This window comes from Coregonus clupeaformis, chromosome 14, assembly GCF_020615455.1.
Source record: "Coregonus clupeaformis isolate EN_2021a chromosome 14, ASM2061545v1, whole genome shotgun sequence".
Lineage (NCBI taxonomy): Eukaryota > Metazoa > Chordata > Actinopteri > Salmoniformes > Salmonidae > Coregonus > Coregonus clupeaformis.
The window spans coordinates 13,274,001-13,346,089 of NC_059205.1; the positions used below are offsets into that span (position 1 = coordinate 13,274,001).

The following is a 72,089-nucleotide window of genomic DNA, read 5'->3' on the forward strand; positions in this document are numbered from 1 at the left end:
ACATTTCGCAGTGTGCAGACCTCCACAATCAACCTGATACCCCAAATAAACAATTTTGGATAAGCCTAAATCAATTACGGGCACGGTTGACCACCCCCCCTCGGGGCACTCATCCTTCTGGCGTGTCTTCATGTTCTTCTTCAGATAGTGTTTCCAATGGCACATGTTCAAAGTGAATGGCCCTTGATAATGTCCTCTACAGTCCATTATGTCTTGTCCATTTTCCTACCAGTATACCAGCAACATGAGAGAAGTTTTGTACGGGATCTCGCTCCATGTTCACTCCACGTGGACTCATGTCGCACTCCTGAGAGAAAAGGCATGAGAGAAAAGGCAGTTGATAGCTTCGATTGGATGCTGTGTACAGGTTGCTGGCTCGGACTCAGGTCTCACGGTAGAAGTGGTGCAGGGCAGGGCCGTAGTGAGTGCCATTTAAGCCATTTCTTCAGCCGGTTAAGGGGGGTGAAGCTCACACTGTTCTCGTCGTATTATTCCTTCCATGCATATACTGTAGATACCATCGGTAGTCACTATCGCCATAACTTTGAGAGAGTATAGACCAAAACAACACTATTTATCGTATGACAAATTATTACATTCCCAATTTTCTTAATACAAAATTCCTAAGACAAATGTCAAAGAGCATACGAACACACTGTTGAAACCATTCCCCAACTTGGCTTATACTCCCTTATCATACTGGCGACCTCCCCGCAGAGTTACACCTTAGGGAGAAATCCTGACCATACAGCAGACCCAATCTGGTGACATTTGTATCAAAACAAGACAAAAACAAGCAAACAAAACAACAGCAATACACTTCTTCATATAAACTAGAGGTGGGAAAAACGTTTATTCTTTTTATAGGCAGACAGGTGAAGAAACAAATGTGCATATTTACCAAAGGGCCCCAGGGGACTGGTAATTAAAAACAACAACACTGCCTGTTAAATCAGAAATGAACAAATTAGAATAACAAATCAAATTAGAATTACAACTCTTGATAACTCCATAAGGAAATAATTGTATCCCATAAGGTAATGGTAAAATAGAGTAGAGACAGGTGTCCCTCATTCAGGGGCAGCGCTCTCTCTCTCTCCTTCTCGTGGTCCGAATCACACATAGGACTATTGCTAAATTATAAACTTCTTCCTAATTATTTGTGTTTACATAGCCCATTTAAATCTCACCCTATGTCTCCAGTCTTTCTAGTGAGGGTGATCAGTTCTCACCAGGAAGTCAGAACAGAGGTCATAGGTCAGTCAGCCCTATTAGGTACCGTATTTTCCGCACTATAAGGCGCACTTAAAAGCCTTTAATTTTCTCAAAAAACGACAGTGCGCCTTATAATCCGGAGCGCCTTATATATGGATCAATTGGTTAATTGGTTGATCCATACTGGTTGTACACGGCGCTCAAGGCGCTCTGTCAAAATGTTTCAGTATGAAAAAACTATAAAAACAATTTAATAATAATGAAATGTTTCAGTACGACTGGTAAACTACAAAGCCGCACCGCTTGCAGCATTACGGCTACCGTAGTCAGTAAACACCGGTACTGTGCTTACTCACAGTCCCACACCACTTGTGTGTGTATAAAGACCCCAAAATTGTTGTCAGAACGCTTAATAAAGTTTGACTTTATCTGACTGTTTTGTTGACATTCTCTTTAGCACAGCTCCATCTAGTGGATGCATAACGCAACCCCAGTCAAACGTTTGACTGCAGTATCTTCTATTCTATGCGCCTTATAATCCGGTGCGCCCTATATGTGAAAACAGTTCTAAAATAGGCCATTCATTGAAGGTGCGCCTTATAATCCGGTGCGCCTTATAGTGCGGGAAAATACGGTATTTTCTTTCCCTGTTCTTCCGAAACCATTTAAACCATTTAAAATATTTCCATCATTCTGCATACCCGATTTACAACCAAATTAAAAAAGACCCCACTTAATAAATCAAACACGGTATTAGCACCACTAACAAATATTCATAACCGGTGGGTTGTGTGTGCGTGTGCTGGTAAAACGTAGGGTAAAAACAAACAAACCAATGGCCAGGCCTTACTTATTTGGGAGCTCCCTTTACGGACGAATCCAGATACATTTATATTCTATAAAACTGCAGAATTTCACTAACTACTCTCCCAAGGCAACAGCCTCGGGAAACATGTCAAAGGGAGAGAAAATAAACATTTAGTTCGTTTTCACTTTGCTAAATCATAATCAGTCCAAACAATTCAAATTCTAAACTTACTTTCCAATGAACTTCCCATTTCCTTTGTTACCTTCATTTACCTTAATTTACCTTCATTTCCTTTAACTCAGAAGCCCTCTCAATCACCATCACCCAGTACATTTCTCTTCCACTCTAACATTTGTTTCCCTCTACAATCTCTACTATACTCTACCTCTGTCTTTCCGTTTAGTGTAGTGATGCGGGCCGAGAGCTTCAAGTTTCTCGGTGTCCACATCACTAAGGAATTTTCATGGTCCACACACACCAACACAGTCCTGAAGAAGGCACAACAACGCGTCTTCCCCCTCAGGGGCTAAAAAGATTATGCATGGGTCCTCAGATCCTCAAAAAGTTATCCAACTGCGCCATTGAGAGCGTCTTGACTGGCTGCATCACCACTTGGTTTGGCAACTGCTTGGCATCCGACCGCAAGGCCCTACAGAGGGTACTGCGTATGGCCCAGTATATCACTGGGGCAGAGCTTTCCAGGCAGGGTCAGAGAAAGGCAAGTCCAGCCACCCAAGTAATAGAATGTTCGCTCTGAAACCGCACGGCAAGTGGTACCGATATGTACCAAGTCTGGGACCAACAGGACCCTGAACAACTTCTACCCCCAAGCCATAAGACTGCTAATTAGTTTGTCCGGGTAGCTATTGGTTAACTATTTAACTATGTGCATTGACCCTTTTTGCACTAACTATTTTTTCTCATCACATACACTGCTGCTACTGTTTATTTTCTATCCTGTTGCCTAGTCACTTTATCCCTACCTACTGTATCTACCTCAATTACCTTGTACCCCTGCACATTGACTCGGTACTGGTACTCCGTGTATATAGCCAAGTTATCGTTACTCATTGTGTATTTATTCCTCGTGTTATATTTTTCTATTATTAATATATTTTTCTCTCTGCATTGTTGGGAAGGGCCCGTAAGAAAGCATTTCACTGTTAGTTTACACCTGTTGTTTATGAAGAATGTGACAAATAAACTTGATTTGATTAGAAAAATATGACATGAGTATTAAAAACATTAACGCTGGTAAAACAATTTAGTTTACAACTTCATACAAAGGTCAGGGTATTTCCATAATTACATGTCAGCATGATTTAAAAAAAATTATACTCAAATCATGGGAAAACTGAATAAAAGGCTTCCCATTTTCTTTTAGGAGACTTGAATGAAACACCAGATAAGTGGACAGGAGAGAGCAGCTGCAGGCTCCCTCTCATTGGTCCTGGACAAAGATGTCAGCGATTCCGTGCACCTGTGTCAGCTGTTTACAGTCCAGAGATGCTACCAGCTTCCTGGGTCCAGCCTGGGTGGGTGTGAAGTGTTCTGTCCGAGTCACCGTAGAGTGGCTCCCAACATCACTTGAGAGAGGAGAGAGATATGAGGGTTATTACTTAAAGCAGGGATGAGCAACTCTGGTGGGGGCCACAAAAAATCTGAACTCATCATGAGGGGCTGCAGTGGCTCAAGGGTCTGGGTAACAACATCCATACCCACACATGCCGTCAGAGCTCTAAGTGACATTTTGCGAGCAAAATATTTTAGCGGCTCGCCCTCTTGACAGCGGAGAGAAAAACTTTAATTTCCTGCAATTCTACACATTTTGTCATAGGGTAGAGAGAAATGTTTGCAGTTTTTAATATGATATCTGAGTGAGAGTGACTAACAAAATCAATGGGGGCCCCCCAGTCGTAGTAACCTTATAGTCACAATGATTACTACAAGTTTAGATAGCTGGCTAGACTAACTTACCCCCCAAAAAATAATAGCTGACGAGCTAATTGAGTGACTGTCAGTGACTGACATAACAAGAGAAAACCTGCTGATGGACAACCAAATTTCGAAATTGTGTATTCTACTATTCTAACGTAAGTTGATTTCCCAAATTATTATTTTTAAACTTGGGGGAGGGAAATTGATCTTTGTTCATGTGGCTCGCGGGCCGCCATTTTCCCATCCCTGACTTAGAGTAACTGGGAGACGGACGGAGAGAAACAGAGGTGTTAATATACATACGGAGAGAGATCGAGAGGATATCATTACAGTAATTTACAAAGATAAAGTGAAAGATAGAGAGAGAGAAAAGAGGAGAAAGCAGGGTAATAGCAAGCTAATAGAGGTGGTTACAGTGTCTTACCCCACAACCACCTTGTGGACCTTCTGTAGGCCCAGCCCCAGCCCCAGCCCCTCCACCCTGAACACCACGCCCCTCAGTGTACGTGGCAGAGGGTTGGTGAACGTGATGTTGGCTGCCATCTTCTTACCTACCACTGCCTCCCCTACAGCCTGAGGAAACAAACACAATAATACTTTTCAGTGCTACTGTTTATCTGTGCATTGACATCTGTATGCAGTCTGTGCGATGGTCCTGAGTCAAGACATCAGTACTTCATTTCTGTGGCATTGCATTTGGTTTGGGATACTATCCTGAACAAAAATATAAACACAACATGTAAAGTGGGTGAGCCAGTGTACCAAGTGGGTGGGCCTATGCCCTCCTGCACCCCTGCCCAGTCATGTGAAATCCTGCCCAGTCATGTGAAACCCATAGATTAGAAATTGTTGCATGTTGCGTTTATATTTTTATTCAGTACAAGTAGAGACTGAGGAAAAAAAAAAAATCTGAGGAAAATTAACATAACCAACATATTGTATACCATTGCAAAAAATGGGCCTACACTGTTTGAAATTAAATTTTAAACAGCTTTATTGACCATCAAATTTACAAAAGATGGAAAAGGTATATCCTGAATCCCAGTAACAGATTGTGTTAGTGATAACCTGTGTCTTACCTCGATGCTGAGGTCGGGTGTGCGCAGCCTGAAGCTGGTCTGAGTGGCCAGGACCTGTTGGGTCTCACTGACCCGTCCAGACAGAGTCAGCATCAGAGCAGCCTGGTCCACCAGCTGGTCCTGGTAGCTATGGTAGGGCAGGACCCACTCCATGGTCTTCACTGAGGAAAAGGAACAGAGAGAGATTACTACACATTCTACAGGGACCAGTTGAGAGGATGGAGGATGCACGTTGGTGACAGCAAATAGAGACTGTTTTTGATATTACTGTGACTGAGCTGAAATGGTGGCAGTGGGGCTAGCTGCTGGCCTCTGTTGGCTTGAGATTAAAGTTGCCCTTAACTCCAGATCTAGGATCAGATTACCCTACCCCTACCCCAATCCTAACCTTAACCACTAGGAGTATGACAAATATCTAACCCTGTAGCAGGGGTTAAGGACATATTCCACCTCCACCCACTCCCCTTGCTTACTAACCTTCATTGGGCTTGAGCTCCACAGGAATCGTGTCCTTCTTGAAGGTGGCCTTCAGCACCCCGGTGTAGTACATGACTGCCACCTGGCTGTGTAGCGTGGTCCTGCGGGTCTGGGAGCTCAAATTGGTCACCACGATGGTCAGCTGGGCGTCAGCCCCCATACGAGGCCCCTTCCCCTCCATCTTCACCTCCACGCTCACGTCCTCCGCCATGGGCGTAGAGTACACGTCAGGCCTGCTGCCATAACGACTGGCCGTCTCCACGGCGATACGCTCCTCCTCTGATCCTGGTTGGGGGAGAGTGGTGAGAGAGGGAAGGGGGTAAGGAGAGAGTAGAGGATTGGTCTCCGCTCTACAATCTAAAAACGTTATTCTGCTGGAAACTTTGGTGTGTAAATATCTATCCCCAATGTCTGCATAATTAATATATTAATAGTATGTTTAATAGTATGTTTCCTCAGAGCCTCAGAGGTGATCTCTGATATTACTGTCTTCGTACAGGTGAGTGATGTAACCATCCCAACCTTAGTGTTTTTATGTGTGTGCATGGTTGCAAAGCTACCCTCTGATAGTCTGTTGAAGTGTATTATGACATGACTGTACCTTCGGTGTGTTTGTACAGGTGTGTGATGTCAGCGCGTTCATCAGAGCCCACAGCTTTGGTGCTGATGAAGTGGCCCACGGCCTTCTTTTCACTGCAGATCTGAGTGAAGGTACCATCCAGTTTCCTCTGCCAGTAGATCTTATCACTGTTCACCTGACCAGACACACACGGAGACAGACAGGCAGGATCAGCATCGTTAATTTATGGAGAAATAGGGAAAGTGTACAATCTTTGATAAAAAATAGGAAGTAATCCAAGGTCAGTTTTGCCATTCCCTTTCTATTTCGAGATTTTGGATGGCTAAGCTGAGTAACTGATCCTAGATCTTCGACCATCTCCTTCCATAGTGCTCACCTCAGCAAAGATGAATGGTGTGTCGTGTTTGAGGTAGACCTGGCCGGTGCGGATGGCAGTGACAGAGGCAGGGCCACAGCGGAAGGTCCCCTGGCTGGTCTCTTGGGGGGTGGAGTCTAACGCCTGCCAGCCGCCCATACCAGGCGGAAGGTCTTGCCTGGCCATCCAACAGTCATTCCATACATGGAAATTCCTACAGAGAGGAGTGGTTGAGATTACATAGTTAGGAACAGGAGTTTGACCATAAACATTTATTTCTATAATTAGAGCCTGGTGTTTTTCCAGATCCAGTCACTTGGTCAGGAAAAATTCCTGGGCTTTTTTATAGAGTATGATTTGTGTGGCAAGGCAATGGGTATTTAAAGTCGCAAACTCTAAACCTGTGACAGGTTAGATGCACCAGGCCCTACTTAAAGTGGATGATAACTCACCAAACAGAGTCAGCGTTGAGTTCCTCCAACGGCTCCATATTCTCATCAAAATACACGTCTGTGGTGAGTGAGACGTCTGTGTCGTGGGCTGACTGGAAGTTGGTTACACTACGGCACGGTATACCCAAACACCTGAGCACTGAGAGATGGAGAGAAAATGAAAAGGAGGGGGAGGGAGAGAGAGAGAGAGAGAGAGAGGTGCAAAAATGAGGCCAGGCATGAACAAAATTGACACAGATATGAAAAGCAAGCAAAAGAGAGAGATCATACAGGCTTGCAAGGCCCAACAAATGTGCCTGTGTGTCTGTGACGAAAGTGTTAGGAATGAGAGGAATGCTGTCGGGGTATTTTGGGTAGATATATCAGGTGTGGGACCCTATCAGAGGCACTGCTATGTGCTGCTCTGTGGTCAGCTACCAAGTGAGGGCCACCCTGGCATGCACTCAGTTTAATGGTGTTCTGTTACAGAGAGAAACTAATTAGAAAAGCATGACAGACTAGACACATAACAGGATGTGATGGATAATGATATTGTTAATGTGTCTAGGTATGCAAAATACTCACATGCACAGAGACTTGTACACGCACGCACGCACACACACACACACACACACACAAGCTGTGTAAGGCCATAAGCAAACAAGAAAACGGTCATCCAGAAGCGGTGCTCCTAGTGGCCAGAGACTTTAATGCAGGAAAACTTAAATAAGTTTTACCTCATTTCTACCAGCATGTCACATGTGCAACCAGAGGAAAAAAAACTCTAGACCACCTTTAGTCCACACACAGAGACACGTACAAAGCTCTCCCTCGCCCTCCATTTGGCAAATCTGACCATAAGTATATCCTCCTGATTCCTGCTTACAAGCTAAATATAAAGCAGGAAGTACCAGTGACTCGCTCAATACGAAAGTGGTCAGATGATGTGGATGCTAAGCTACAGGACTGTTTTGCTAGCACAGACTGGAATATATTCCAGGATTCATCCGATGGCATTGAGGAGCATACCACACCAGTCACCGGCTTCATCAGTAAGTGCATCGATGATGTCGTCCCCACAATGACCGTACGTACAGTGGCTTGCGAAAGTATTCACCCCCTTGGCATTTTTCCTATTTTGTTGCCTTACAACCTGGTATAAAAATGGGGGTTTGTATCATTTGATTTACACAATATGCCTACCACTTTGAAGATGCAAAATATTTTTTATTGTGAAACAAACAAGAAATAAGACAAAAAAACTGAAAACTTGAGCGTGCATAACTATTCACCCCCCAAAATGCAATACTTTGTAGAGCCACCTTTTGCAGCAATTACAGCTGCAAGTCTCTTGGGGTATGTTTCTATAAGCTTGGCACATCTAGCCACTGGGAGCTTTGCCCATTCTTCAAGGCAAAACTGCTCCAGCTCCTTCAAGTTGGATGGGTTCCGCTGGTGTACAGCAATCTTTAAGTCATACCACAGATTCTCAATTGGATTGTGGTCTGGGCTTTGACTAGGCCATTCCAAGACATTGAAATGTTTCAATTTTAGTCTCATCTAACCAGAGTACCTTCTATCATATGTTTGGGGAGTCTCCCACATGCCTTTTGGCTAACACCAAACGTGTTTGCTTATTTTTTTCTTTAAGCAATGGCTTTTTTCTGGCCACTCTTTCGTAAAGCCCAGCTCTGTGGAGTGTACGGCTTAAAGTGGTCATATGGACAGATACTCCATTCTCCGCTGTGGAGCTTTGCAGCTCCTTCAGGGTTATCTTTGGTCTCTTTGTTGCCTCTCTGATTAATGCCCTCCTTGCCTGGACCGTGAGTTTTGATGAGCAGCCCTCTCTTGGCAGGTTTGTTGTGGTGCCATATTCTTTCAAATTTTTTATTATGGATTTAATGGTGCTCTGTGGGATGTTAAAAGTGTTGGATATTTTTTTATAACCCAACCCTGATCTGTACTTCTCCACAACTTTGTCCCTGACCTGTTTGGAGAGCTCCTTGGTCTTCATGGTGCTGCTTGCTTGGTGGTGCCCCTTGCTTAGTGGTGTTGCAGACTCTGGGGCCTATCAGAACAGGTGTATATATACTGAGATCATGTGACAGATCATGTGACACTTAGATTGCACACAGGTGGACTTTATTTAACTAATTATGTGACTTCTGAAGGTAATTGGTTGCATAAGATCTTCTTTAGGGGCTTCATAACAAAGGGGGTGAATACATATGCACGCATCACTTTTCCGTTATATATTTTTTAGAATTTTTTGAAACAAGTTATTTTTTTTATTTCACTTCACCAATTTGGACTATTTTGTGTATGTCCATTACATGAAATCCAAATAAAAATCTATTTAAATTATAGGTTGTAATGCAACAAAATAGGAAAAACACCAAGGGGGATGAATACTTTTGCAAGGCACTGTACATATCCCAACCAGAAGCCATGGATTACAGGCAACATCCGCACTGAGCTAAAGAGCTGCCGCATTCAAGGAGCAGGACACTAATCCGGACTCTTATAAGAAATCCCGCTATGCCCTCAGACGAACCATCAAACAGGCAAAGCGTCAATAAAGGACTAAGATTGAATCCTACTACACCGGCTCTGATGCTCGTCTGGTGTGGAAGGGCTTGCAAAATATTACGGATTACAAAGGGAAACCCAGCCGCGAGCTACCCAGTGACGCAAACCTACCAAATGACCTAAATGCCTTCTATGCTCGTTTCGAGGTAAGCAACACTGAAGCATGCATGAGAGCACCAGCTGTTCCAGACGACTGTGTGATCATGCTCTCCGTAGGGGCTCGACGGATTACCAGGACGTGTACTCAGAGCATGGGCGGACCAACTAGCAAGTGTCTTCACTGACATTTTCAACCTCTCCCTGATCGAGTCTGTAATACCTACATGTTTCAAGCAGACCACTGTAGTCCCTGTGCCCAAGAACTCCAAGGTAACCCGCCTAAATGACTACCTCCCCGTAGAACTCACGTCTGTAGCAATGAAGCGCTTTGAAAGGCTGGTCATGGCTCACATCAACACCATTATCCCGGAAACCCTAGACCCACTCCAATTCTCATACCGCCCTAACAGATCCACTGATGACGCAATCTCAATTGCTCTCCACACTGCCCTTTCCCACCTGGACAAAAGGAACACCTATGTGAGAATGCTGTTCATTGGCTACAGCTCAGCGTTCAACACCATAGTGCCCACAAAGCTCATCACAAAGGTAAGGAACCTGGGACTAAACACTTCCCTCTGCAACTGGATCCTGGACTTCCTGACGGGCCGCTCCCAGGTGGTAAGTGTAGGTAACAACACATCTGCCACGCTGATCCTCAACACGGGGGTCCCTCAGGGGTGCGTGCTTAGTCCCCTCACGTACACCCTGTTCACCCACGACTGCGTGGCCAAGCGTGACTCCAACACCATCATTAAGTTTGCCGACAGCACAACGGTGGTAGGCCTGATCACCGACAACGATGAGACAGCCTATAGGGAGGAAGTCAGAGACCTGGCAGTGTGGTGCCAGGACAACAACCTCTCCCTCAACGTGAGCAAGACAAAGGAGCTGATCGTGGACTACAGGAAAAGGAGGGCCGAGCAGTGGAGCGGTTCGAGAGCTTCAAGTTCCTTGGTGTCCATATCACCAACAAACTATCATGGTCCAAACACACCAAGACAGTCGTGAAGAGGGCACGACAACGCCTATTCCCCCTCAGGAGATTGAAAAGATTTGGCATGGCTCCCCAGATCCTCAAAAAGTTATAAAGCTGCACCATCGAGAGCATCCTTACTGCTTGCATCACCGCCTGGTATGGCAACTGCTCGGCACTACAGAGGGTACGGCCCAGTACATCGCTGGAGCCAAGCTTCCTGCCATCCAGGAACTCTATACCAGGCAGTGTCAGAGGAAGGCCCTAAACATTTTCAAAGACTCCATCCCCTCAAGTTATAGCCTGTTCTCTCTGCTACCGCATGGCAAGCGGTACCGGAGCACCAAGTCTAGGTCCAAAAGGCTCCTTAACAGCTTCTACCCACAAGCCGTAAGACAGCTGAACAATTAATCAAATGGCTACCCGGACTATTTGCATTTTTTTTATGCTGCCGCTACTCGCTGTATATTATCTATGCATATTCACTTTACCCCTACCTACATGTTCATATTGCCTTAATTACCTTGACTAACCTATATCCCCACACATTGACTCGGTACCGGTACCCCCTGTATATAGCCTCATTATTGTTATTCTATTGTGTTACTTTTTTCACTTGATTTAGTAAATATTTTCTTAAAACTGCATTATTGGTTAAGGGCTTGTAAGTAAGCATTTCACGGTAAGGTCTACACCTGTTGTATTCAGCGCATGTGAAAATAAAATTTGATTTGATTTTACACACACACACACACACACACACACACACACACACACACACACACACACACACACACACACACACACACCTGTGGTGGTGACCCCAGAGAAGACCCAGCACTGTCCATATTTGACAGGCAGGCCTCCCTCCTTGTGGTATTTCTTCAGGATGTCCACACTGCCATTCCACGCTGTAGGGGAAACTCCTCCTACATAGTTCCCTGACCAATTCCCTGCCAGGACCCCATTGTCATCTGGGGAATTGATCTGGAACGCAACAAAGGGAGAGAGAGTCAGTTTTGTTTTCAATAATATAAAATACAGAATCATGTGGTTGTTTTTATTTAACCAGGTAGGTTATTGAGAACACATTATTTTTTACCATAATGTTACAGTAATGGTCGTGAAGTTTTCCGTTTTGCCAGGTATAAATAAACGGAAAAGTATGTGGAGTATGAGAAATAAGTTGTACGTTCACTACTGGATGTCATATAAGTTGACAGGAAACTCACCATTGCAGATATGACTCTGACCACATTGACAGGGTCTCCTCTACCAGACGGAGGGATCTCACTCTTCTCCAGCAAATATAAACAGGCCTGCAGCATCCCCTCAAGGAACTGAACAGCACAGAGTGGGGGAAACATACAGGGTGGGAGAGATGGAAGACATGATAGGGGTCAAAACAATGAATAAATGACTTTTATTCTGTGGTTAATAAATGACTTAAATGACTGTGGTTTTCAGAATGACTTGAATTTGCAGAAAGATTTCATCGCAACCACACTTGATTTTACATTTTCTCCCTGTCTCATACCTGTCCATAGTTCCATGTGCGACCTCCAATCTGTTTCTCTGTGCCGTAGTAGAGTATTCCTGTGTCATTCAGCACATACTCCTTCTTCTCCTCCTCGTCATCCATGTACACTGTGTCATCTTAGAGGGAGTGGGAAGGGGGACAAAGATTAGGTATACATTTATCAGTTATCCATTGCAAAAATTATTTCTGTTTTTCTTAACATTTTTGAAATGTCATCTGATGTAAAGTCCACAACACAGTCATATCTGCCTGATATCAGAGAGCCACAAATGACTCTTTTGATAAACACCAGGGACAATCAGACAGAGAGGCCAGGATAGGGTTAACTGTTATTTGCTGAATATCTGGACCATACAGAGCAGGGAGAGTCAGTGTAGCCAGGAGAGGGTTAATCACTACTAGCTAAATGTCTGGACTTCACAAAGCAGGGAGAGGGTTTACTAGTACTAGAGGCCAGAATAGGTTTAACTGTTGCTAGCACAATGGCTGGAACTCATTGAGTGGCCTGGCTCATTTAGAGGAAAAGGGCTGAATTGTGTGACAACCTTCTAAATGGATAATATACCCCAGGGTGGAGTAAGGACCCTCTGGGAATATCTGGCTCTCTCTTTTCCATCAGTTTATTGTCTTTACTGACCACATGGACGTGATTATCTGTGTGAGACACTGTGAAACAGGAGAAAGCTGTGGGGAGGAGGGACTAGAAGGAAGGGAGGCAGAGGAAAAACCTAGGGGGGACGGAGGGAGGGAGAACTAGCAGAAGGGGCAGAGAGGTTCAACGATATGGTTGGGAGCAGTGGTCAAGATGGGACGTGGGAAGGAAGAGGAAAGAAGAGGTAGAAAAAGACTACACAAACTAGTGGAGGGAGAGGACGCTACAAAGAGGGAGAGGTAGAATCGCAAGCAGGGAGGGAGGAATGGCAGAGGTTGTGTAGAAGTTTTAAGGGAGGAGGTACAGTATAGATTCGACCTCTTGACAGAATCTAGCAGCTGAGATTTGGCTGGCTTTACATGGCACATAGGGAGAGAGGGAAAGGGGGAGAGAGAGAGAGAAAGAGCAAAAGCGAGAGAGAGGGAGAGCAGATTGCCTCCAGCTGCTGTATTACTGTCATATACTCCTACAGCGCTGGGCAGTTTGTACAGTAATTGTGCAGAAGTTCTCTTGTTTTAACTCCAGAGACCTAAAAATACAGGATTGATTGAAAAGACAATATAACAATATAAGGGAAAACAGGCCAAGCAGGCCAACAGGCCAACATACCAATTGGCAAAGACCAGAGTCCCAAGGAAATGTACGTGTGGTCTTGACGTGCATCCAGACAATGAAACAAACGTTCTGGGTCACACTGGGTCAAGCTGTAACTTTATGATGGATAGCAGCACATTATTGGGCAGTGAGCGGAGTTTCCCGCCTATGTGCAAATTTACATTAGCACTACTCTGAGAGACCAAGAGGCTAAATAGAGTACAGTCCTAGAGCCAGCCTCCGTTATACCCTGAATGTACAAAACATTAGGAACACCTGCTCTTTCCATGACATAGACTGACCAGGTGAATCCAGGTGAAAGCTATGATCCCTTATTGATGTCACTTGTTAAATCCACTTCAATCTGTGTAGATGAAGGGGAGGAGACAGGTTAAAAAATGATTTTTAAGCAGACAATTGAGAAATTGATTGCGTATGTGTGCCATTCAGATGGTGAATGGGCAAGACAAAAGATTTAAGTGCCTTTGGTATGGTAGTAGTTGCCAGGCGCACCGGTTTGAGTGTGTCAAGAACTGCAACGAGCTGGGTTTTTCACACTCAACAGTTTCCTGTGTGTAACAAGAATGGTCCACCACCCAAAGGACATCCAGCCAACTTGACACAACTGTGGGAAGCATTGGAGTCAACATGGGCCAGCGTGGGAACGCTTTCGACACCTTGTAGAGTCCATGCCCCGATGAATTGAGGCTGTTCTGAGGCGAAAAAGGGGTTCAACTCAATATTAGGAAGGTGTCCCTAATGTTTTGTACACTCAGTGTATAAACCATAGCTCTTTTGAGCTCTGTGTCTACTCTGTGATCTGTCACTTGTTCCTGGTGTTTGGTTGGGGCCATGGGTCTGTTCCTATTGCAATGGAATAACAACATTGAAACATTAGACTGATATACAGCATTGAAGCTGAACTGAGATACAAATTAATATCTTTGTTTGACCCGCTGTGACACACTTTAGGTGAGCACGGGGGGTGGGGTTAGCACTTCAGTGGCAATGGTATGGTCCTAAACGCGCAAACCTTGTCTCCCAGTATTTATTTTTCTCCAACTTCTCTCTCATTCCTTCCTCCCTCATTTCCCAACAGTCTTTACCTTCACACCAGGGGTTGAACAGCATGATTATGTCTTTGCTGGGGTCGTGTGTGGTTGCACACTCGCCCTTTGGAGACTTCACCATCACGGTGAGCTTGTACTGGCCAATCACAGCTTTGGCATGCGAGTTGACAGACAGCTTGATCCTGTTGCCGTTCTGCTCAACTATCTTGGCCTCCCAGCGGTCGTCCTCTAGCTCTTCCACCAATTGAATGATGACGTGCGTGCCCTTTGACACCATGGGGAGGGGTCCTGTCAAGACACATTAGTAAACGGTTTGTCGGGTTATCAATTATGGTCATCATAGGTGTGTACCAAATGGCACCCTTTTCTCTATATAGTGTACTACCCTATGGGTCCTGGTCAAAGTAGTGCAGTATAGGGAATAGGGTGCCATTTCAGACGCAACCATAGTTCTCAAACAAAGCTTCAGTGTGATTTAAGCAGTGTAATATTGGTGTAATATCATTGTAATAACAGTGTAGTGGTGCCTGAAACCCATCTCAACAAACTATGCAGTGTTCAGGAGCATTGTGTTACTCCAACAGAAGTAAAGATTCATTGTTCTCTTATCTCTGATGGAAACCGTACCACCCCACATCACATTCCTACTGTACCTTTCCTGGATTTAAGCGCTCACCCTTCACACAGAAAAGGTTCACAATAAACACACAATAATTGAAACATGCTTTCAGTAAAATACACTGATACCATACGCACACACTAGTGTATGCACACACGCACACAAACAGCTAACAGCTGCATTTGACTGGCACACACATTCTATTGCAGGGGCAGGAAATCACATTCTTCACATGGGGATTCAAATTCCAATACTGTCACACTCCAATTGGCAAATAGCAATGCTGACTGAGTGAATGAGTGTGTGTACGTGTGTGTCTGCTTGCCTGTAATTACATGTGTGAAATAGCAAGAGAAAGCTCTGCAAACTATACCAGCTAAACACTGTCTTGAATTGAATTGACCTTAAAAGAGTTGAAATAAGGTAAGATAGTGGAATGACAGTGAGCTGTCTTTAAAGGTAATGTGTAGTCTGCCATGCAGGAAAGTGAGGAAACCACAGTATCCACACCACTGTAATTCGTAGCCTGTTGTGCCAGAGAGTGACAGCGCCAAAAACAAGTGTAAACTACAAGTGTGTAACTGTCATGCAGTTCACATCAGCTTAGGTAAGCAGAGCTTAGTACTGTGAAAACTCCACTGAGAGCATATACACAGAACGTCCTCACACGTACAGTGGGGTCTGAAATTATTGACATATTTTATAAAGATGTTACTGTTACTGTATAAAATAAAGAATTAAAATACTGAGCTATATTGTATGCTCCAAACATTTGGGCAAATATATTATTTTATGGTTTTGGGCTAAAATGTCCTAGTACTGGGTAAAGTTCATGATGCCATTGACCTTCACAAGGGCCCCAAGACCAGTGGAAGCAAAATAGACCCATAACATCCAATGGTGTGTATTCATGGTTGCCAAGGGAAGCCAGGCTTCCCCCCAAAAACATAAAAGAATGTATCTTTCATCTCTCTCTGTGTTTCATAATTGTCCTTCCATTTGCAAGAGGCTGAATGTATCTCATCAGAAAAAGCATCTGAGTGAGTGAAACAGCTCCCCTGTGTATCTCTATGTGTATCACATCTATCTGATGCTGTCTGGTCAAAAACAGTATGATATTGTTGCCGCCCATAGCATTGAATGCAAGGAAAGCCAGCGAGCATTTGTTGTCCCTTAATAAAGAAATATAAAATAATAGCCAATCAGCGTTGCGCTAAACTGAGTGAGCTCAACTGTGAATGGTTCTGGCGCACCAACATTTTTTTTCAAGGGAAGCCCGTTTGGATTTGGCTTCACACCAATCACATCACATCAAAAGCCAAATGTCATTGACAGAATTGTTATGTATTATTGCAACTCGCTCTGTTGTTGTCCTTTGGTGGCTAGCTAGCTAACTAAAATTGTCCCTTTCCTAAATTAGCCATGGATGGAGATATGGATTTGGACTTGTGGTTTTACTTAATTCTCCGTACTGGCCAATGATTATGACGGCGATTCTGATCCAACCATAAATTCATACGTACATTGTGCCCCTGGCATGAGAGGATGGAAGTTCAATATGTAGCTATATGTAGTAGCTATATTAACTAGCTGGCTCATCATTGGCCATGAAAGGAAGTTAGGCTGACCATGCTGTAGGTCATGTAACTGTTTGTTAAATGCAATATGCTTTGCAATATGCTTTGTGGACTCCACCGGACAGATGTTGCTCTCCGGTTTTGTGATGAAACAAAGGTGTGGTTGAATTTATTCTGCCACTGTGTCTTCTTATTGTCTCGGCCTTAGGCCTATATATCACGGTGGCAAGGCCTATATATCACGGTGGCAAGGCATATGAACTAACAGGTTATACAGCAAACAACGCAATTATCACAACACATAGGTTGTAATATGGCTTTTTCTTCCTGGCTTGGCTTCCTCAGTGATTTTACCCACGCACAGCTACTGGTAACATCAAAGATCCACCACCATATTTTACAGTAGGTATTGGGTTATTTTCTTCTTATGCATCCTTATTTTGACGTTGAACCCACCACTGGTGTTATTTCTTCTTCTTATGCATTCTGATTTCGACGTTAAACCCACCACTGGTGTGAGTGGCCAAAGAGCTCTATTTCCATGTAATCTGACCATAGCACCGGTTTCAATCCAAGTGCCAATGCTGTTTAGCAAACTCCAGGCCTTTACATTTGTTGGATGACATGAAAATAGAGCTCTTTGGCCACACACACCAGTGGTGGGTTTGGCGTTGAAATGAGAATGCATTAGGGTCTTTCTATAAATACAGGGGCCAATATGTGACATCAGGGTCAACATTTCAAAATGGTTTGACATACATTTAAATATGATTTTCTTTCAGCTTCACATGTGTAGTTAAAGGAATATGAGTCTAGATATAGGCACAATGAGACCATAAATCCTAGCAACAACAAAATATCTACATGTCATTCAAAATGTCACATGGAACATGTTTCTTTATCATGCCTAGTAGCTAGGGCTGTTTGTGCTTTAGTTAACTTCTCTATCATTTACAGCCATGCTAAACCCATACAATATATCTATCTATATATATATATATCTATATATATATCTCTCTCTCTATATATATATATATATATATATATATATATATATATATATATATATATATATATATATATATATATATATATAGGATGCTATATAGAAATGCTGTTGTTTTTATATTTCTATATTTTTTAATAGTTTATATAATAATTTAATACAATAATATAATACAATGGGTTCTGTCAACAAAATAATTGACAATAATAACCAATAATGAAATCATTATAATCAGTAAACTCTTCAAGCAGTGTGTGTGTGTGAAAACTAGACATTACATTCTTGCTTCCTCTTTTTTATTTTTATTTTATTTCACCTTTATTTAACCAGGTAAGCCAGTTGAGAACAGGTTCTCATTTACAACTGCGACCTGGCCAAGATAAAGCAAAGTAGTGCAATAAAAACACACAGAGTTACATATGGGGTAAAAAACATAAAGTCAGAAATACAACAGAAAATATATATACAGTATGTGCAAATGTAGCAAGTTATGGAGGTAAGGCAATAAATAGGCTATAGTGCAGAATAATTACAATAGTATTAACACTGGAATGCTAGATGTGCAAGAGATTATGTGCAAATAGAGATACTGGGGTGCAAAAGAGCAAAATAAATAACAATATAGGGATGAGGTAGTTGGGTGGGCTAATTTCAGATGGGCTGTGTACAGGTGCAGTGATCGGTAAGGTGCTCTGACAACTGATGCTTAAAGTTATTGAGGGAGATAAGAGTCTCCAGCTTCAGAGATTTTTGCAATTCGTTCCAGTCATTGGCAGCAGAGAACTGGAAGGAATGGCGGCCAAAGGAGGTGTTGGCTTTGGGAATGACCAGTGAGATATACCTGCTGGAGCGCAGACTACGGGTGGGTGCTGCTATGGTGACCAATGAGCTAAGATAAGGCGGGGATTTGCCTAGCAGTGATTTATAGATGGCCTGGAGCCAGTGGGTTTGACGACGAACATGTAGTGAGGACCAGCCAACAAGAGCGTACAGGTCACAGTGGTGGGTAGTGTATGGGGCTTTGGAGACAAAACAGATGGCACTGTGATAGACTACATCCAATTTGCTGAGTAGAGTGTTGGAGGCTATTTTGTAAACGACATCGCCGAAGTCAAGGATCGGTAGGATAGTCAGTTTTACGAGGGCATGTTTGGCAGCATGAGTGAAGGAGGCTTTGTTGCGAAATAGGAAGCCGATTCTAGATTTAACTTTGGATTGGAGATTCTTTATGTGAGTCTGGAAGTTGAGTTTACAGTCTAACCAGACACCTAGGTATTTGTAGTTGTCCACATACTCTAGGTCAGACCCGTCGAGAGTGGTGATTCTAGTCGGGTGCGCGGGTGCCAGCAGCGTTCGATTGAAAAGCATGCATTTAGTTTTACTAGTGTTTAAGAGCAGTTGGAGGCTACTGAAGGATTGTTGTATGGCATTGAAGCTCGTTTGGAGGTTTGTTAACACAGTGTCCAATGAAGGGCCAGATGTATACAAAATGGTGTCGTCTGCGTAGAGGTGGATCTGAGAGTCACCAGCAGCAAGAGCGACATCATTGATATACACGGAGAAAAGTGTCGGCCCAAGAATTGAACCCTGTGGCACCCCCATAGAGACTGCCATAGGTCCAGACAACAGGCCCTCCGATTTGACACACTGAACTCTATCTGAGAAGTAGTTTGTGAACCAGGCGAGGCAGTCATTTGAGAAACCAAGGCTATTTAGTCTGCCAATAAGAATGCGGTGGTTGACAGAGTCGAAAGCCTTGGCCAGGTCGATGAAGATGGCTGCACAGTACTGTCTATTATCAATCGCGGTTATAATATCGTTTAGGACCTTGAGCGTGGCTGAAGTGTACCCGTGACCAGCTCGGAAACCGGATTGCATAGCGGAGAAGGTACGGTGGTATTCGAAATGGTCGATGATCTGTTTGTTAACTTGGCTTTCAAATACTTTCGAAAGGCAGGGCAGGATGGATATAGGTCTGTAGCAGTTTGGATCTAGAGTGTCACCCCCTTTGAAGAGGGGGATGACCGCGGCAGCTTTCCAATCTCTGGGGATCTCAGACGTTATGAAAGAGAGGTTGAACAGACTAGTAATAGGGGTTGCGACAATTTCGGCGGCTAGTTTTAGAAAGAAAGGGTCCAGATTGTCTAGCCCAGCTGATTTGTAGGGGTCCAGATTTTGCAGCGCTTTCAAAACATCAGCTGTCTGAATTTGTGTGAAGGAGAAGCGGGGGGGCATGGGCAAGTTGCAGCAGAGGGTGCAGAGTTGGTGGCCGGGTTAGTGGTAGCCAGATGGAAAGCATGGCCAGCTGTAGCAAAATGCTTGTTGAAATTCTCGATTATTGTAGATTTATCGGTGGTGATAGTGTTTCCTAGCCTCAGTGCAGTGGGCAGCTGGGAGGAAGTGCTCTTATTCTCCATGGACTTTACAGTGTCCCAAAACTTTTTGGAGTTAGTGCTACAGGATGCAAATTTCTGTTTGAAAAAGTTAGCCTTTGCTTTCCTGACTGCTTATGTATATTGGTTCCTAACTTCCCTGAAAAGTTGCATATCGCGGGGGCTATTTGATGCTAATGCTGTACGCCACAGGATGTTTTTGTGCTGGTCAAGGGCAGTCAAGTCTGAGGAGAACCAGGGGCTATATCGGTTCTTAGTTCTGTATTTTTTTGAATGGGGCATGTTCATTTAAGATTGAGAGGAAATTACTTTTAAGGAACAACCAGGCATCCTCTACTGACGGAATGAGATCTATATCCATCCAGGATACCTGGGCCAGGTCAATTAGGAAGGCCTCCTCGCTAAAGTGTTTTAGGGAGCGTTTGACAGTGATGAGGGGTGGTCGTTTGACCGCGGACCCGTTACGGACGCAGGCAATAAGGCAGTGATCGCTGAGATCCTGGTTGAAGACAGCTGAGGTGTATTTAGAGGGTATGTTAGTCAGGATGATATCTATGAGGGTACCCATGTTTACGGATTTAGGGTTGTACCTGGTAGGTTCGTTGATAATTTGCGTGAGGTTGAGGGCATCTAGCTTGGATTGTAGGATGGCTGGGGTATTAAGCATATCCCAATTTAGGTCACCAAGCAGTACAAACTCTGAGGATAAATGGGGGCAATCAATTCACATATGGTGTCCAGGGCACAGCTGGGGGCTGAGGGGGGTCTGTAGCAAGCGGCAACAGTGAGAGACTTATTTCTGGAAAGGTGGATTTTTAGAAGTAGAAGCTCAAACTGTTTGGGCACAGACCTGGATAGTATGATAGAGCTCTGCAGGCTATCTCTACAGTAGATTGCAACTCCACCCCCTTTGGCAGTTCTATCTAGACGGAAAATGTTATAGTTGGGGATGGAAATTTCAGAATTTTTGGTGGCCTTCCTGAGCCAGGATTCAGACACTGCTAGAACATCAGGGTTGGCAGAGTGTGCTAACGCAGTGAATAACTCAAACTTAGGAAGTAGACTTCTGATATTTATGTGCAAGAAACCAAGACTTTGCGATTACAGAAGTCATCAAATGATAGCGCCTGGGGAGTAGGAGTGATACTGAGGGCTGCAGGGCCTGGGTTAGCCTCTACATCACCAGAGGAACAGAGGAGGACTAGAATAAGGATACGGCTAAAGGCTTTAAGAACTGGTCTTCTAGTGCGTTGGGTACATAGAATAAAGGGGGCAGATTTCCGGGTGTTGTAGAAAAGATTCAGGGCATTATGTACAGACAAGGATATGGAAGGATATGAGTAAAGTGGAGGTAAACCTAAGCGTTGGGTAACAATGAAAGAGATAGCATCGCTGGAGGCATCAATTGAGTCGGTCTCCGCGTGTATAGGGGGAGGGGCAAAGGAGCTATCTAAGGCAGGTTTAGCTAGGCTGGGGGTCTACAGTGATATAGTACAATTAGAAATAACCGAAACAACAATAAACTAACCATGTTTGGGCTGAGGCTAAACATAAACAGGATGTAGTACCGTAAAAGGAACAGTCCAGCAGATATCAGCTGTATAGCTGAGTTATCATAAGGTCCGGTGGTGAAGCACTAGTGAGTAAGAGGCCACGGCTAGCGTGTGCTAGCGGGCCAGGGCTAGCAGATGGATGGAATCTTCGTGGTTAATGTCGTAACCACATCAGACGATTTCGTCGGCAGACCAGTCGTGTAGGATCGGCGGGGCTCCGTGTCAACACTAGGTGGTCCCGTCCGGTTGACAGAGAGGTAGATAGCCGGGAGATGGGCCTAGCTCAGGATGATTAGCCAGACCACAGCGTCCGTTTTGTTGTAGCTAGCTGGTAGCGATGAATCCGGAGTTAAAGGTCCAGTGATTCAGTGATTCCGGCGGAAAAACTGATATGTTCTGGGTCGATAACGCGCTGTGCAGACTGGCCGAATATCCGGTGATCAATGTCCAGTGATTAAAATTAATCCCGCAGAAAAAAAATCCAATGTTCTGGGTGAAACACCGCTAGCTGTGGCTAATAGCAAGTAGCTAGTTAGCTGGCTAGCTAGTTTCAACTGGAGATTCTAGATTCTAGATAAAGGTAAGTCAATAATAGAATCCGTTCCACATTGAGTGAGGCGGGTTGCAGGAAAGTATATCTTGTAGAAGGATGAAAAGTCTGATAGGGAAATATGTACGAAAAATAGGGTATTTACAGGCTATTTACAGACATACGATAAAAACACAACTGCACTACTACGCCATCTTGGAACAGTCCTTGTTTCCTCCACTCCTTGCCTCTCCTTGAAAGTGCATTGGAGCCTGAGGGGAGGAACCTTCCCTCCTCTCCCCCAATGTGCTTAGAGAGGGAGGTGAGCAATGGAGGAAACAAGGGGGGAATCTCATTTGCATTTCATTAATTCCTCAAGTCCTCTCTCCTCGCCTCCTTCTCAAAACCAATTGGATAAGAAGGTGAGAGGGGTGGGACCTCTGACCTTTTCATCCAATGGGTTTTGAGAAAGAGACGAGGAGAGAGGATGCAACGAATCAAGGAAATACAGTTGAGGACAGAGGAACCAAGTATTTGACAGCTATTACATTTTTTTGACAGGGTCAGACTGACTGACTGAGCTACAATAATACCCATGGCCTGTCCAGAAACAACCCCTAGCCCCTACTGCCCAGAGTCTAGACACTTGTGGAGATCTGAGAGGGATTGATAGGTCGTGACATGGTGAGAGCTCCACCTTACGCTCTGATTGGCTTGGTGGAGCTTTGGCTGTATTGCTTTCACCTGTCCAATTTTCTCAGATCTCCACAAGTGGTAGGGGCTAGGAGTTGTTTCTGGACAGGATCACACAACCCTTCAGGTGTGTGGTGGACCTACATCACAACACTTGAGGCATTGGTTGGATGTTTAATTCCATTGCTATACACACACAGACTTGCACAGGTGTAAGCTGGACACACCCACAACATCCTATCAGGCTGATCAGACAGGTATGGATGGCTGGAGACCTGCTGTAAACAGTGAAAGGATATATTTACATGTCTACTATTCACACCCTGGCTTCATTCTAGCTAGTTAGATGTGCCACCACTGACTAACTATAGCTATGGCATATCTCTAGTCTAGCAATAGATACTGTTGTTTTGGCTGTATAGCATCCTTGAATAAGATTACCAATGGTTAGCTAGGTAGCTAGGATATATCAGTCAGCTAACCATTTACAGTAACAGCGGTTCATTAATAAGTCAATACACACTCAACCCTATGCAGAAATTTAGAAATTGTACCTTATCTTGGCACTGTGGCACGGTATGGGCAGCTATTAATCAATTAGTTCATATACTGAACAAAAATATAAACACAACATGTAAAGTGTTGGTCCCATGTTTTCATGAGCTGAAATAAAAGATCCCAGAAACGTTACATATGCACCAAGATAATCCATACATCTGACAGGTGTGGCGTATCAAGAAGCTGATTAAACAGGATGATAATTACAGAGGTGCACCTTGTGCTGGAGACAATAAAACCATAAGCCGCCTCCAACATGTTTTAGAGAATTTGGCAGTACGTCCAACTGGCCTCACAACCACAGACCACATGTAACCACGCCAGCCCAGGACCTCCACATCCGGCTTCTTCACCTGCAGACCAGCCACCCGGACAGCTGATGAAACGGAGGAGTATTTCTGTCTGTAATAAAACCCATGGCTGCGCCCCCTGCCAATTCATGTGAAATCCATAGATTAGTGCCTAATTTATTTATTTCAAGTGACTGATTTCCTTAAACTGTATGAACTGTAACTCAGTAAAATTGTTGAAATTGTTGCATCTTGCGTTTATATTTCTGTTCAGGATAATAGATTTATAGACTGGAGTTAGAAGGGTGACCTTCTTTGAAAGGACAGGAAGTGTTGGCTGTGCACTTGACCAGGCATTCCACATTTTTTGGTTTTATATGCACAAAAAAAAAATAAAACTTGCCATTTAAAAATATATATATTTATATTCAAAAACAAATAATCAGGCCATTTTCACATTCCCGATTGCTCCGTTTTAACTTGGAAAACAAATGATCAAAACATACATGAACAGTAATCTTATCTCAGGAATTTTTATGTAAAGGAAAAATCCACCCCAAACCACTTAGTACTATAATTTACGGTGTTACATAACACTAATATGTGAGAACAATATTTTCTGTGAACAAATGTTTAATTATTTCGTTATTATAAGGTTGGGGTATCAACATGTGAAAATCATTGTGGAAATCTGTTGCAGCTCATGCCGACTACAAAACCCACAATGCAATGCTCTCTCTATGGGCTGGCTGGCTAGCTAACTAGCTAGCAAATGTAGCGACACACAATAATACCAAAGTCAATATCAGCATGTGAAGTAGCTAGTTAGCCGTAAAATTACCTAAACAAACTGCATTATCAATTTAGGAGTCTACTATCTCACCATGTTCAACCTGCAGATTGATGTGCCTCAAAGAGTGGAGTCTGACATTAGCAACAGCATCATCCAATGCACCCTGGACTGAAGAGGCAGACAAATAGGAGAAATGTGTTAGACCCTCTGTTAAATTACACATTTCTGGAGGTAGGAATATCGCCAAAATATTATCAATGGCTCATTCGAGAGAAGATAACCTCCCGCGTTATGACATTGAACGGTATTGAAATCTGACATGGATGATAGAGGTTTTCGCGATCTAAAAGTCGTATTCCTATTAACTTCCAGTGAAGTGAGAGCTGCTTTATTGTAATGCTACGTCATACCTGCCACATTTCTGCCTGCTTGAACGGCAATAGCTCAGATACACATGAAAACATGAAATGACCCAGGGAATAGATAGAACATCGCTCAGAGATGCACAAAAACAATATGACATTCAAAATGGGTGAATCTTTACCTTAATGTTGTCCAGGAAGTAGGCTAATTATCTTGACCGCTGTAACAACATAGACACCAAAATGTTCTGTCAATCCTCGAAATCAACATTCATTCCCTCACTTTGACTGTTGTTAAAGTGCATTCATTATCACACAACTTTTTTTTATCACTTGACTGTCATTCAGAAAATCCTTTCCTGAATCAGCTGATGTTGCGTGATAATGTCCCCACATAACTAAACAGCTAGACATCAGACACGCATCAAACAACTATTATGCGTAATTATTGAAGAACCCAGTTAATGACAGTATCGCTTTTTGTTTTATTTATCATATTAAAGTTACTCTTTCTGTTTGAAGAATTGGATTTTGCAATCACATACATTATTTTGGATATGTGTGCCCATGAAAACTGTTTTCACACCTTAACATAGGGAGATACTAAATGTTACGAGGTAACAGTACACTTTCGAGATCTCCATACAAAAAAGAGTCCGACAGCAATATCCAGGAATTTCACAGGATCAAGGTCAATGTGTAATTCCATTGTTAAATGCTTAGTATATGATATAACAACAAACAACAGTATCATAAATGTAAGGAAAGAAAGGTAGTGTTTTATGTCACACGAATTTTGCCAAATCTGTGAAGACTCCACAAACATGAGAAAGAGTTTAAACATAGATGTTGATTCAACTCATGAATTATATTGAATGTATCTATGTTCCCCATTTATATCTTAATGTATTCACATAAAAAAAGTGAAATTATTATTAATGATTTTGTAACAGCTCGAAACAGTTGTCCACTACAAGAAATGTTCACTGGTACCCTAGTTTATAGAAATACACATAAGCAGATAAGAACCCCATACCTACTGTAAAATATGTTGGTGGATATTTGATGTTATGGGGCTGTTTTGCTTCCACTGGTTCTGGTGCCCTTGTTAAGGTCAATGGCATCATGAACTTTACGCAGTACCAGGACATTTTAGCCAAAAACCTAGTTGCCTCTGCCAGGAGACTGAAACTTGGCTGCAAGTGGATCCTCTAGCAAGACAATAACCCCAAGCACACATCAAAATCCAGAAATAAATTGTTAATTGGCCACAAAATCAACATTTTGCAATGGCCATCTCAGTCGCAGGTTAACGTTTTTCGTCCTGAATCTGGAAGCAGCTCTGCAGAGTGGTCACTAGCTGGCACAGCCACAAAGTCATTAAATGTTAAACCTAACCCTGACTTTAACCATAACCTTAACCACACTGCTAACCCTAATGCCTTACCCTAACCTTAAAGGGATAATCCACCCCCAGAAAAAATATCAATTTCCCCCATAATTAAACTTCTAAATGGTCCATCTGTGAAATCAGGAAATCTTGTAGGAACGCGTCATTGCTACATGGTTCTCGTCACTGGAGATAACACACTAACCGCTACACACAGCCTACATTTTTGTCACCATATTAGCTAAAGTAACATCATAGTCACCAAAAGCTTACCTTGACTTGGAAGAGTTCCAGTGTTGTGTTGGATAGTCATAGCCAGCTAGCTAACATAGCATCCCTCTGTTTGAGCTGGGTGTTCGAGTAGGCTAAACTAGCTAGCTGCATTTGCTAGCTAAGTAAGTGAAAGTGAAAAAAAAAAGACGAAATATGGTTCTCTCTCTCGCGCTCTCTCTCTCTCGCTTCTCCTTCATTTTTGAAGAAATTAATTTGTTCAAAACTGTTCAACTATTGTCTTTCTCTCTCTTTGAGTCAGTTACTCACCACATTTTATGCACTGCAGTGCTAGCTAGCTGTAGCTTATGCTTTCAGTACTAGATTCATTCTCTGATCCTTTGATTGTGTGGACAGCATGTCAGTTCATGCTGCAAGAGCTCTGATAGGTTGGAGGAAGTCATACTTACTGTGTAAGTCTATGAAAGGGGGTGAGAACCATGAGCCTCCTAGGTTTTGTATTGAAGTCAATGTACCCAGAGGAGGACGGAAGCTAGCTGTCCTCCGGCTACACCATGGTGCTACCCTACAGAGTTCTGTTGAGGCCACTGTAGACCTTCATTGCAAAACAGTGTGTTTTAATCAATTATTTGGTGACGTGAATATATTTAGTATAGTTTTATCTAAAAAGGATAAAAAAATAAATAAAAAATGAAATTCACTAAGGAAGATGGTCCTCCCCTTCCTCCTCTGAGGAGCCTCCACTGGCCTATACATGGTATAGGCATACTTGTCTAGAACACATCCATCCATTCATATTGTCATGACAAAGTTTATATTTTGCTTAATGTGCTCAATCTAAAGTGTACCAAATTATTCAACTCAGTTTCTATTTCAAGTACCATCTCGCAATGCGCCCGCCCTGTGTGTCTGTGGGAAACGTGAGATAGGGCCGTTGTTGCCATAGCCATGTCAAATATTTGTTTATATCTCAACCAAGATAGACCACAGCCTGTCGTTTTCAATGGGAACAAATGAGTCATAGTGGGCAGAACAAGCAAGGAGGTGGGCAGAGCCAAGCACGAGCTAGCGAGATCCTATTGGCGAGTTTTAGCAACATCTGCATATTTCCGCTAGGGAATGCCTACTCTGTGAAGTGCACTCCTTCTAATCAATGCGATTAAAAAATAAAATAAAACTTTTGCAAAGGATAAAGTCTACAAAACTTAGTCCACTCTGTTCATAACAGATTCTAGTTGTGGGAACAGAAAACTGTATTGAGATCAAATGTTTCAAATTTGCAGAATGTCGGACAAAATCCATCTCGTTTCATCTTCTCGCACTGCCGGCCAGCGGGCTTCCTCTCACTACCATATTTAGTAGTGAGTGGAAACGCTATGCAGATGCTTCACATTTATACATCCTGTAAAATATCTGTCTCATCGTTCTATCTGTGGTCACGTATTCTGCACTCACTCTGGGCAGAGGTGAACTGCAAGTTGAACACGTGAGATGGACTCCTAAATTGATAGTGCAGTTTGTTTAGGTGATTTTACAGCAACCCAGCTACTTCACATGCTGATATTGTCTAGCTAGCCAGACAGCCCAGGGAGAGAGCATTGCATTGTGGGTCGAAGTTAGTAGTCGACTTGAGCTGCAACAGATTTCCGCAACAATTTTCACATGTTGCTAACTTGCCGTAAAAACAAAATGAAACATTTCTTCACAAAAAATATTGTTTTCACATATTAGTGTTATTTAACACTGTTTAATGTATTTATATTGTAGGTAGGTATTGTAGGTAGTTTATCTAGGTAGTTATTGTAGGTAATTATTGTAGGTAATTATTGTATTCGGCTGAGCCCGGTGAAGCACGAGGCTAGCTAACCCACTACCTGGACCAATAAAGCTAGCTAGCTAGCGGGTAGCTACTGGTAACTATTAGCAACTGTGGATAGTTGTTTCCAATGTTATTTCACGCTTAAGAGTACCTGTAATTATGCCAGCTAGCTACCTACCATTCAGCTGTTTTTCTAACCTCATTATCTGAAGCGTTAACGTTAGGTAATTAGTAGCTACTGTACTCGAAATGTAGCTAGCTTGTTGCTACCTGGATAGCTAACTAAACAATAGCTGGAATGACCTAGCTGTAATGTTTGGAGACGCTTTCTCTCCGTTGGGACAGACGCGAACTGGCTGAATCGTTTCAGTGGCTAGCTTTGCACTTAACTGGCTAACAGTAGCTACTAAGGGTAAGTTATAAAACTACATTTATTTTTGTTTTGTTTTTACATACTGGTAACCAGAGTCGATCAAGGGAATTTGGGACATGGGTGACTAGTTAAGGTTAGCTTGGCTCTCTGTGTGTTTCGTGCCGTGGGAGGAGGGGTTGGTTCGTTGGCAGAGAGCAATGGCTAGCTAGTATGCTAACTATTTTAGCTAACTAACTGGCTGAATAAGTTGACGACGTACTCACTCAAACTGTCAAAACTAACCCAAAACTTTACACAACGTTAGACACGGACACGAATGATCTGTTTGGCGTGTTAACACACTGGTGGTTTGTTGTAACTGAGTATTGGTGCTAAACCGTGTTATTGGAGGCTGGCATGCTAGTTGGCTATGGCGTCATAGGATTCGGTGCCCTGGGCGGTTTTCACGGAAGAATAGTGTACCAAGTTAGCTAGTTTAATAAACTAAGTTAGAGTCTATTCCTAGAAAACATTGAACCACTGTAGTTTACAACAATTATAATTTCTAAAGTGGAAGTTGGGAGAGTTATATTTGAGTGTTTCAGTGAAACGTAAGTGAGGGAGGCCCCGCTCTCTCGCTTTCCCAGATGTTTAGTTCATTTCATTCCGATCTCCTTTGCATTATTGTAGCCTTTTTCTGTAGCCTGTCAACTATGTGTCTGTCTATCCCTGTTCTCTCCTCTCTGCTCAGGCCATACAAACGCTTCACACTGTGTGGCTGCTGCCACTCTAATCTGGTGGTCCCTGCGCGCACGACCCACGTGGAGTTCCAGGTCTCCGGCAGCCTCTGGAACTGCCGTTCTGCGGCCAACAAGGCAGAGTTCATCTCAGCCTATGCTACCCTCCAGTCCCTCAACTTCTTGGTGCTGACGGAAACATGGATTACCAAAGAAAACACTGCTACTCCTACTGCTCTTTCCTCGTATGACCATGTGTTCTCGCATACCCCGAGAGCATCTGGTCAGCGCGGCGGTGGCACAGGAATCCTCATCTCTCCCAAGTGGACATTCTCTCTTTTTCCCCTGACCCATCTGTCTATCTCCTCATTTGAATTCCATGCTGTCACAGTCACTAGCCCATTCAAGCTTAACATCCTTGTCATTTATCGCCCTCCAGGTTCCCTTGGAGAGTTCATCAATGAGCTTGACTCCTTGATAAGTTCCTTTCCTGAGGATGGCTCACCCCTCACAGTTCTGGGTGACTTTAACCTCTCTACGTCTGCCTTTGACTCATTTCTCTCTGCCTCCTTCTTTCCACTCCTTTCCTCTTTTGACCTCACCCTCTCACCGTCCCCCCCTACTCACAAGGCAGGCAATACGCTTGACCTCATCTTTACTAGATGCTGTTCTTCTACTAATCTCACTGCAACTCCCCTCCAAGTCTCCGACCACTACTTTGTATCCTTTTCTCTCTCGCTCTCCTCCAACACTACTCACTCTGCCCCTACTCAGATGGTAATGTGCCGTCGCAACCTTCGCTCTCTCTCTCCCGCTACTCTCTCCTCTTCCATCCTATCATCTCTTCCCTCTGCTAAATCCTTCTCCCTCCGATCTCCTGATTCTGCCTCCTCAACCCTCCTCTCCTTCCTTTCTGCATCTTTTGACTCTCTATGTCCCCTATCCTCCCGGCCGGCTCGGTCCTCCCCTCCTGCTCTGTGGCTTGACGACTCATTGCGAGCTCACAGAAGAGGGCTCCAGGCAGCCGAACGAAAATGGAGGAAAACTAGACTCCCTGCGGACCTGTCATCTTTTCACTCCCTCCTCTCTACATTCTCTTCCTCTGTTTCCGCTGCTAATGCCACTTTCTACCACTCTAAATTTCAAGCCTCTGCCTCTAACCCTAGGAAGCTCTTTGCCACCTTCTCCTCCCTGCTGAATCCTCCTCCTCCTACCCCTCCCTCCTCCCTCTCTGTGGATGACTTCGTCAACCCTTTTGAAAAGAAGGTTGATGACATCCGATCCACATTTATTAAGTCAAATGACACCGCTGGTCCTGCTCACACTACCCTACCCTATGCTTTGACTTCTTTCTCCCCTCTCTCTCCAGATGAAATCTTGCGACTTGTGACGGCCGGCCACCCAACAACCTGCCCGCTTGACCCTATCCCCTCCTCTCTTCTCCAGACCATTTCCGGAGACCTTCTCCCTTACCTCACCTCGCTCATCAACTCATCCTTGACCGCTGGCCATGTCCCTTCCGTCTTCAAGAGAGCGAGAGTTGCACCCCTCCTCAAAAAACCTACACTCGATCCCTCCGATGTCAACAACTACAGACCAGTATCCCTTCTTTCTTTTCTCTCCAAAACTCTTGAGCGTGCCGTCTCTAGCCAACTCTCCTGCTATCTCTCTCAGAATTACCTTCTTGATCCAAACCAGTCAGGTTTCAAGACTGGTCATTCAACTTAGACTGCTCTTCTCTGTGTCACAGAGGCTCTCTGCACTGCTAAAGCTAACTCTCTCTCCTCTGCTCTTATCCTTCTAGACCTATCTGCTGCCTTTGATACTGTGAACCATCAGATCCTCCTCTCCACCCTCTCCGAGTTGGGCATCTTCGGCGCTGCTCACTCTTGGATTGCGTCCTACCTGACAGGTCGCGAGAATCTGTCTCCGCACCACGTGCTCTCACCACTGCTGTCCCCCAGGGCTCAGTTCTAGGCCCTCTCCTATTCTCTCTATACACCAAGTCACTTGGCTCTGTCATATCCTCACATGGTCTCTCCTATCATTGCTACGCAGACGACACAAAATTAATTTTCTCCTTTCCCCCTTCTGCATTTCTGGTAGACATATCAGTGTGGATGTCGGATCACCACCTCAAGCAGAACCTCGGCAAGACGGAGCTGCTCTTCCTCCCGGGGAAGGACTGCCCGCTCCATGATCTCGCCATCACGGTTGACAACTCCATTGTGTCCTCCTCCCAGAGTGCAAAGAACCTTGGCGTGACCCTGGACAACACCCTGTCGTTCTCCGCTTCAAAGCAGTGACCCGATCCTGCAGGTTCATGCTCTACAACATTCGCAGAGTACGACCCTACCTTACACAGAAAGCGGCACAGGTCCTAATCCAGGCACTTGTCATCTCCCGTCTGGATTACTGCAACTCGCTGTTGGCTGGGCTCCCTGCCCATGCCATTAAACCCCTACAACTTATCCAGAACGCTGCGGCCCGTCTGGTGTTCAACCTTCCCAAGTTCTCTCATGTCACCCCGCTCCTCCGCACACTCCACTGGCTTCCAGTTGAGGCTCGCATCTACTACAAGACCATGGTGCTTGCCTACGGAGCTGTGAGGGGAACGCCACCTCCTTACCTTCAGGCTCTGATCAGACCCTACACCCAAACGAGGGCACTACGTTCATCCACCTCTGGCCTGCTAGCTCCCCTACCTCTGCGGAAGCACAGTTCCCGCTCAGCTCAGTCAAAGCTATTCGCTGCTCTGGCACCCCAATGGTGGAACACGCTCCCCCACGACGCCAGGACAGCAGAGTCACTGACCACCTTCCGGAGACACTTGAAACCCTACCTCTTTAAGGAATACCTGGAATAGTATAAAAGTAATCCTTCTTCCCCCACCCCCCATAAAAAAAAAAAAGTGGTTGTCCCACTGGCTATCATAAGTTGAATGCACCAATTTGTAAGTCGCTCTGGATAAGAGCGTCTGCTAAATGATGTAATTGTAAATGTATGTAAACAGTATTAATCATAGGAATTAGTGGTTTGGGGTGGATTATCCCTTTAAATAATTTTTTGTTTTCATACATTTTTACAAAATAGCTCATTTTGACTTTGCACCTGGTCTATCTAAGGGGAAATCTCTCAGTTCTGCCTCTAGGACATGATTCATGCCAATAAATGTCCACCTGCTCTCTGTCTCCGGACTTGAATCCCATTGAAAACCTGTGGTTTTAATTGAAATGTGCAGGCCATAAGCGCAGACAAAGGATCTGGAAAGATTCTGTATGGCAGAATGGTATAATATTCCTCCCAATGTGTTCTCCAAACTCATAAAATATTTTAGAAAAAGGCTCAGTGCCATTATCCTTGCAATGTGAGGTATTAAAAGGTATTGAAAACAGAGGTGTCAATAATTTTTACCCCTATATCTTTTGAGAAAAAAAAAAATGTATTACTTGTTAAAAAAAAACATTTTCTCTGAGCAATTGTATTAGTACAGAAGAAAATTATTCCCTAATGTTTTGAGCATACAATATAGCTTAGTATTTGAATAATTAATTTTATACAGTATATTTTGCTCTTCTTTATCAAGGGTGTCAATAATTTCTAACCCCACATAGTACATCATAAAGTGTCTGAGTCTGTGTGCACAGGCCTATTCAATCTCTGTGCTGGTGTTTTGCTTTAAGCTAATGGGTTTATACAAAACAGCCCCCTGTTGGGCCACCTTTAACATTAGGAGGGGAAAGTGTGTTTATCAAGATTTAATTGTTCCATGTGACCTATGGAGAGAACTCTCCAACCCCCCTTCTCTCTCTCTCTCTCTCTCTCTCTCTCTATCATTCTCTCTGAGCGCTTCATCAGAGGAAATCTATCCAAACACTGTCTTTGTGCTAGCGCTGTTAGTAAGGGCAGTTTCTCAATCCTTATTTGGTCTCCATAGTTTTGATTCCTTATGATGGAAACATTGCATTTGTCATTTTGCAAGTATACATAGTGTGCAGGTTTTGTCAGACACGCAGGAAGCCAATCAAGGCAACAACTAGAGAGCATCCTCTTTTCCTGTCATATGATTTCCTCTTCTTAAAAGGAATCATAGTTGTGAAAGTTAACAAAAGAATATGTGTTTTTTCCTGCCCATGTGACTGACCGTTAAACACTTGTCTATAACTAGGGCCTGAGAAATCGGGCTTTGACCCTTCACCTCTGCAGCAGATAAGAGGAGAGGAGTTCTTCCTGGTCAGGTTCAAGGTCAGAAAAACAACTGGCCCCATCAAAACAGCAATATGTGGTGGAGTAAAAGTAATGTTAGTTATTCCCACATGTGTGCTTTAGCTATAATATACTACCAGAGTCATAAATACCAGCTAGTGTCTCTGTTAGTGTCCTCTGGTCTGGACCTCATTACTACGGAGGTTTAGAGTGTGAAGACCACAGTCACAGCCTGTCTCACTAATCAAACACAGCACTGAACACGTTACCATCAACTGTGTGTCTTGGGTGAGGGGTTGTGCATGTTGGGTGGGGGCTTTTGTGTATGTGCATGTGTGTGTGCGTGTGTGTAAGCAGTGTGAATAATGTGAATAATTCTCATGTGTCACAGCTGTCTCCGCCTGTGTTCTCTCCCTGTTTCCGGGGAGCCTGGGAAACTGCTGGACACATATGTCCTACTACTCCACACTGTATGATATAATGCTGTATGCAAAGAACATACTGTACCAAGGAATATAACACAATAGCCTTTTTTTGACAGACCTCAAGGTCAGACTGACCTGTCTTGAGGTCCAGGTGGAGTTTGTCTGTGTTGGAGTTGAAAGGTCGCGACAGGTCCAGTTCTATCTGGAAGGTCTGGCCACGTCGGATGATGAGCTCATTGCCATGGTAAAGGTCGGTGTGATGCTCCAGGCGGTTCTGACCCGTTTTAGAGCTCAGTAGATCCACAGAGTGCACTGACAACATCAGCTCTGAGAGAGAGAGCGAGAGAGAGAGAGAGAGAGAGAGAGAGAGAGAGAGAGAGAGAGAGAGAGAGAGAGAGAGAGAGAGAGAGAGAGAGAGAAAGAAAGAAAGAAAGAGAAAGAGAAATTGAAAAATGTAATGCAATGGTCATTGCTTATAGGTAGGGCCAGGAGTTTTTCCTAACTACATGGGGTTACTATTATGAACTAATTAACTTGACTTGACTGATACTATACCTTCCAGCTCGTTGTCTCCAGTGTGGGGCTGAGGGGGCTCAGGAAGCGGGGCAGGTTTCACCACTTCGTCCGTGACGACTGTGTCTGTGACGACATACGAGCTGCTCTGGCGTCGATGGCTGCAGTGGAACATCTGAAGAAAATGGAGACAGCCCCCCTGCTCCTGAGACTTAGACTCCGCCTCCTCTTGGTTGGTTACCTCCACTATGGTCCCGGGGACACCATGGAAACGGCCCACATCAGAACCGCTCACTGTCAATCGTTCTCCTGGCATTCTGAAAGGGGATACAAAATATAAAGTTAGAGATGAGATGGTAAGATTGAGATTGTAAGAAACTGTAAGATTGGACATGCAGACAGTCAGAGATAAATAATGATGATATATAATGGGGAGTGCTGAGTTCAAAAACAGTAAAGGATAGGAAAAAAGAGCAATTGATTGAGAAAAATCTATGAAATAACATCAAATGAAGATACAAAAGCATGTCAACAATTCAATGTGAGAGAGGTTAAGTGCACACATATCAGATGGACAACACAGCACACAATAGTCTACTGAGAAAGATGGTTAACATTACTACTCCTATTCTTCAGGCCGTATTCCCCCAATGTAAACCTCTCTTCTGCATGTTCTCTCTGCATACCTTTCTTCTCCCACTCTTTTCCCCCCTCCACTCCTGAAACCAGCTTGTTTTCTTTTTAAACTTTTCCCACAATTACCCCATTCTTGACTTGCACTCTTCACAACAGTCTGCTGTTCCCAAAGCATGCTGGGGTAGTTAGCATTTTGTCCCCAAATTCCCAACATTCCTCTTGGCTGATACCTGACCCTATAGCCCCACCAAGCCACATATGTATGTGTGTGTAATCTCTAGATATGATGGGGAACATTGATCATATTGTCATGAGAACGCAGAGCACTTAATTATTCAGTTAGTCTAGTTCATCTGTTTACGCCACCATTCATCAAACTGCAAGGTTAAGGGAACCATGCGACTATGAAACTGTGGATCCAGGGTACCACTCTAGAGTCCAGGCTACAAATCTAAACATAATGGGGTTTCAAAGGTCAAATGTCAGAGGTCAGGAGAGTTAAAAACAAGAGGAGCATGAGGCATGTTTACAAGAAGACCAAGATAAGTTTCCAACCATGGTCTCCATCTGTACAGTTTTCTTTCTTCTGCTGTGTCTAAACATAAAAGCCACTTTGGCTCAGGCCTGGTGTATAATGGAGAAAAATAAATCTCCTAGAACCCAAACAATGAAGTCCCTGTGGAGTCAGTTTGGTCTGATTAAACCCTGTTGTAAAACACTCACTGCCCCTAATGAGCTGTAAGCCCTGCACATAGCTAGGAGAAATAAAAGCATAGTTGTAAACAATTATGTTTCCTTTTATGATTTGCATCGGCAAGACAGAACAGCTGCCTCCGGTAAGACAAGGGGTCGCGGTCTGTGTCTATTTGTCAATAACAGCTGGTGCGCGAAATCAAATATTAAGGAAGTCTCAAAGTTTTGCTCGCCTGAGGTATAAGCTGTAGACCACACTACCAAGAGAGTTTTCATGTTTATTTTTCGTAGCTGTCTATTTACCACCACAAACCGATGCTGGCACTAAGACTGCACTCAATGAGCTGTATAAAGCCATAAGCAAACAAGAATAGAATTTGGGGATAGAAGGATTACTTTTATACTATCCCAGGTATTCCTTAAAGAGGTAGGGTTTCAAGTGTCTCCGGAAGTACCAGTGACTTGCTCAATACGGAAGTGGTCAGATGACGCAGGTGCTAAGCTACAGGACTGTTTTGCTAGCACAGACTGGAATATGTTCCGGGACTCTTCCGATGGTATTGAGGAGTACACCACATCAGTCACCGGCTTCATCAATAAGTGCATCGATGACGTTGTCCCCACAGTGACCATACGTACATACCCCAAACAGAAGCCATGTGTAGTAGCCATTTTGGCCTGTTTATGTGTTGTATATGTTGTCTGTCAAGGGTTATTTTTACTTGTTTTGTACACTAGAGGGCACTATATGTTGGGGTCATAGGTCACTGGTCACGTGTGTATATAGGTAGCAAAGGTGATCAGGAAGGGTTAGCACAGGTGAGAGGAGAGCATATACAGTTCTTACCATATCACAGATATAGCATTATAGTATGCATCTCTCTGCACCTTTTGTATAGGAATATGTGTTTTGGAGCTATTTATATTTTATATACGCAATAAAAGGGAACATCACCCCTAAAGAGTAACGTTTGGAAAGCTGATTTTTGTGGACGTGTTATGAACAGCTCTCTCCTGTGCCAGTGGCTTTTCATATGGAATCGCCACTACACCATGGATTACAGGCAACATCCACACTGAGCTAAAGGGTAGAACTACCGCTTTCAAGGAGCGGGACTCTAACCCGGACGCTTATAAGAAATCCCGCTATGCCCTCAGACGAACCATCAAACAGGCAAAGCATAAAGACAGGACTAAGATTGAATCATACTACACCGGCTCCGACACTCGTCGGATGTGGCAGGGCTTGCAAACTATTATGGACTACAAAGGGAAACCCAGCCGCAAGCTGCCCAGTGACACAAGCCTACCAGATGAGCTAAATGACTTCTATGCGCGCTTCGAGGCAAGCAACACTGAAGCATGCATGAGAGCACCAGCTGTTCAGGGCGACTGTATGATCACGCTTGCCGTAGCTGATGTGAGTAAGACCTTTAAACAGGTCAACATTCACAAGGCCTCAGGGCCAGACGGATTACCAGGACGTGTACTCTGAGCATGCACTGACCAACTGGCAAGTGTCTTCACTGACATTTTCAACCTGTCCCTGGCTGAGTCTGTAATACCTACATGTTTCAAGCAGACCACCATAGTCCCTGTGCCCAAGAACACTAAGGTAACCTGCCTAAATGACTACCGACCCGTAGCACTCACGTCTGTAGCCATAATAATAATAATAATAATATGCCATTTAGCAGACGCTTTTATCCAAAGCGACTTACAGTCATGCGTGCATACATTTTTTGTGTATGGGTGGTCCCGGGGATCGAACCCACTACCTTGGCGTTACAAGCGCCGTGCTCTACCAGTTGAGCTACAGAGGACCACCATGAAGTGCTTTGAAAGGCTGGTCATGGCTCACATCAACACCATCATCCTAGAAACCCTAGACCCACTCCAATTTGCATGCCGCCCCACCAGATCCACAGATGACACAATCTCTATTGCACTCAACACTGCCCTTTCCCACCTGGACAAAAGGAACACCTACGTGAGAATGCTGTTCATTGTCTACAGCTCAGCGTTCAACACCATAGTGCCCACAAAGCTCATCACTAAGCTAAGGACCCTGGGACTAAACACCTCCATCTGCAACTGGATCCTGGACTTACTGACGGGCTGCTCCCAGGTGGTAAGGGTAGTCAACAACACATCTGCCACACTGATCCTCAACACAGGGGCCCCTCAGGGGTGTGTGCTTAGTCCCCTCCTGTACACCCTGTTCACCCATGACTGCGTGGCCAAGCACGACTCCAACACCATCATTAAGTTTGCCGACGACACAATGGTGGTAGGCCTGATCACAGACAACGATGAGACAGCCTATAGGGAGGAGGACAGAGACCTGGTGGTGTGGTGCCAGGACAACAACCTCTCCCTCAACGTGATCAAGACAAAGGAGATGATCGTAGACTACAGGAAAAGGAGGGCCGAGCACGCCCCCATTCTCATCGACAGGGCTGTAGTGGAGCAGGTTGAGAGCTTAAAGTTCCTTGGTTTCCATATCACCAACAAACTATCATGGTCCATACACACCAAGACAGTCATGAAGAGGGCACGACAAAGCCTATTCCCCCTTAGATCCTAAAAAAAGTTATACAGCTGCACCATCGAGAGCATCCTGAGTGGTTGCAACACTGCCTGGTATGGCAACTGCTCGGACTCCACATCACTGGGGCCAAGCTTGCTGCCATCCAGGACCTCTATACCAGGCGGTGTCAGAGGAAGGCCCTAAAAATTGCCAGAGATTCCAGCCGCCCTAGTCATAGACTGTTCTCTCTGCTACTGCATGGCAAGCGGTACCGGAGAGCCAAGTCTAGGTACAAAAGGCTCCTTAACAGCTTCTACCCCCAAGCCATAAGACTGCTGAACAGCTAATCAAATGGTTACCCGGACTGTTTGCATTGACTCCCCCACACCTTTTTTTACGCTGCTGCTACTCTATGTTTATTATCTATGCATAGTCACTTTACCCATACCTACATGTACATATTACCTTGACTAACCTGTACCCAGCACATTGACTCGGTACCGGTACCCCCTGTATATAGCCTCGTTATTGATATTTTATTGTTGCTGTTTTATTTTTTACTTTAGTTTATTTAGTCAATATTTTTCTTAACTCTTATTTTTCTTAAAACTGCATTGTTGGTTAAGTAAGCATTTCATGGTAAGGTCTACACCTTGAAACAAAAACAAATAAGTAAAGGAGAGGATGCTACTTGAGGCTATTGAGATGCATCCTCTCTATAACTTTAAGTAGGAGAGGAGAGAAGATGTACAGTTGAAGTCGGAAGTTTGCATACACCTTAGCCAAATACAATTTAACTCTGTTTTTCACAATTCCTGACATTTAATCCTAGTAAAAATGCCATATCTTAGGTCAGTTATGATCACCACTTTATTTTAAGAATGTGAAATGTCAGAATAATTGTAGAGAGAATGATTTAATTCAGATTTTATTTCTTTCATCACATTCCCAGTGGGTCAGAAGTTTATATACACTCAGTTAGTATTTGGTAGCATTGCCTTTAAAATGGTTTAACTTGGGTCAAACGTTTCGGGTAGCCTTCCACAAGCTTCCCACAATAAGTTGGGTGAATTTTGGCCCATTCCTCCTGACAGAGCTGGTGTAACTGAGTCAGGTTTGTAGGCCTCCTTGCTCACACACACTTTTTCAGTTCTGCCCACACATTTGCTATAGGATTGAGGTCAAGGCTTTGTGATGGCCACTCCAATACCTTGACTTTGTTGTCCTTAAGCCATTTTGCCACAACTTTGGAAGTATGCTTGGGGACATTGTCCATTTAGAAGACCCATTTGCGACCAAACTTTAACTTCCTGACTGATGTCTTGAGATGTTGCTTCAATATATCCACATAATTTTCCTTCCTCATGATGCCATCTATTTTGTGAAGTGCACCAGTCCCTCCTGCAGCAAAGCACCCCCACAGCATGATGCTGCCACCCCCGTGCTTCACGGTTGGGATGGTGTTCTTCGGCTTGCAAGCAACCCCCTTTTTCCTCCAAACATAACGATGGTCATTATTGCCAAACAGTTCTATTTTTGTTTCATCAGACCAGAGGACATTTCTCCAAAAAGTACGATCTTTGTCCCCATGTGCAGTTGCAAACCGTTGTCTGGCTTTTTTTATGGCGGTTTTGGAGCAGTGGTTACTTCCTTGCTGAGCGGCCATTCAGGTTATGTCGATATAGGACTCGTTTTACAGTGGATATAGATACTTTTGTCCCTGTTTCCTCCAGCATCTTCACAAGGTCCTTTGCTGTTGTTCTGGGATTGATTTGCACTTTTCGCAGCAAAGTACGTTAATCTCTAGGAGACAGAACGCGTCTCCTTCCTGAGTGGTATGACGGCTGCGTGGTCCCATGGTGTTTATACTTGCGTACTATTGTTTGTACAGATGAACGTGGTACCTTCAGGCGTTTGGAAATTGCTCCCAAGGATGAACCAGACTTGTGGAGGTCTACAAAAAAAAAAAAAAAAAAAAAAAGATTTTCCCATGATGTCAAGCAAAGAGGCACTGAGTTTGAAGGTAGGCCTTGAAATACATCCACAGGTACACCTCCAATTGACTCAAATTATGTCAATTAGCCTATCAGAAGCTTCTAAAGCCATGACATCATTTTCTGGAATTTCCAAGCTGTTTAAAGGCACAGTCAACTTAGTGTATGTAAACTTCAGACCCACTGGAATTGTGATACAGTGAATTATAAGTGAAATAATCTGTCTGTAAACAATTGTTGGAAAAATTACTTGTGTCATGCACAAACTATAGTTGGTTAACAAGAAATTTGTAGAGTGGTTGAAAAAACGAGTTTTAATGTCTCCAACCTAAGTGTATGTAAACTTCCGACTTCAACTATATGTAGAGGCCAGGGTTGGGCTCAATTTGAAGTAAACTAAAATTGCAATTCAATAATTGAAAAAAGGGCATTTCTTTTCAATGACTGAGAAGTAGAATTGATTTATTTCAAAAGTTTTACAATTCAAATCACTTCCTTAATATACTTCCTCAATTCGAATTGAGCATAAGCCTAGTAGAGGCTAGTTACAACATTTCACAAACCTTCTGATAATAACAACAGGTAAGATAGTGAAACAGAGAGGACATAGGGAGAAGTGTACAGTTTCAGCTCAGAGGGAGGAAAGAGAACAGCTGGGTGAAGATGAGGGGTGTGTTGCATATGGTGTGTTTAGCAACTATAGCACTGTGTGTGTGTGCGTGTGTGTGAGTGTGTGTGATTTAGAAATTCCTCAGTCCATATGCTGGTCCAATGATAAACGTTAACCTGCGTCCCACTCCCTGTTTCCCTCCTGCCCAGTAAGTTTGTTTTGGCAGATAGCACCATGCTAGCGCCATTGGGATGCACATGGGCCACTGAGATAAGAGCCTTTAATTCAATGCACTTTCCCAACAACAACACCCACACTTTAAATGCTATGGGTTGAAGGCTGCTACATCAACACACATATAAAAAGTCCCTCAAATTGATGCCAGATGTAGAAAACACCCACTATCAACATTTGTTTGCAAATTAAATAGCATACAACATGCAACCTATTGTATGGCTGGGCGATATATCGAATGAATTAGATTATTTAGAGTTAATGTTTTTGCGAAATATTCCAAAAGCCTGTATTGCAAGAATCAACGTTTTGTTATTTTTCGTTTTTATGATCGTTTATGTCCGCTTTTTCTCATGTTGTATTTTTGGTCTCGTCTCCTTCCCTCCTCTGTGTTGTGTGCACCTTCCCATTTACGCCAGAGATCTCTACATAATGATGAGATGCACGTCTCCGCCCTAACAATGGGAGTCGTTGTGCCAAAGGCGGAAAGGCAGGCGACAAGCTTAGGCCCAAAATTAGCCCATAGAAACGCATTGGCCTTATTTTGGACAGATTTTAGCAAGAGTGAAACCTCTCGCTTCGGCTCTTCCTCTATGGTTTACACACACACCAAGCCCCTGCCTCTCACACCAACAAAGTTGAGAGATCACATCTTCCTCTCTGACAAGCGGTTTCAAATCGCTATTTGCATTTGAGGTTTGGTCAAACAGAATCAGTCATATGGACACCAAAACACATTGAGACATTATTTTACTGTAATAGAGGAGAAGTTAACTTTTCTAACAATACCCTTTTTATGTCTCAACTACTCAATTTGCGCACAGCGCAGACACTACTAAAACGAGAGTATCAATGAACATTGATTCTGGAAAATGAATGCTCAGTTTGTCGTGGCGGCATTGGGGTACCATGTACCGCTAGCAGTATTTCAGCCAAAGACTGTTATACTAGCTGTCTAGTCTTTTTTAAATTGTGTTTTATAAATGTGCAATAAGCATAAAACACAATTATATAAGGAAATGGCAACTCGTTTTCGTTCTTAGAAATAAGGTAGGCCACTTGATTTCAACATCTGAACAAAGTGGACAGGCTAACATTCTTTTCAAAAAGTTGGAGACAGACAGAAGGTTGTGTTCATAAAAATTCAACTGTTCAACCTTGTCAGCTAGCAAACAGATCCAAGTTGGCTCAATTTAAAATATAAGATTAGCTGGCTAATCACTAGTACGTGCGCTTGAGAGATTGTTGATGAGACCTTTGTTAATTTTCTATAGCCTAATGCCTGCTGCAAGAAGTTAGTCATTAATAATAATAATATGCCATTTAGCAGACGCTTTTATCCAAAGCGACTTACAGTCATGCGTGCATAATTTTTTTTTTTGGTGTATGGGTGGTCCCGGGGATCGAACCCACTACCTTGGCGTTACAAGCGCCGTGCTCTACCAGCTGAGCTACAGAGGACCACTATTATTATTATTATTATTATTATTATTATTATTATTATTATTATTATTATTATTATTATTATTATTATTATTATTATTATTATATGATTTTTAGGCTATATTGCCCAGCCCTAACATATAGCCTATCCTCACTTATTTGACAGCAATGGTCCTTAGACCACATGAAAGGAGCTCATAGGTGAAAGGGTACAAAATTAAATATATAACTTTCCTATTTATAAATGTTTTTGGTGCGCATTTTGATCTTGCCCTAGCTCTCACACACTTTATTCACCTATTCAACTCATCATCAAGTCTCTGAATGGGGTTAGGTGTGTGGGAGCGAGGGTGGGGGTGTACGCCCCTTTGGGTCCCCGGGACCAGGATTGAGAAGCACTGCCTTTGAACAATGCCTTCGAACAATGTACGCTGAAATTATAAATCATGAAATGTGTAATAAAAACTGGAAATAAACCTGAACAATATATATATATATATATATATATATATATATATATATATATATATATATATATATATATATATATATACACTACCGGTCAAAACTTTTAGAACACCTACTCATTCAAGGGTTTTTCTTCATTTTTTACTATTTTCTACATTGTAGAACTATGAAATAACACATATGGAATCATGTAGTAACCAAAAAAGTGTTAAACAAATCAAAATTCTTCAAATGGCCACCCTTTGCCTTGATGACAGCGTTGCACACTCTTGGTATTCTCTCAACCAGCTTCATGAGGTAGTCACCTAGAATGCATTTCAATCAACAGATGTGCCTTCTTAAAAGTTAATTTGTGGAATTTCTTTCCTTCTTAATGAGTTTGAGCATATCAGTTGTGTTGTGACAAGGTAGGGGGGGGTATACAGAAGATAACCCTATTTGGTAAAAGACCAAGTCCATATTATGACAAGAACAGCTCAAATAAGCAAAGAGAAATGACAGTCCATAATTACTTTTAGACATGAAGGTCAGTCAATACGGAACATTTCAAGAACTTTTAAAGTTTCTTCAAGTGCAGTCACAAAAACCATCAAGCGTTATGATGAAACTCCTCCTCTCATGAGGACCGCCACAGGAATGGAAGACCCAGAGTTACCTCTGCTGCAGAGGATAAGTTCATTAGAGTTACCAGCCTCAGAAATTGCAGCCCAAATAAATGCTTCACAGAGTTCAAGTAACAGACACTTCACAACATCAAATGTTCAGAGGAGACTGTGTGAATCAGGCCTTCATGGTCGAATTGCTACAAAGACACCACTACTAAAGGACACCAATAAGAAGAAGAGACTTGCTTGGGCCAAGAAACACGAGCAATGGACATTAGACTGGTGGAAATGTGTCCTTTGGTCTGGAATCCAAATTGGAGATTATTGGTTTCAACCGCCGTGTCTTTGTTAGACGCGGTGTGGGTGAACGGATGATCTCGCATGTGTATTTCACACCGTAAAGCATGGAGGAGGAGGTGTTATGGTGTGGGGGTGCTTTGCTGGTGACACTGTCTGTGATTTATTTAGAATTCAAGGCACACTTAACCAGCATGGCTACCACAGCATTCTGCAGCGATACACCCTCCTATCTGGTTTGGGCTTAGTGGGACTATCATTTGTTTTTCAACAGGACAATGACCCAACACACCTCCAGGCTGTGTAAGGGCTATTTTATCAAGAAGGCGAGTGATGTAGTGCTGCACCAGATGACCTGGCCTCCACAATCCCCCGACCTCAACCAAATTGAGATGGTTTGGGATGGGACGGACCGAAGAGTGAAGGAAAAGCAGCCAACAAGTGCTCAGCATATGTGGGAACTCCTTCAAGACTGTTGGAAAAGCATTCCAGGTGAAGCTGGTTGAGAGAATGCCAAGAGTGTACAAAGATGTCATCAAGGCAAATGGTGGCTATTTGAAGAATCTCAAGTATAAAATATATTTTGATTTGTTTAACACTTTTTGGTTACTACATGATTTCATATGTGTTATTTCATAGTTTTGATGTCTTCACTATTATTCTACAATGTAGAAAATAGTAAAAAAATAAAGAAAAACCCTTGAATGAGTAGGTGTTCTAAAACTTTTGACCGGTAGTGTATGTGTATATATATATATATAAAGAAAGGCAAAAAATGCCTCATTATATTTCCATTGGTTGTCGACGCACAACATGATGTGAGGGAACAGGAAAACCTTTCTGGAGGGAGAGAAAAAATGTGTTTAATGTTTTTATCAGCATGGTATCTAAAGTATTTCTGTGGAAAGGTGTTTGCTATTGAGAATCCCTCACTTTATGAGCAGAGCCTGGTACCACTGGAGCCAATAACACCCATCACCCACACCCAGTGTGTGTGTGTGTGTGTGTGTGTGTGTGTGTGTGTGTGTGAAGAGAGAGAGAGAGAGAGAGAGAGAGAGAGAGAGAGAGAGAGAGAGAGAGAGAGAGAGAGAGAGAGAGAGAGAGAGAGAGAGAGAGAGAGAGAGAGAGAGAGAGAGAGAGAGAGAAATTGAGAGAGAGAAATTGAGAGAGAGTGAGAGAGAGAGCAATTCAGTGTTCAGCAATTCAATGGTGAAATGAAAAGTAATATTGCTCAGTCAGCTGAGCTAATAACTATCTACCATTTAATAGTACCTGGTATTTTGCTTTATCCATAGGCTACATAAGCACTTTCCTCTGCCTGCCTTTCATGCCAAGTTGATAAGCTACATGTGGTGGATGCAGGCTTCTAGTTGCAAGCTTTCAGCCTATAGGCTACTCACTTTCACTTCATACCTCAGTTAAAAAACATCCCAACTGCGAAAGTTGTGAAAGATCTTTACTTGAGTAGCCTACCACGGTGTAACTAATTGTCAAGAGTTGTAAGAATGAAATTAACAATTCCTTACTTTGTGTTGGGTGATGGCTTCTTTATTCACCGAAAAAGTTTGAGTGACTTTAAAAGTTTCTAACATATATCCGTTCGTGTATTATCAGCTTTGAAAGTTTCAGCTCATGCCAGTTCCTCTGTCTCTAACACACGTTTCTTGGATCAGGGTTAGCCTATGCTCCTCTTGATGAACGCAAACGGGACTTGACTTGACACACCCTCTGCCTCAGACAGTTCCACCCCGCCCCCCTCACCGTTATATGGTATCAAATTAACCATAGCCCCCTATCTAGGACGTCCCGTGTGGACGTCAAGGCACTGCAGCGCACAGCATATATAGCAAAACCGCGGGTTACGCAATAACAGGCGCGTTAGTTTCCAATGCAGAAAGGCAGTGGAAACAGGAAAAAAAAAGAAAAGAAAAAAGAAACAGGGAAGGACGTGCTTAAGAAGGGCTGGTCAGCAGCCTATATACTTATCATCCAAGCGGGCACATTTTTTTTGTGGCAACCCTCTTGATGGCAGAGAGAAAAAGGTACGTTTTAAAGTTAATTTGCAATTTTACAAATTTTGTCATGCGATGGAGAGAAAATGTAGCAATTTTATAAAAAATGTCATGCAATTCTACTAATTTTGCCATGGGTTGGAGAGAAATTAAAGGTCAATTCCGCCACTTTTCAACTTCATATTCATCATCTTCAGCAACAAACCAGTGTCTACATATGTGAAAACAGTGCGTTTCTCTGTCTGTGGTTAAAAAGATAACTGGGGTCGGGGGCCTCCTACGAGTCGGGGGCCCTAAGCGGCCATTTATGCCTGGAGCTGGCCCTTGGAGCAAGGGCAGGGACATAATAAAAGCAAGTCCCATCACCTTTGGATATAGTGTCAGCTGAATGAAAAGTGTCCATTGTAAAGTAATTAAAGGGATATTCTAACATCTCCATTGTCCCAATTTAAAGGGGGAACTGCACCTGCTGATTTGGCCTCTTATTTTGGCTTGCTCCTCAAGAAATGCTTGGGGGTGTGACTTGGGGTGTGTGTCTTGGCTTGGGGGTGTGGTTTGATGTGAGTGTTTCTTGGGTGTGTCCTTGCCATCACCAAGACACACCCATCTGTCAGAACCTTGCCCGCAGCTGTTTCCCCCACTCAATCACAACAAACAAACCTCCTGCATGTTCAGTTCAATAATATACTAAATCAAATCAAATTGTATTTATCACATGCGCCGAATACAACTGGTCTAGACTTTACAGTGAAATGCTTGCTTACGAACCTTTCCTAACGATGCAGAGTTTAAAAAAGAATGATAAAAAATGTAATAGTAACTAACAAGAGGAATAAAATAAAATACACAAGAATGGCGCTATATACAGGGAGTACCAGTACCAGATTTATGTGCAGAGGTACCAAGTACTTGAGGTAGATATGTACATGAAGGCAGAGTAAAGTGACTAGGCATCTGGATAGATAATAATAAGAGTAAAATAAAGAGCAGAGTAGCAGCAGCAAATGATGAGTGTAAAAGTGTGTGTGTATGTGTGTGCGTGTGTGTATGTATGTATGTTTGTTTGTGTTGGTATGCGCGTGTGTGTGCGTATGTATTGTTTAAATGTGTGAGGGGTTTGTGTGGGAGTGACAGTGTAGTGTGAGTGTGTATGTAAATTCTAGTGAGTGTGCATAGGGTCAGTGCAGATAGTTTGAGTACCATTAGTTGACTATTTAGCTGTCTGGCTATTTAGCAGTCTTATGGCTTTGGTGTAGAAGCTGTCTCGGAGGCTGTTGGTCCAAGAGCCGATGTTCTGGTACCGTTTGCCTGACGGTAGCAGAGTGAACAGTCTATGGCTTGGGTGGCAGGAGTCTTTGGCAAATTTTCGGGCCTTCCTCTCACACCGCCTGATATAGAGTTTCCTGATCCTGGTGCAGAATACACAGGTTCTCCCTCCCCATATTGACTGGTACCATTCAATCAATAATAAAAAAAAGACAATACAAGTACAATTTGTGTCTATAAAAAAAAATTATGCCGAGTGCCAGGTCTCTCCATTTAGAGTTTCCAAATTTCAACCATCGCCTCGAATCACTTCGCCGCCTCTACTTATTTTAATTGGGAAAAAAAGGTACATTGTACGCCTATTTAATCCACATATTGTTTCGATTGATGTTGTAGCCTATAGTCATTATTAAATTCAAGAAAAAAATAAAGTTTGAGAGATAAAGATGTTGAACTAAGACTGTAGCCTAATATAATAAACCTTCTGTCTTTACGGTTACTTAGTTTTCAAGAAAAAGTTATGTATTTAGCTACAAAAACTATATAACAAATCAAATTTTGCTACAACAATATTACATCGTATAGTCTGCACCGGTGTGTTTTGTTGTGTGGTTGGTTCACTGCTGTGGTGAGCAATGGATGTCGCAGTCTTGATGACTAAGGGTAAAAAGCTTGGTCGGGAGAGGTTGTGTTTTCTCTAGCAGGAGGTAAGCTTGGCTTCTTATATGGTGTTGAGTAAAGCTTAAACCATGTATTTAGATCGTAGGTAGGTAGTTGTAGTTAGGTATGGTAGGTAGTTTATTTAGGTAGTTATTTAGGTAGTTATTGTAGGTTTCCGTAGGTAATTATTGTAGGTAAGTATTGTTCACGGCGGAGCCCGGCGAAGCACGAGGCTAGCTAGCTAGCGGGTAGCTACTGGTAACGTTTAGCAACGGTGGAGAGTTGTTTCCAATGTTAATGTGCTAGCTAACCAACGTTTAATTTTTGCTGCGTTATGAAAGGAACTAGACACGGACACGAATTATCTGTTTAGTGTGTTAACACACTATTGGTAGTTTGTTGTAACCAAGTATTGGTGCTAAACTGTGTGTTATTGGATGCTAGCATGCTAGTTAGCTATGGTGTCATAGTTAGCTAGCTGAATAAAGTGGGTTGAGTCTATTCCTTTAAACATTGAACCTCTGTGGTTCACAACAATTCTGATTTCTAAAGGTGGAAGTTGGGAGAGTTTTTGTTCGGGTGGTTCAGTGAAACAATTATAGTTTCTGAGGTGAAAGTTTTGGTGAGGGAGGCCCTGCTCTCTCCTCTCCCAGATGTTTAGTTCATTTCATTCCGATCTCCTCTGCATTATTGTAGCCATTTGCTACAGCCTGTCAACTATGCCTCTGCCTATCCCTGTTCTCTCCTCTCTGCACAGGCTACACAAACGCCCCACACCGCGTGGCTGCTGCCTCTCTAACCTGGTGGACCCTGCACGCACCCCACACCTGGAGTTCCAGGTCTCAGGCAGCCTCTGGAACTGCCGTTCTGCTGCCAACAAAGCTGACTTCATCCCAGCCTATGCTAACCTCCAGTCCCTCGACTTCCTGGCGCTGACGGAAACATGGATTACCACTGAAAACACTGCTACTCCTACTGCTCTCTCCTCGTCTGACCATGTGTTCTCGCATACCCGAGAGCATCTGGTCAGAGGGTGGTGGCACAGGAATCCTCATCTCTCCCAAGTGGACATTCTCAATTTTTCCCCTAACCCATCTGTCTATCTCCTCATTTGAATTCCATGCTGTCACAGTCACTAGCCCATTTAAGCTTAATATCCTTGTCATCTATCGCCCTCCAGGTTCCCTTGGAGAGTTCATCAATGAGCTTGACGCCTTGATAAGTTCCTTTCCTGAGGATGGCTCACCCCTCACAGTTTTGGGGGATTTCAACCTCCCTATGTCCACATTTGACTCATTTCTCTCTGCCTCCTTCTTTCCACTCCTCTTCCTCTTTTGACCTCACCCTCTCACCGTCCCCCCTACTCACAAGGCAGGCAATACGCTTGACCTCATCTTTACTAGATGCTGCTCTTCTACTAATCTCACTGCAACTCCCCTCCATGTCTCCGACCACTACTTTGTTTCCTTTTCTCTCTCGCTCTCCTCCAACACTACTCACTCTGCCCCTACACAGATGGTAATGCGCCGCCGCAACCTTCGCTCTCTCTCTCCCACTACTCTCTCCTCTTCCATCCTATCATCTCTTCCCTCTGCTCAATCCTTCTCCCTCCAATCTCCTGATTCTGCCTGCTCAACCCTCCTCTCCTCCCCTTTCTGCATCCTTTGACTCTCTGTGTCCCCTATCCTCCCGGCCGGCTCGGTCCTCCCCTCCAGCTCCGTGGCTTGATGACTCATTGCGAGCTCACAGAACAGAGCTCCGGGCAGCGGAGCGGAAATGGAAGAAAACTAAACTCCCTGCCGACCTGGCATCTTTTCACTCCCTCCTCTCTACATTTTCTTCATCTGTTTCTGCTGCTAAGGCCACTTTCTACCACTCTAAATTCCAAGCATCTGCCTCTAACCCTAGGAAGCTCTTTGCCACATTTTCCTCCCTGCTGAACCCCCCCTCCTCTCTCTCTGTGGATGACTTCGTCAACCACTTTGAAAAGAAGGTTGACGACATCCGATCCTCGTTTGTTAAGTCTAATGACACTGCTGGTCCTACTCACACTGCCCTACCCTATGCTTTGACTTCTTTCTCCCCTCTCTCTCCAGATAAAATCCTGCGACTTGTGACTGCAGGCCGCCCAACAACCTGCCCGCTTGACCCCATCCCCTCCTCTCTTCTCCAGACCATCTCCGGTGACCTTCTCCCCTACCTCACCTCGCTGATCAACTCATCCTTGACCGCTGGCCATGTCCCTTCCGTCTTCAAGAGAGCGAGAGTTGCTCCCCTTCTCAAAAAACCAACACTCGATCCCACTGATGTCAACAACTACAGACCAGTATCCCTTCTTTCTTTTCTTTCCAAAACTATTGAGCGTGCCGTCTTTAGCCAACTCTCTTGCTATCTCTCTCAGAATGACCTTCTTGATCCAAACCAGTCAGGTTTCAGGACTGGTCATTCAACTGAGACTGCTCTTCTCTGTGTCACGGAGGCTCTCCGCACTGCTAAAGCTAACTCTCTCTCCTCTGCTCTTGTCCTTCTAGACCTGTCTGCTGCCTTTGATACTGTGAACCATCAGATCCTCCTCTCCACCCTCTCCGAGCTGGGCATCTCCGGCGCGGCTCACTCCTGGATTGCGTCCTACCTGACCGGTCGCTCCTACCAAGTGGCGTGGCGAGAAGCTGTCTCCGCACCACGTGCTCTCACCACTGGTGTCCCCCAGGGCTCAGTTCTAGGCCCTCTCCTTTTCTCCCCTATACACCAAGTCACTTGGCTCTGTCATATCCTCACATGGCCTCTCCTATCATTGCTACGCTGACGATACACAACTAATCTTCTCCTTTCCCCCTTCTGATAACCAGGTGGCGAATCGCATCTCTGCATGTCTGGCAGACATATTAGTATGGATGACGGATCACCACCTCAAGCTGAACCCTGGCAAGACGGAGCTGCTCTTCCTCCCGGGAAGGACTGCCCGTTCCATGATCTCGCCATCACGGTTGACAACTCCGTTGTGTCCTCCTCCCAGAGTGCGAAGAGCCTTGGCGTGACCCTGGACAACACCCTGTCGTTCTCCGCTAACATCAAGGCGGTGACCCGCTCCTGCAGGTTCATGCTCTACAACATTCGGAGAGTACGACCCTGCCTTACACAGGAAGCGGCACAGGTCCTAATCCAGGCACTTGTCATCTCCCGTCTGGATTACTGCAACTCGCTGTTGGCTGGCCTCCCTGCCTGTGCCATTAAACCCCTACAACTCATCCAGAATGCCGCAGCCCGTCTGGTGTTCAACCTTCCCAAGTTCTCTCACGTCACCCCCTCCTCCGCACACTCCACTGGCTTCCAGTTGAAGCTCGCATCCGTTACAAGACCATGGTGCTTGCCTATGGAGCAGTGAGGGGAACGGCACCTCTGTACCTTCGGGCTCTGATCAGTCCCTACACCCAAACGAGGGCATTGCGTTCATCCACCTCTGGCCTGCTGGCTCCCTTCCTCTGCGGAAGCATAGTTCCCGCTCAGCCCAGTCAAAACTGTTCGCTGCTCTGGCACCCCAATGGTGGAACAAGCTCCCCTCACGACGCCAGGACAGCGGAGTCACTCACCACCTTCCGGAGACATTTGAAACCCCACCTCTTTAAGGAATACCTGGGATAGGATAAAGTAATCCTTCTACCCCCCCAAAAAAAATGTGTAAAGTGGTTATCCCACCGGCTATAGGGGTAATGCACCAATTTGTGAGTCGCTCTGGATAAGAGCGTCTGCTAAATGACGTAAATGTGCCCTTGAGCAAGGCACTTAACCCTAATTGCTCCTGTAAGTCGCTCTGGATAAGAGCGTCTGCTAAATGACTAAAATGTAAATGTAAGAGGCATCAGTATCAAGCCTGTCTGTCCATCTGGACTTCACATCATCTTGCAAGTCTCCATGTGCTGGCTCCATGCATTTCTGTGAACACATACTGTACATACATAGTCACTGTTCTATAGAACGTTTTCAATAACACGTCACAATACATTTGATTTGGCTGCTAGGGGGCAAGGAGACCCCCAGCTCCGCTAAAACCATTGCATTCTACAGTGCCTTCAGAAAGTATGAGTTTTTACACATTTAGTTGTGTTACAGCCTGAATTTTAAATCGATTAAATTGAGATTTTGTTTCGCTGGCCTACACACAATACCCCATAATGTCAAAGTGGAATTATGTTTTAAGAAATGTTTACAAATTAATACAAAATGAAAAGCTTTGAAATGTCTTGAGTCAATAAGTATTCAACCCCTTTGTTATGGCAAGCCTAAATAAGTTCAGGAGTAAAATGTTACATAATAATAAGTTGCATGAACTCACTCTGTGTTTAACATGATTTTTGAATAACTGCCTCATCTCTGTACCCCACACATACAATTATCTTTAAGGTCCCTCAGTCAAGCAGTGAAACACAGATTCAACCACAAAGAACAGGGAGGATTTCCAATGCCTCGCAAAGAAGGGCACCTATTGGTAGATGGGTAAAAAAAAAAGCAGACATTGAATATCCCTTTGAGCATGGTGAAGTTATTAATTACACTTTGCATTGTGTATCAATACACCCAGTTACTATAAAGATACAGGCATCCTTCTCAACTCAGTTGCCGGAGAGGAAGGAAACTGCTCAGGGATTTCACCGAGGCCAATGGGGACTTTAAAACAGTTACAGAGTTTAATAGCTGTGAAAACTGAGGATGGATCAACAACATTGTAGTTACTCCACAATACTAACCTAAATGACAGAGTGAAAAGAATGAAGCATGTAAAGAATACAAATATTCCAAAACATGTATCCTGTTTGCAATAAGGCATTAAAGTAAAACTGCAAAAAATGTGGCAAAAAATGAACTTTATGTCCTAATTACAAAGCATTATGCTTGGGGCAAATCCAACACATCACTGAGTACCACTCTTCATATTTTCGCATGGTGGTGGCTGCATCATGTTATGGGTATGCGTGTCATCAGCAAGGACTAGGGAGTTTTTTAGGATAAAAATAAATGGAACAGTACTAAGCACAGGCAAAATCCTTGAGGATAACCTGGTTCAGTCTGCTTTCCACTTTGTCATTATGGGGTAATGGGTGTAGATGGGTGAGATAAAAATATATTCAATCCATTTTGAATTAAGGCTGTAACACAACAAAATGTGAAGTAAGTCAAGGGGTATGAATACTTTCTGAAGTCACAGTACGTGCTGTTTTCAAGGGATTGTTAAATAAATGTTATAACTATTCGGTTTTAATAGCATCACCTATTGAGCATAGTCAACTAAAAATGTCTGATTATTCCATGAAAATAAATTGTGCACATCATTAGAGTTATATAGCAAGTAACTGCATGCATTTATGATCAGTAAACATCCATGATCATGTAATTTCAGATATGTGAAGGTAGGCTACCTATCCATTTGGCATGTAGCTAGCTAAGCAAACAACATAATTTAGCTTGCTTCATCAGAGATTAGGCTTTTGGAATGATCTTGACATCGGCAAGTCCTCGTCCTGGTAAAGTTGTCAGTCGGACTTCTGTCATCACCGCTATAGATGGCAAGCAAATCAAACACTATTTGGATATTGTAATTTAATTTATCCCCTGAAGGTGCACTTTTTAACTAGCTATATTGACGTGATCTGTTCATCAATCAATGTAGCCTATAGCATGTCGATCAGCAGCAATTGTAATTAAACACTCTTAAAAATAATTTCTACCTGTAGCTTGCAAAGTAAACATTATCAGCTAACAGTCTCACGGCAAATGTGACATTCTACTGCTTGACAGTCAGAGCCCACAAAAGATGGGAAATTTACCTAAACCACTCATACTTGTCAGGTATAGTTCACTTTTTATTTTATATCAATCAAATATCCAATTAATGTTGGCCAATTGATGTTTACTGATCATGAAAAGCATGCGCAATTGTTTTGCATGGAATAATCCAAAATGTGTAAGTCTGACTATGCTCTTCAAGAGGTGATGATATTACAACCAAATAGTTAACATTTATTTAACAATCCCTTGAAAACAGCACGCAGATGTCAATGTTTTTAGCGGATCTGTGGATCTCCTTGCCCCCCAGCAGGCAAATCTATTGTGATGTTTTATTGAAGACGACCTATTACCAATGGCAGTTAGGATAGGTAATATCTGACACACAAACAGGTACTATGTTGAAGTTTGAACCGGTCAGATAAAACCTACCCAAATATGGTCTCTCTATCAAACGACTGAGGCTGGCATCTGGCAAAAGCATCTACAGTCCTCTCCATCTGTATAGGCAGAGTTGAGGCAGAGTTCATCAGTGACACGGAATGGGTGTTGAAAATACTTGACATTTCTACTGTACTGTATTATTAGTAATCACATTCAGTCCCACATTGGGGATGTGTTGAGTGCCGGGTCTCTCTCCATTCAGTGATGTCAGTATCAAGCCTGTCTGTCGGTCAGGACTCCATCACATCATCTTGCAAGTCTCCAAGTGCTAAATCCATAGATGCATCTGTGAACACATACACATACACACAGTCACTGTTCTATTACAGAGCAGAAATTTGACTTCCCTGACCTGGATCCTTTGTTTGAACTTCCCAAGGTATCTCTATTCATCCTGGGGGCTGCACCAAAACGCTGGCTCCAGAGAAGAGGTAAAAGGAGTGGGGACCTAGTCAGACTCAGGCGGCGTGCATACCATCCACTGCTTCCGAGTATATTACTCGCTAACGTTCAGTCCCTGGACAATAAAGCGAGGATCTCCTTCCAGAGAGACATCAGGGACTGTAACATACTCTGTTTTACGGAATCATGGCTCTCTCCAGATACATTGTCCCCGTCAATTCAGCTAGCGGGGTTCAAATGCCAACCGCATTACCTCCCAAGATAATATTATTCGGTCATTGTCACTGCCGAGTATATTCCCCCCAAAGCTGACACCGTGATGGCTCTCAAGGAACTACACTGGACTATGTGCAAACTGGAAACCGCATATCCTGAGACCGCATTTATTGTAGCTGAGGACTTTAATAAAGGATATCTGAGGAAAACGCTACTGAAATTCTATCAACACATCTCCTGTGCTACATGCGCAACACAGACCTAGGATCATTGCTGCTCTCCCTTCCTGGACAGCTACAAGGTACTCCCCCGCCCTCCCTTCGGTAAATCAGATCACGCATCCATTCTGCTCCTCCCCACCTATAGGCAGAAACTTAATGAGAAAGCTCCCGTGGTAAGGACTGTACAAAGTTGGTCTGACCACTCGGAATCTATGCTTCAAGATTGTTTTGATCACACAGACTAGGACATGTTTCAGGTTGAGAATAGTATCGATATACACTGACTCAGTGACTGGGTTCATCAGGAACTGCATTGAGGATGTTGTTCCCACTGTGACGATTAGAATTTATCCAAACCAAAAACCGTGGATAGATGTCAGCATTCGCGCAAAACTGAAAGCACGAACCACCGCATTTAACCATGGCAAGGTGACTGGGAACATGAACATGTATAAACAGACCATCTGCAACCTCCATAAGGCAATCAAAGAGGCTAAATGACATTACAGGGTAAAAGTGGAGTCACAATTCAACAGCTCAGACACAAGACTTATGTGGCAGGCACTCCAGACAATCACAGATTATAAAGAGAAGGCCAGCCAGGTCACGGAAACCGACGCCTCGCTCCCCGACAAGCTAAACAAGAGGAAAACAACATCGAACAACATGCTCACAAGGACGGTGTGGTCTCATTCTCTGTGGCCGATGAGAGTAAGTCATTTAAGCATGTTAACCCTCGCAAGGCTGCCAGCCTAGACGACATCCCAAGCCGAGTCCTAAGAGCATGTGCAGACCAGCTGGCTGGAGTGTTTACAGACATAATCAGTCTCTTCATATCCCAGTTTGTTGTCCACACTTTGTTCAAGAAGTCCACCATTGTTCCTGTACACAAGAAAGTGAAGGTAAATGAACTAAATGACTATCGCCCCGTAGCACTCACTTCTGTCATCATGAAGTGCTTTGAGAGGCAAGGTAAGGACCATATCACCTCTACCTCCACCTTACCCGACACCCTAGACCCACTACAATTCGCATATCGGCCCAACAGATGTAATATCATGAATGCTTGAACCAGGTTATGTAGACATTTAGTGCAACCAATGACGATAGTCATAGTAATTAGGGTGATATGGATGAAAAAGTGAACCTGTTAAAAGACAATAATACACAGCATGTTGAATATATTAGGCTATTGTTTTCATTAACACATTGCAACATGATTAGATATTGTACATAGTACATTCATTATTATTTCATTTCATATATATATTTAATTGTTTCCATTTAATTTAATATTTGTTACATGTAATCTTTTGGTTCAAACATAATGCATACTAAGCATTATCAACAAAGGGACCATCTTGGGTGCATACTTACAAGCTGTGGAAAGAATATGCCAATTTTGCAAAAAGGGTACTTGTTCATATAAAGGACCTGAGCTCAGTCAATATTCAGACCACTAAGGGTCAGTTTTTTTAGAGAGGACATCCACTAGGCCTCCCTCTGTAGTAGTAGGGTCTCAATGTTGCTTCCACTCATTTACATTTACATTTACGTCATTTAGCAGACGCTCTTATCCAGAGCGACTCACATCCTTGGTAGAGTAACACGATCGATACCTGTATATTTGATGGAGGAGATAGGATGGTTCGTTTTACCAAAGTGAGCTGCTACTGGGTAGTCAGTGTTCTTACAACTGATTGAGCTGCGGTGTTCAGCTATGCGTTGTTTTAACTGTATTTTCATTTGTAGGGCCCCCAGTCCACAACAGGAGCTAAATGTCTTCACCTTATCAAGTAAGACCCTGACACCAGCCCACCTTAGTGTTCTCAATAAGGGTTTATCCTTTGTCCCCACCACAAACATGAATGACTTTGACGTCCAGATAGACCTATTCAAGTTTTTCCGTAGTCTGAGATTGCGTGAGTTCTTTGATAAGAGTGAAAATTACATGACACCACTTGAAATGTCATCCTCAGTGAGACATCCTCAGTGACACTACCAGTCAAAAGTTTGGACATACAGTGGCTTGTGAAAGTATTCACCCCCCTTGGCATTTTTCCTATTTTGTTGCCTTATAACCTGTAATTAAAATTGATTTTTTGGGGGTTTGTATCATTTGATTTACACAACATGCCTACCACTTTGAAGATGCATTTCTTTTTTCTTGTGAAACAAACAAGAAATAAGACAAAAAACAGAAAACGTTAGTGTGCATAACTATTCAACCCCCAAAGTCAATACTTTGTAGAGCCACCTTTTGCAGTAATTACAGCTCCAAGTCTCTTGGGGTATGTCTCTATAAGCTTAGCACATCTAGCCACTGGGATCTTTGCCCATTCTTCAAGGCAAAACTGCTCCTGCTCCTTCAAGTTGGATGGGTTCCGCTGGTGTACAGCAATCTTTAAGTCATACCACAGATTCTCAATTGGATTGAGGTCTGGGCTTTGACTAGGCCATTCCAAGACATTTCAATGTTTCCCTTAAACCACTCAAGTGTTGCTTTAGCAGTATGCTTGGGGTCATTGTCCTGCTGGAAAGTGAACCTCCATCCCATTCTCAAATCTCTATAAGAATGAAACAAGTTTCCATCAAGAATTTCCCTGTATTTAGCGCCATCCATCATTCCTTCAATTCTGACCAGTTTCCCAGTCACTGCAGATGAAAAACATCCCCACAGTATGATGCTGCCACCACCATGCTTCACTGTTGGGATGGTGTTCTCGGGGTGATGAGAGGTGTTGGGTTTGCAGCAGACATAGTATTTTCCTTGATGGCCAAAAAGCTTAATTTTAGTCTCATCTGACCGGAGTACCTTCTTCCATATGTTTGGGGAGTCTCCCACATGCCTTTTGGCAAACACCAACGATCGTGACAGAAGATCCCACCACAAAAGGACCAAGCAGCGTGCCGAGGAGGAGCGAATAGCTTTGTCACAGGTGGGCAAATGGTGGTCATGGGAGGAGATATCCGCTGGGAAAGGACCCTGGGCGAAGGTACAGGCCCTGGCAAGAGAGGATCAACGACGATGCCAACGGGACCAACCGCTGAGGAAGCCAGAGAGGCAACCCCAATAAAAAATGTTGGGGGGGCTAGAGGACCATGACGGACCCTCCACCTCCAAATCGATCCTGCTCCAGAGTACAGGCCTCGGTGTAATGCTCATTCCTTCGACGATAAACGCGAATCCGACCATCACCCCTGGTGAGACAAAACCGCAACTCGTCAGTGAAGAGTACTTTTCCAGTCCTGTCTGGTCCAGCGACGGTGGGTTTGTGCCCATAGGCGACATTGTTGCCGGGGATGTCTGGTGAGGACCTGCCTTACAACAGGCGTACAAGTCCTCAGTCCAGCCTCTCTCAGCCTATTGTGGACAGTCTGAGCACTGATGGAGGGATTGTGCGTTCCTGGTGTAACTCGGGCAGTTGTTGTTGCCATCCTGTACCTGTCCCGCAGGTGTGATGTTTGGATGTACTGATCCTGTGCAGGTGTTGTTACACGTGGTCTGCCACTGCAAGGACGATCAGCTGCCCGTCCTGTCTCCCTGTAGCGCTGTCTTAGGCGTCTCACAGTACGGACATTGCAATTTATTGCCCTGGCCACATTTACCGTCCTCATGCCTCCTTGCAGCATGCCTAAGAGTCAGTAGAAAGGCCTCTTTAGTGTCCTAAGTTTTCATAACTGTGACCTTAATTGCCTACCATCTGTAAGCTGTTAGTGTCTTAACAACCATTCCACAGGTGCATGTTCATTAATTGTTTATGGTTAATTGAACAAGCATGGGAAACACTGTTTAAACCCTTTACAATGAAGATCTGTGAAGTTATTTGGATTTTTACTAACGATCTTTGAAAGACAGGGTCCTGAAAAAGGGACTGAGTTGATATACAGTCAGGTCCATAAATGTTTGGACATTGACCAAGTTATATTTATTTTAGCGGTCTACCACAGCATATTGGAGTTTAAATTAAATAATGAATATGAGCTGAAAGTGCAGACATTCAGCCTTAATTTGAGGGTAATTACATCCAAATCGGGTGAAAGGTGTAGGAATTACAGCACTTTTTATCCTTTTTAAAGGACCAAAAGTAATTGGACAATTGGCTTCTCAGCTGTTCCATGGCCAGGTGTGTTTTATTCCCTCATTAGTTTGTTTACAAGTAAGCAGATAAAAGGTCTAGAGTTGATTTTAAGTGTGGCATTTGCATTTGGAATATGTTGCTGTTAACCCTCAATATGAAGTCCAAAGAGCTGTCACTGCCAGTGAAGCGAGACACCATTAGGCTGAAAAATCAAAACAAACCCATCAGAGAGATAGCAAAAACATTAGGTGTGGCCAAATCAACTATTTGGTACATTCTTAAAAAGAAAGAACGCACTGGTGAGCTCAGGAACACCAAAAGGCCCGGAAGATCACGAAAACCAACTGTGATGTATGACAGAATAACCCATGTGGAATTTCCGGGTCTCGGGCAGCGTTTGGATCTGCCGATCTGCGGTCAAGAACACTGAGTTCATCTCAGTCTATGCTGCCCTTCAGTCCCTTGACTTTTTGGCCCTGACGGAGACATGGATCACCCCAGAGAACACTGCTACTCCAGCTGCTCTTTCTTCATTTGACTATGTTTTCTCTCATAGTCCGAGAGCATCTGGTCGTCGTGGTGTTGGCACAGGTCTACTCATTTCTCCTAAATGGAGATTATCTTTTCTCCCTCTCTCACCTGTCCATCTCCTCATTTGAATTCCATGCTGTCACTGTCACTTGTCCACTCACGCTTAACATTATTGTCATCTATCGCCCACCAGGTGCCCTTGGAGAGTTCCTCAATGAGCTTGACACATTGATAAGCGAATTTCTTGACGATGGTTCACCGTTCTTCTTACTTGGCGACTTCAACCTCCCGACATCTGCCTTCGATTAATTTCTTTCCAACTCTCTTTTTCCCCTCCTTGTCTTTTTTGGCCGCACCCTTTCCCAATCCCCTCCAACTCACAAGGCAGGCAATACGCTTGACCTCATCTTTACTAGAGGCTGCTCGCCTACTAATCTCACCGCAACCCCCCTCCAGGTCTCTGATCACTACTTTGTTTCCTTTTCTGTTTCCCTTTCCTCCAACCCTAATCACTCAGCCCCTACCCAGAAGGTCATGCGCAGTCGCAATCTTCGCTCTCTCTCTCCCACTACTCTTTCCTCTTCTATCCTATCATCTCTCCTAAATCCTTCTCCCTTCTGTCTCCTGATTCTGTCTCTTTGACCCTACTCTCCTCCCTATCCGCATTCTATGACTCACACTGTCCCCTTTCCGCTTGGCCCTCCCCTCCTGCTCCGAGGCTGAGTGACTCACTGTGAGCTGACAGAACAGAGCTGCGGGCAGCTGAGCGAAAAACTAAACTTCCGGAGGACCTATCTTCCTTTCACTCCCTCCTCTCTACCTTCTCTTTCTCTGTATGCGATGCTAAAGCCACTTTCTACCACTCCAAATTTCAAACTTCTGCCTCTAACCCTAGGAAACTATTTTCCACCTTCTCCTCCCTCCTTAATCATCCAATCCCTCCAATCCCTCCCTCCTCCCTCTTTGCAGACGACTTTGTCAACCACTTTGTAAAAAAGGATGACATCCGCTAATTATTCACTCACAGAACTACCCTACGCCCTGACCTCTTTCTCCCCTCTCTCTCCAGATGACATCCTGCGGCAACCTGCCGGCTCGACCCCATCCCCTCCTCACTTCTCCAGACCATCTCTGGAGACCTTCTCCCATTCCTCACCTCGCTCATCAACTCATCTCTGACCACTGGCTGCATCCCCTCTGACTTCCAAATGGCCCAAGTTGCTCCCCTCCTCATGAACCCAACACTTGACTCATCTGATGTCAAAAACTATAGACCTGTATCCCTTCTTTCTTTTCTTTTCAAAACACTTGAGTGTGCTGTCTCTGATCAACTTTCTCGTTATCTCTCTCAAAACGATCTTCTAGACCCTAACCAGTCAGGCTTCAAGACTGGTCACTCAATCGAGACTGCTCTTCTCTGTGTCACGGAGGCTCTCCGCACTGCCAAAGATGACTCTCTCTCCTCTGTTCTCATCCTCCTAGATCTATCCGCTGCCTTTGACACCGTGAACCATCAGATCCTCCTCTCCACACTCTCAGGGCTGGGCGTCTCAGGATATGTACACTCTTGGATTGCATCCTACCTGACAGGCCGCTCCTACCAGGTGACTCCTATCTGTGTCTGCGCCACGTACTCTCACTACTGGTGTCCCCAGGGCTCGGTTCTAGGCCCTCTCCTCTTCTCTCTATACACCTCCTTGCCCTTCTAGCTCTGACTCTACTGACAGCTACATTATTGAGTTAAGCAATTCACATAATGCGGCAGTAATTGTATTTTCATTTCAGTAGCTAAATAAGGAGGTAGGCATATCAGTTCCAGCTAAAACTTAGATTGGAATTTGAACCTCATGAAGTAATAGATCTCTGCGCGCAGGCAGCCTGCTTGCTCGAGAGCATCTGTCAACATCCCATACAGCAATTGGGACAGAGCGCACTGTAGGCTACACAATAACACAGCTGGAAAACAACAACAGTTTCTCAACATTTACACAAAACATATTTCAAAAATATTTGACTAGCTAGCTAACTTAGCTGCCTAATTCTAGCTAACTAGCTAACACTAGCTCTCTGAGTAATCCTCTATGGACATGGTAAGTTAAAATGTTTACCTGTTATAGGCATTGGTTGTAGCTAGCTAGCTAACATTTTGAAATGTTGATATCTGTTTAGTTAATGATAGTAAGTGTGTGTATGTGTGTGTGAAAGACAGAGATGATGATCACAACAACTTTAGAAAACATTGTCATGTCAACGTTGTCATGCTTGCCATGTATGTGTGTGTTCTGTGTGTGTGTGTGTGTGTGTGGGGGGAGATGATTATATATGATTGCAATAACTTATAGAAAAGATTGTCATCATGTCAACACTGTATCATGTTAGCTATGTGTGTGTATGTGTGTGTATGTGTGAGTGTGTGTGTGTGTGTTTGTGTAAAAAAGAGCGAGAGAGAGAGAGAGAGATATGGTACATGGATACACATATAGGAAACATTAATTGTGTGTGTGTGTGTGTGTGTGTGTGTGTGTGTGAGAGAGAGAGAGAGACAGTAATCTAGATTAATTATTGAAACGTGTACCCCCCCAATGATTCATCAGAGATGTATTTTTATGTATTTTGTATTTGACAATACGATACATGTACCCTAACCCTGCTCCCCCGCAACACTCATTCTAATGTTACACTGCTCAACTTTGTCAATTCTTGATTCTCTGTTTTTGCAGGAATCTTCTAGAAGGATGGAGGAAGGAACAAAGGGAACGAGTAGAGAAGTTATACAGCCGGCTAACTAAGAAATGTAAATAGGCTATGTCATGCTGTCTCTCTCTCTATCTCTCTCCGTCTGTCTGCCTGACTGCCAGATTGCTGAGGGGCAACATAGTCGATGTATTTGTATTTATTAGGGATCCCCATTAGCTGCTGCCAAACACATAAAGGCATATGCATTACACATGAAACAAAATATAAAACAGTACATCATATAACATTATTACACCACTACATATCTACAATACAAAATGTATAATACCAACATACAACAATATTACAATGTACGCGTGTGTAGAGTGCGAGTGCTAGCTTGTGTGTGCGTATGCGTGTGTCTATACCTGTGTGTGTCTCTTCACAGTCCCCACTGTTCCATAAGATGTATTTTTAACTATTTTTTAAATCTGATTCTACTGCTTGCATCAGTTACCTGATGTGGAATAGAGTTCCATGTAGTCATGGCTCTATGTAGTACTGTGCACCTCCCATAGTCTGATCTGGATTTGGGGATTGGGAAGAGACCTTTGGTGGCATGTCTTGTGGGGTATGCATGGGTGTCCGAGCTGTGTGCTGGCAGTTTAAACAGACAGCTCGGTGCATGCAGCTTGTCAACACTTCTTACAAACATAAGTAGTGATGAAGTCAATCTCTCCTTCACTTTGAGCCATGAGAGATTGACATGCATATTATTAATGTTAGCACCCCGTGTACATTTAAGGGCCAGCCGTGCTGCCCTGTTCTGAGCCAATTGTAATTTTCCTAAATCCCTCTTTGTGGCACCTGACCACACAACTGAACAATAGTCCAGGTATTACAAAACTAGGACCTGCCTTGTTGATAGTGTTGTTAAGAAGGCAGAGTAACGCTTTATTATGGACAGACTTCTCCCCATCTTGGCTACTGTTGTATCAATATGTTTTGACCATGACAGTTTACAATCCAGGGTTACTCCAAGCAGTTTAGTCACCTCAACTTGCTCAATTTCCACATTATTCATTACAAGATTTAGTTGAGGTTTACGGTTTAGTGAATGATTTGTCCCAAATACAATGCTTTTAGTTTTTGAAATATTCTGAAACTAACTGCAGCTCTTTGTTAAGTGTTGCAGTCATTTTAGTGGCTGTAGCAGCTGACTTGTATAGTGTTGAGTCATCCACATACAGTGCCTTGCAAAAGTATTCATCCTCCTTGGCGTTTTTCCTATTTTGTTGCATTACAACCTGTAATTTAAATTGATTTTTGTTTGGATTTCATGTAATGGACATACACAAAATAGTCCAAATTGGTGAAGTGAAATTCAAAAAATTCAAAAAAAATAATAACGGAAAAGTGGTGCGTGCATATGTATTCACTCCCTTTGCTATGAAGCCCCTAAATAAGATCTGGTGCAACCAATTACCTTTAGAAGTCACATAATTAGTTAAATAAAGTCCACCTGTGTGCAATCTAGGTGTCACATGATCTCAGTATATATGCACACCTGTTCTGAAAGGCCCCAGAGTCTGCAACACCACTAAGCAAGGGACACTACCAAGCAAGCGGCACCATGAAGACCAAGGAGCTCTCCAAACAGAACAGGGACAATGTTGTGGAGAATTACAGATCAAGGTTGGGTTATAAAAAAATATCTGAAACTTTGAACATCCCACGGAGCAGCATTAAATCCATTATTAAAAAATTGAAAGAATATGGCACCACAACAAACCTGCCAAGAGAGGGCCGCCCACCAAAACTCACAGACCAGGCAAGAAGGGCATTAAGCAGAGAGGCAACAAAGAGACCAAAGATAACCCTGAAGGAGCTGCAAAGCTCCACCACAGAGATTGGAGTATCTGTCCATAGGACCACTTTAAGCCGTACACTCCACAGAGCTGGGCTTTACGAAAGAGTGGCCAGAAAAAAGCCATTGCTTAAAAAACAAATAAGCAAACACATTTGGTGTTCGCCAAAAGGCATGTGGGAGACTCCCCAAACATATGGAAGAAGGTACTCTGGTCAGATGAGACTAAAATTGAGCTTTTTGGCCATCAAGGAAAATGCTATGTCTGGCGCAAACCCAACACCTCTCATCAGCCTGAGAACACCATCCCCACAGTGAAGCATGGTGGTGGTAGCATCATGCTGTGGGGATGTTTTTCATCTGCAGGGACTGGGAAACTGGTCAGAATTGAAGGAATGATGGATGGCGCTAAACACAGGGAAATTCTTGAGGGAAACCTGTTTCACTCTTCCAGAGATTTGAGACTGGGACGGAGGTTCACCTTCCAGCAGGACAATGACCCTAAGTATACTGCTAAAGCAACACTCAAGTGGTTTAAGGGGAAACATTTAATTGTAGTTACGCTCAAGTTTTCTGTTTTTTTGTCTTATTACTTGTTTGTTTCACAATAAAAAATATTTTGCATCTTCAAAGTGGTAGGCATGTTGTGTAAATCAAATGATTCAAACACCCCAAAAATCCATTTTAATTCCAGGTTGTAAGGTAACAAAATAGGAAAACTGCCAAGGGGGGTGAATACTTTCGCAAGCCACTGTATATAGACAGATTGGCTTTACTCAAAGCCAGTGACATGTCGTTAGTAAAGATTGAAAAAAGTAAGGGGCCTCGGCAGCTGCCCTGGGGAATTCCTGATTCTACCTGGATTATGTTGGAGAGGCTTCCATTAAAGAACACCCTCTGTGTTCTGTTAGACACAACATACAGTAGTAGGGGGTGTAAAGCCATAACACATACAATACCAGTCAAAAGTTTGGACACACCTACTCATTCAAGGGTTTTTCTTTATTTCTACTATTTTCTACATTGTAGAATAATAGTGAAGACATCAAAACGATGAAATAACACATCTGGAATCAATTAGTAACCAAAAGGTGTTTAACAAATCAAAATATATTTTATATTTGTGATTCTTCAAAGTAGCCACCCTTTGCCTTGATCACAGCTTTGTACTGTCATGGCATTCTCTCAACCAGCTTCATGAGGAATGCTTTTCCAACAACTTGAAGGAGTTCCCACATATGCTGAGCACTTGGTGGCTGCTTTTCCTTCACTCTGCGGTCCAACTCATCCCAAACTATCTCAATTGGGTTGAGGTCGGGTGATTGTGGAGGCCAGGTCATCTGATGCAGCACTCCTTGGTCAAATAGCCCGTATACAGCCTGGAGGTGTGTTTTGGGTCATTGTCCTGTTGAAAAAGAAATTATAGTCCCACTAAGCGCAAACCAGAAGGGATGGCATATCGCTGCAGAATGCTGTGGTAGCCATGCTGGTTAAGTGTGCCTTGAATTCTAAATAAATCACTGACAGTGTCACCAGCAAAGCACCCCCACACCATCACACCTCCTCCTCCATGCTTCAAGGTGGGAACCACACATGCAGAGATCATCCGTTCACCTACGCTGCGTCTCACAAAGACATGGCGGTTGGAACCAAAAATCTCACATTTTGACTCATCAGACCAAAGGACAGATGTCCACCGGTCTAATGTCCATTGCTCGTGTTTCTTGGCCCAAGCAAGTCTCTTCTTCTTATTGGTGTCCTATAGTAGTGGTTTCTTTGCAGCAATTCGACCATGAAGGCCTGATTCACACAGTCTCCTCTGAACAGTTGATGTTGAAATGTGTCTGTAACTCTGTGAAGCATTTCTTTGGGCTGCAATCTGAGGTGCAGTTAACTCTAATGAACTTATCCCCTGCAGCAGAGGTAACGCTGGGTCTTCCTTTCCTGTGGCGGTCCTCATGAGAGCCATTTTCATCATAGCGCTTGATGGTTTTTGCGACTGCACTTGTAGGAACTTTCAATGTTCTTGAAATGTTCTGGATTGACTGACCTTAATGTCTTAAAGTAATGATAGACTGTCGTTTCTCTTTGCTTATTTGAGCTGTTCTTGCCATAATATGGACTTGGTCTTTTACCAAATAGGGCTATCTTCTGTATACCCACCCTACCTTGTCACAACACAACTGATTGCCTCAAACGAATTAAGAATGAAAGAAATTCCACATATTAACTTTTAACAAGGCACACCTGTTAATTGAAATGCATTCCAGGTGACTATCTCATGAAATTGGTTAAGAGAATGCCTAGAGTGTGCAAAGCTGTCATCAAGGCAAAGGGTGGCTACTTTGAAGAATCTCAAATATAAAATATATCTTCATTTGTTTAACACTTTTTTGGTTACTACATGATTCCATATGTGTTATTTCATAGTTTTGATGTCTTCACTATTATTCTACAATGTTGAAAATAGTAAAAATAACGAAAAACCCTTGAATGAGTAGATTTGTCCAAACTTTTAACTGGTACTGTAAATTTTTCCAGCGCCAGACTATGATTTATAATGTCAAAAGCCGCACTGAAGTTTAACAAAACAATTTTTCTCAGCCAATCATCAGTCATTTGTGTAAGTACTGTGCTTGTTGAATGTCCTTTCTTATAAGCGTGCTGAAAGAGTGTTGTCAATTTGTTTAATGTAAAATAGCATTATATCTGGTCAAACACAACTTTTTCCAAAAGTTTACTAAGGGTTGGTAACAGGCTGATTGGTTGGGCATTTGAGCCAGTAAAGGGGGCTTTACTATTCTTAGGTAGTGGAATGACTTTTGCTTCCCTCAAGGCCTGAGGGCACACACTTTCTAGTAGGCTTAAATTGAAGATAGGAGTGGCAATATCGTCCGGTATTATCCTCAGTAATTTTCCATCCAAGTTGTCAGACCCCGGTGGCTTGTCATTGTTGATAGACAACAATATTTTTCCACCTCTTCCACATTCACTTTACGGAATTCAAAATTACAATGCTTGTCTTTTATAATTTGGTCAGATATACTTGGATGTGTAGTGTCAGCGTTTGTTGCTGGCATGTCATGCCCAAGTTTGCTAATCTTGTCAATTGAAAAATCATTAAAGTAGTTGGCAATATCAGTTGGTTTTGTGATGAATGAGCCATCTGATTCAATTAATGATGGCGCTGAGTTTGCTCCAAAACGTTTTACTATCATTTTACTCAATTTGCAGTATGTTTGCCAATCGGTTGTGCTGCCAGACTTTTTGCCATACCTTTTGCCTCATCCCTCTCAACCATACAATTTGCCAATCCCTCATCAATCCAAGGGGATTTAACAGTTTATAGTCATTTTCTTAATGGGTGCATGCTTATTAGTAACTGGAATAAGCTATTTCATAAACGTGTCAAGTGCAGCTTCTGGTTGCTCCTCATTACACACCACAGACCAGCAAATATTATTTACATCATCAACATAAGAATCAATACAAAACGTATTCCTGTGCTGTAACTACCCTGGTAGGTTGACTGAAACCTGAACCAGGTTGCAGGCACTGGTTACAGTTTGAAGCTTTTTATTGAGTGGGCATGTTGATGAAAGCCAGTCAATATTAACATCACCCAGAATATATACCTCTCTGTTGTACTTGCTAGGCTAACTTAGTGAAGACCTTAGGTAATGGTTAACCTCTTAAGGATCTGACCCTTTTTTTCAATTTTTGCCCAAAATGACATACGCAAATCTAACTGCCTGTAGCTCAGGACCTGAAGCATGGATATGTGTATTCTTGATACCATTTGAAAGGGAACACTTTGAAGTTTGTGGAAATGTGAAATTAATGTAGGAGAATATAACACATTAGATCTGGTAAAAGATCATAAAAACCAAAAAACATGCGTAAAAATAATAATATACATATCATCTTTGAAATGCAAGATGCTCAAATGTGCCGAATTGGTCAATTGATACATTTTCAAGTACATCACTATAGAGAACATACAAAAATGATATGCTAATACAAAATGTAAGTTTACACACTCCCAGGAATGTCATACATGATGGACAACAAGGGTTCAAACTGTAGAACCCAGTTCCTACATTTGAATATAAAAATGGATTTTATCAAACAAACCTATGCTACATTTTATCTCTGGGACCCTCAGGATGACACATCAGAGCAAGATTACTGAATGTAAGTACATTATTGACCTTCAGAGGTGAATGTATCAAACCAGTTGCAGTGATAAGTTTTTTGTTGTTGTGCACTCTCCTCAAACAATAGCATGGTATTTCTTCACTGTAATAGGACAGTGCAGTTAGATTAACAAGAATGTAAGCTTTCTGCCCATATAAGACATGTCTATGCCCTGGAAGGTTTGCTGTTACTTACAACAGTCATGCTAATCACATTAGCGCACGTTAGCTCAACTGTCCCGTATACGGGACACCGATCCCGTAGAGGTTAATCATGATTAGTCTCTGTCTTTACAGTTCCTGAAACACGTCAATGACCGGATGCATGGCCTCTACAGCCGTGCTTGGCCACCCACTCAGTTACCAGTGACCAATTCTGCCACATCGCAGGGGAAGGAGAGAGCAGAACCGCCCCTTCTTAAATCCATAGTCATTGACAGTAGGTTATCTGTTTAATACTCTGATCTTCAATGTGTATTGATTCCTACAAACCAGCTTTGTAAGAGCTAGGTTTGTACTAGCTATGTTGATGATCATTAAAAAAATTTCTCTGCATGAGGTCTCTCTGAGACTGGATTCCCCAAGAAACATGCTATTCAGCTGCCCATGATTGCCTGATCTTACACTCTCAGAACAAAGGTGGTATCTAGAACCTGAAAGGGTTCACCGGCTGTCCCCATAGGAGAACCCTTTGAAGAACCATTGTTGGTTTCAGGTAGAACCTATGGGGACAGCCGAATAAACCTTTTGGAACCCTTTTTTATAAGAGTGTAGTGTAAGTAGATCCAATTGAAATAGCACCGCTTTTGATAATATACATTTGTAGTCCCCTGTAGCTCAGTTGGTAGAGCATGGCAGTTGCAACACCAGGGTTGTGGGTTCGTTTCCCATGGGGGGCCAGTATGAAAATGTATGCATTCACTAACTATAAGTCGCTCTGGATAAGAGCGTCTGCTAAATGACTAAAATGTAAATGTAAAATAAAATCCTATTTTAACTTGCCTTTTTTTTCAGGTGCAAAACCCTTGTGTCCTGATTTAACAGACACCTCCCTTGGTGAGTCATGTAAAGTTTCTCCCATTTCTCTCTTGTTCATTCTCCCTGTCGCTCACTCAAACTAACAATGTCTGTTGCAGGAATGATATGACAGACAGCTTTTTAACAAGATAATATTTTATTGTCTCTTTATTGCCTCTTTACACACACTTACAATTTTGCATTTAGCTTTCTTTTTTTAAGACTGCCAAGCTGTACTCAATTGGGGGAACCTCTGTCCGGGACAATGTTCCCAGGATTGTGGAGCGGTGTGTTTATAAAAAGTTGTTTGAATATTACAACATGTATAAGGATTAAGCAAAACTTTACCATTTAGAGATGAGTTAAAAATGGTCATTATCCAACTACTGTCTAATTATGATATCCTCTTTCTTAAAATGTTTCGGATTGATGACCAATGAATTAATGTCCCACTTCAATATGAAGGGACAGAGGAGAAAACATCCCTTAGCTACCACTTTTAGTAGATTCTGACTGTTAAATATATTATACTGTGCGTTACTGTTCTGTCGTGTCCCGCATGCCCACATTATGCCAATCGCTAATTTAATGTTTCTCTTTTTATGCTGAAGTGTAATGAAAAGCCAGAAAACTCAGGATGTTGGTTTGTTGCGGGCCCTCTGGAAAGTCCTAAAATATTCCCCTGACCACCGTGGGGGAGGACACAAAGTATGCATATGAGCAAGTTGCTCTTTTCTGAAGACATCTCTAACCTACAACTGCCACAAAATTCTTCAACTAGTACCATGGGAATACTTTTAGCCAGCTGAGTCCACAAAGTTTCTTCAAGAATGTCAGTTTCTAGTTTGCTTATAAAATCTCAAATTGATAAAGTTGTAATGCGCTGATTCTCTTCAATGCAGATCAGACTTATCACATGACTCTTCAAGAGGGCTATTACGCTCCAGATCGCCTTCTGTGCTCAGAGGTCCTTGGTGAGGATCTACCCCATCAGACCACTCTTATTAATCATTGATCAAATAAAACAATGGGCCTTTATATACTTTTTGTCCCAGCCTTTCTATGCATGTAATGTCTGTGGGGGAATTATGAAACAATTACTGTATGTAGATGTGCTACAATGTTTGATGTAGATTTGTTTTTGCCATTGCTTGATCTATTTTAAATGTAAGAATATGTTGAAGATTAACTTTAATTGGTGATTATGGAAACAAATAGAAATGTAATGAACAATGTTTTCAATAGCCAACTTTATCCTCTGCAATACTTTTTACAGTACACATTTAGAAAAAAATTAGCTATCTAGAACCTAAAAGGGTTATTCGGCTGTCCCCAAAGGAGAACCCTTTGAATAACCCCTTTTGGTACCAGGTAGAACCCTTTTGGGTTCTATGTAGGACCCTTTCCACAGAGGGATCTACATGGAACCTAAAAGGGTTCTACATGGAACCAAAAAGGCTTCTCCCCGGAACCAAAAAGGGTTATCCTATAGGGACAGCCGAAGTACCCTTTTGGAACCCTCTTTTCTAAGAGTGTAGGTAATAAACTGTAGTCAGGTGGTCATTACCATGTTATGATGAGGTCTTAACTATGACCAGTAGGCTACATAAAATAGCACATAATGTAGTGGTCATAATTATGACTAGCTGGTCAGATACAGGTCACAATTATGACCAACTGGTCATATGGTTGTCAGAGAAAGACGTACAAAAAATACGTCATACTAGCCACGTTTCCATCCACAGTTTTAATGCAAGTTAAGTCATACCATATAAAACAACATCACGACAGAGGTGATGGAAACAGGAAGTTTCGGTACAATTGTATAAATGTCGACAGATAATTTGATTGTTCGACATGGTGGGATCTTTTTGTGTCTGTAAAATTAATTATGTGAGAAATGGTGGTGGAAACGCCTTTATGCGCAAATATTGATATAATAACCATCATATATTGAAGTCACTCGATGACATGGTGTGTGGTCCCACTACGAAACAATGATAAACAATGAGAACTCCTTCAAGACTGTTGGAAAAGCATTCCAGGTGAAGCTGGTTGAGAGAATGCCAAGCGTGTGCAAAGCAAGGCAAAGGGTGGCTATTTGAAGAATCTCAAATATAAAATATATTTTGATTTGTTTAACACTTTTTTGGTTACTACATGATTCCATGTGTGTTATTGCATAGTTTTGATGTTTTCACTATTATTCTACAATGTAGAAAATAGTAAAAAATTAAGAAAAACCCCTTTGATCGGTAGTGTATGTGCATATCAAATCAAATTGTATCTGTCAAATGCGCCAAATACAACAGGTGTTGACCTTACCATGAAATGCTTACTTGCAAGACCTTAACCAACAATGAAGTTTTAAGAAAATAGAGTTAAGGAAATATTTACTAAATAAAATAAAATAAAAAATTATAATATAATAATAATATTATATTATAATAACACAATCAAATCACAATACCAATAATAAGGCTACTGAGTCAATGTGCGGGGGTACAGTTTAGTCTAGATAATTTGTACATGTAAGTAGGGGTAAAGTGACTATGCATAGATAATAAAGAGTGAGTAGCAGCAGTGTGAAAACAAGGGGGGGTCAATGCAAATAGTCCATGTGGCCAGTTGATTAATTGTTCAGCTGTCTTATGGCTTGGGGTAGAAGCTGTTAAGGAGCCTTTTGGACCTAGACTTGGCGCTCCGGTACCGCTTGCCGTGTGGTAGCAGAGAGAACAGTCTATGACTTGGGTGACTGG

The 72,089-nt window shown here is 43.1% G+C and overlaps 1 protein-coding gene across 1 annotated transcript; it reads right to left on the bottom strand.

Moving 5' to 3' along the window:
* Positions 1 to 3,157: 3,157 nt before the first annotated feature.
* On the bottom strand, positions 3,158 to 45,767 carry LOC121581114 (protein-glutamine gamma-glutamyltransferase K-like). The gene is made up of 14 exons (XM_045224687.1): positions 45,486 to 45,767; positions 34,492 to 34,766; positions 34,072 to 34,263; positions 14,440 to 14,691; positions 12,085 to 12,203; positions 11,780 to 11,887; positions 11,357 to 11,534; positions 6,905 to 7,043; positions 6,474 to 6,666; positions 6,119 to 6,272; positions 5,518 to 5,802; positions 5,041 to 5,201; positions 4,386 to 4,534; positions 3,158 to 3,609 (listed from the first exon to the last, which is right to left on the bottom strand). Exons 2-14 carry the CDS (start codon positions 34,763 to 34,765, stop codon positions 3,465 to 3,467), a joined length of 2,349 nt encoding a protein of 782 aa, XP_045080622.1. The 5' UTR covers position 34,766; positions 45,486 to 45,767; the 3' UTR covers positions 3,158 to 3,464.
* Positions 45,768 to 72,089: the final 26,322 nt, after the last annotated feature.

Coding starts and splice junctions, on each gene's coding strand:
- LOC121581114 (XM_045224687.1), bottom strand. CDS start 34,765: ATGCCAGGAGAACGATTGACAGTGAGCGGTTCTGATGTGGGCCGTTTC. Junction 34,264..34,491: donor TGGAGACAACGAGCTGGAAG/GTATAGTATCAG, acceptor TCTCTCTCTCAG/AGCTGATGTTGTCAGTGCAC. Junction 5,202..5,517: donor GGAGCTCAAGCCCAATGAAG/GTTAGTAAGCAA, acceptor CCTTTTCCTCAG/TGAAGACCATGGAGTGGGTC.